This window comes from Crinia signifera, chromosome 2, assembly GCF_055691185.1.
Source record: "Crinia signifera chromosome 2, ASM5569118v1, whole genome shotgun sequence".
NCBI classification, from domain to species: domain Eukaryota; kingdom Metazoa; phylum Chordata; class Amphibia; order Anura; family Myobatrachidae; genus Crinia; species Crinia signifera.
This window is the reverse complement of record NC_139218.1, coordinates 254,044,299-254,116,387: the sequence shown is the minus strand read 5'-3', so window position 1 is coordinate 254,116,387 and position 72,089 is coordinate 254,044,299. Positions and strand designations below refer to the sequence as shown.

Sequence of the window (72,089 nt, the reverse complement as noted above, 5' to 3'; positions counted from 1 at the left end):
ACCCGGCACGGAGTCCTGTTCGCTGTTGGACGATGCCCCGCCGTTGGATGTGTCAGTGTCAAGTGGATTGCGGAATCTGCGCCGATAAGCTTTCTGACGATTTTGCTGAGGATATTGTCTGGTGTTATTGACCCAGGAGTAGACTCGGTTTTCCAAATAGTCCTTATTAACCTTTTCAAATTTGTCAGTTTTAAATTTGATTAAGTCTTTTCTATATTTGTCCACCTGCGTTGCCAATTTATTGATCCAATCCTCAGATTTATCAGATGTCAGGGTCTGTATGCAATCCGTTTCCAATTTTTGTATGTTATCTCTGGTGGCTTGTAATTCACGCTGTGCTTCTTCTATAACCAGTAGAATCAAATCGAATGAAGCTTTATTGAGCACTGCAGCCCACTTACGGCAGAATTCTGTATTATATCTGCCAATCGTCGGGGTATTGTGTATCCTAAATCCCCGGGGGATTTTTTTCTCCCGGTAGTAATCTGATAGGGATACATAGATATATATATATATATATATAGAGGGGGAGATCGCAACAAAGCCTTGTTGCGAAAAGAGACCAAGTGGATCTCAGAACTCAACACATTAGCCCCTACGGGACTAAATGAATACCTTTCCTATACGTGTTTCTTGTAATGTATTAAACAGCACTATATGCCTCACAGGTCGCAATGTCTAGTATAATTAAATATATGGACAGACGCTGTTATCCTACAGATACCCAAAAACTTATAGTAGCGATTAGAAGCTACATGATGGAAATGTATTAAAGCAACATTTATGCTATTAAAGTTAATAGCGTGGTTTCTGACATATTCCTAAACATTTACGAATATAGGATAAGTATGGAACTCCGCATATATGTCATTTCTTGCTGTAAAAACTTCTTCCTTTGTAAATATGTATTATATGTAACCCACAATGAATTGTACATACACCTTGGGATTTAAGGTTACACCACTCTTTCACTTATTGTTGTAATTGGTTAATTGCTTAATTGATTAACGACGCGCCAACTACAGTTCTGTCCACAACTGATGATGTCATCCACTGCACGAGGTTCACAAAGGGTGCCTGTCTTTTTCTGCTATAAAAGCAGCCTCTGTTTGATATGCATGTATTCCTGATGACGGTTTGTAAATAAACCGAAACGTAGACTTCAATACTTGCACGAAGTGTTATTTATTTCTACAAGTACCCGAGAGTGCCGCACGTACATTGCACTTATCTACACCCTCAGGTGAGGGCACCGGGTCAAAGAAAAATCACTACTAAGCCGGGTGAGTGCCAGATACCCTACACGTCTATATATATATATATATATATATATATATATATATGTGTATATATGTATATATATATATATATATATATATATATATATATATACACACATATATATATGTGTATATATGTATATATATATATATATGTGTGTGTATATATATATATATATATATATATATATATACACATATATATATATGTGTATATATATATATATATACACACATATATACACACATATATATATATATATATATATATATATATATAATTCAGTACATTACATGTTATTTTATTTATTTTATTTGTGCTGCGGCTGGCGGGGGGGTGGGAGGGGGGGAGCGCTGCGTGCGCTGCGGCTGCCGGAAGGAGGGACTGCAGGGACTGCCGGGTGAGCTGCCGGGTGGGTGGGAGGGGGGGCTGGCGATCGGTGGTGATCGGTGCTGTACTTAACAGCACCGATCACTGTGTTACCGAGCGGCTTAGCCGCCGGTAACACAGGAAACGCTGTGATTGACTGTTCACATTTGAACAGCCAATCACAGCGATCGCCGACCGGGGGGGGGGGGCATCCCTGCCCCCCGTGGGCAGCGAGGGGGGATGTCTGCTGTCAGGGACAGCAGACATTTCCAAACTGTCACCGCGTCTATAGACGCGGTGACAGTTTAAAGCCATGACGTACATTTACGCCATGTGTCGGGAAGTACTTCCCGACCATGACGTAAATGTACGTCAAATGTCGGGAAGGGGTTAAAGATCTCCGTGCATTTAATCAAATATACAGGTAGACTATTTTAACACATAATGCCTCATTGCAAAAAAAAACCCAGTAAAAGTATATAACAGTATCAAGGAAGGGAAGTGCCATTGTTCCCCCCAGCCAGTAGCAGATTGTGTGTGTGTGTGTGTGTGTGTGGGGGGGGGATTGCTACTCTCCCTTAGCTACTCCCCCTTCCTCCTGCATAGACAGTAGAAGATGCTGAAGCCTCTCTACACTCATCCCAGCTCAGGCTGGGGAGACCCAAACAAAAGGCTCTGACAGTTAAGGAAGGTGATGAAGTGAGCAGTGGCCACTATCAGGCTCAGGCCCGGGTAATAAGTATCTGTTTCTCTTGGTGCCATTGGTTCTGGTGTTGGTATTTTCAAGATTTTACCATACATACATAACTTAAATGACAATAATAATTTCAAAGTAGTTAGAACTTATGTAGTTAATGAGCTTTACTCACTTGCCATGAGCTCTACACACAAGAAATGGACAAATGTCCAGTAATATAGTTTAAGTGTAATTAGAATTGCTTTATTTGAAATATACAGAAAAAATAACAACCCAAGTTATGTCCTGGAACGTTTACATTCCTATAATGGACAATTACTGGATACTATAGCAGTATCTGGATTAATAATGTATATAAAAAAAATTAAATAAAGCTAAATTAGAATGAACTACACTGCTGGTACTAAAAAGTCAGATAGCGTATAAAAACACTTAAAAATCCACTTTAATCAATCAATCAATCAATCAATCAATCAATCAATCAATCAGTGCACAAGAACTTGCTTCCTTCTTCAAGGACAAGATTGATAAAATCCAATATGAAATGGCATGCTCTTCCTTATCCAATGACTTTCTCACTTCCTTTCCTTTGGCACTTTCTCCTCATTTGACCCCACAAGTGAGGATGAAATATCAAGTCTTTTTTTCCTCCTACTCTACTACCTCTCCTCTTAAACCTTTACCCTCACAAGTTAGTGAAACTCTGTCTCTTGTGCTTATTGCAAACTTAACTGTTTCATTTTTCTCTATACTGGTATCTTTCCTTCTCTGCAGTTATTACTCTGCAGTTATTACTCCCATTCTGGAAAAACTAACACAATTGTGATCCTAAATCTTTCTAACTACCACTTCAACTCTCAGCTCCCATGCCTCTCCAACCTACTTGAGAGACTTGCCTACACTCACCTCACACACTTTCTAAACTCCTATAACTTATTGAACCCACTTCAGTCAGGTTTTCACTCTCAACACTCCAAATAGACAGCACTGACTAAAGTTATGAATATTCTCTCTGCTGCCTTTGACACTGTTGAGCATTCTCTTCTTATACAAACATCGGTGACAATTTATGTTTTTCCTGGTGGGTGCTCAAGCCAAAACTATAGGGGAGTGGCTTCATGGGGAAGGGGCGTGGCCACAAAATAATACCAATTTATATTACGCAGCACAGTTGTCTCCAACTTTTTATCTGACAGACTCCCAGACACAGTTTATGAGGAGCCTGAGGAGGTTCTGACCACAATCGCATTAGGATTACAATTTTATTTTGTCAGATTTCAGGCTACTAATTTCTTATCACTGTAATAAAAATAGAAAAAGGTTGTACAGCAACAGATTCAAAGAGTTACCCCCCCCTTCCCCCAAGTATCCATAAATAAAACTTTAATATGCCTTCACACGCATATTAAATGCTTGTCCCTTAAAGACAGGTGACAATCGAAACGCTGTTGGAATAAATGAGCAGTCTGAGGAGTTCCACTTGCTGCATGTTAACACTTACCCAATGTGTCTGACTGTGACGGGGTCGGGACTGGGTATGCTGCCGCGGCCGCCTTCAGACTGGGCTCCCTCCCTCCAGACCTTGACTGCACAGGGCGGAAGAGTCCTGTAGTAGGGTGGCTGCAGCAGGTATGATTTATTTTATCAATTAAAGATTCAGCACTCAGCAGTGCTGCAGCGGCCAGCGGGACTCGGAGGGCGGCCGCCAGTGGGTGCTCAAGAATTTTGGTGGGTGCTCAAGCCCTTGAGCACCCACAGAATCGGTGCCTATGTATACAAACACTACAGTCTCTAGGTCTTCAGAATACAGCCCTTCCTAGGTTTTCATCTTACCTATCTAATCACTGTTTCAGTGTTTTTTTCCCCTCTTCTACCTCCTCTTCACTACCTCTATCATATGGAGTACCACAAGGCTCAGTCTTAGGTCCTCTGCTTTTAACAATCTATACCTACACTCTTCGCAAACTAATCAACTTTTTCGGATTTCAGTATAATCTGTACGCTGATTATACTGAAATATATCTATCCTCTCCTGAATAGTTACCATCAGTCTTGCCAAGTGTCTGTGAATGCCATTCTGCCATTTCATTTTGGATGTCATCTTGCCACCTCAAACTCAACATTTCCAAAACAGAATTTATGATATTCTCACCAGCCAAGAGTAGTTACCAACCTGATACCTCTATCACTGTTGAGAACACTACAATCAATATTTTTTTCTAATTTCCAATCCCCAAATTAATTCTGAGAATCTGGGACTGAAACCCAGTGATCCTTAGTCATCAAAATGTCTCCCAATTGGTGAAACAGAATCTTTAGGGAAAAAATAAAATAAAAAATAAACATTATGGTATATTCATTGTTAACCTCAAATTACTCAATTGTATGAATCACTTGAGTTTGTATTCAGGATCCACAAATAAGCTTTTTTTCTACTGTCCATTCACCTTGGGAATCTTCTCCCAATATTGTGTACAGGGATACAGTCATACAGTATTTATAGTTAACATACTGTAGTTATTTGTCCAGTAAAAGCTACATTTATTTTCTGACCCATGTGTTGAAATAGTTTCAGGACACACCAAACTTTCGGGATACCGTAAAATATCTGGATCCAGTATACTTTCGGGATACAGAAAACATTAGAAATACAGTAAATTTTTGGGATAAATTAATTATTCTTTTTCATTAATGAATTGAGATGTGTATACTAAAAGAGAGTTTTATCTTACAGTTTAACTATGAAACAATAATGCGTGAACATAACAGGCCGATGTCAAAGGCAAACAATATGCCCTTGACAGTTTTTTCTGCTCTTAATTCAGTAGATATAAGTAATTATTTATATATACTGTATCTTAAAAGTTTACTGTAAACCAAAAGTTTACTCTTTTTTTATACAGGAAGTTTGGGATAGACAGTTACATTTCAGGATATAGTAAACTGTCAGTACTCAGAAAAAGGTTTTTGGTACAAAAACATCTAAAAGAGACTGCTGTTTCCGACAAAAGAATAGCATCCATTCTAAAGCAATTGTCACAGATGGTACAGCAACCTACAGTAAACTTTATGGAAACAGTAAACTTTTTCGTACACAGCAAACTTTAGGAATACAGTTAAAGTTTGTCGGTAAAAAACATCTAAAAAAATTTTGCGATCACATTTTACACATTGTTTTCGAGAATGTGGTTTCCTACAAACATATTATTAAGTAGATTCCACAGATGTTGCAACAAAATAAAAAGTAGTAAATATTTGTCATAAATGTAAAGCTTTCTTTACAATATTCTGTGCTTTATTACTGAACATGTCGAAATTACAAATCATTGATAAAGCTAAGTTTGTAAAGGAGATCGGGCATGATAAAACATTTAAATCTGGCCCACTGAATCAAATAAGCAACATGGTACTACCCAAATTTGGTAGATAGAACACAGTGCTTTTAGCAATGATTTTCAGAAGATATAAGGGTATATTCAATGCCCCTGATGGCAAGCTATCGATGGCAAGAAGCGCCTATAGCTAACTGTCAGTATTCAACTCCCTCCCCTTCACTCACTGTTTCCACCTTGCCTGCTCCCTGAGGCGTGGCCATTAAAACGGTAGGGATACCCACAAAATGCAGTGCACCCACTGCATTTGCGGTGAACCTCGCTGTTTAAAGGGATTTTTGCCATCCTCTCCTGGCAAGGATTTTCCCCTTACATTGAATATGGCGAGGGGGTTTAATGACTATGAAGGCTTGTTTTTGGGGAGGAAAAGCCATACTCTCCATACAAACCCCTTGCTGGCCACATTGAATATCACCCATAGGCTGTAGATCCACTAGGTATGCATAGGCTGTTTGTAGTTCAGGTATAGGCAGAGAATGCACAGTTAAATATTTGAAGATTTTGCAGCTTAGTCCATAGCAGGATACCATAAGATCCAGTTTTAGGTGGCAAAGTGTGGTAAACGTAGATGGGTCTTAACACATTTCCCTGGGCAAGATCACCCAGCTCCACCAGAAAAATCCAATACTTAGAATAAGGAAAGTTTGATTCTGTTCCCAGCAGTGAGATAAGGAGCATAGTTTTCTAACAATTTAATGCTAATATATATATATTTTTTTATTAAGTCAGTACAAATTTGAACAAGAGGTACCTCACATGAGGCCACAACAAATATTAACAATAGCAGAATAGTAATGTAAGGTACAAATTAGTCAATATAACACAGGTCTATAAGGTACCGACGCATTTATCAAGTCAGACAGTAAAAAAATCTGACCAAAATAAACCAGGGGGGGAACTAGACAGATGACAGAGATATAAAGACATGCAGACAGAGACAGAAAGCCACAAAGGACAGACACACAAGGGTGGAGACAAGTGGGTAAGTGGAAGGTAGGGGAAAGGGAATCCAGGGCAATAATTCATATAACAACAGAGACAGTAGACAGTATTGAGGCAGGGTCCACCTGGAAGGAGATTCCAAGTGGGAGATTTCTTTTCTCTCTATAGGTACACCACTTGAGCCACTTAGATTGTATAGAGTTGGCGGAGGAGGAATATTTGCAGTCAATCGTTTCAAATAGATAGTGTTTATGTATTTTACCTAAAATAAGATGAATATCGGGAGTCTCCGGGGACTTCCAGTACTGGCCAATCGCTGCTTTAGTGGCTATTAGGATCTGACCTATCAAATAGCTATCGTGTTCTGGGATGGAGGGAGATAAGTGGAACAGCGCAACAACTGGATCCATAGGGAGATGAATACCTACAATTTCTCCCATCAGGGCAAACACTTCCACCCACACCGGTCGCAATTTTGGACAGTCCCAGAATATATACAGGAGAGACCCAACGGATCCACACCCTCTCCAGCAGAGGTTAGAGACCGACGGCCAAATTGAATGTAACCGCCGGGGGGTGAAATAAGCTCTATGGCACAGCTTGTAAAACATTTCCGAATGGCTTAAACACTTAGAAATCTTAAAGCAGGAGAGAACAATACAATCCCATTCTTCCCTAGTAAGGGTCCTACCCAAATCGGTCTCCCATCTGACCTGGAATAGTAATTTATCCGGCTGTAATCTACTGACTAGAACGTTGTACCATCTAGAGATGCCTCCTTTATTGTTCTGCGAGGTCAGGACCAGGACCAGTCTTTTAGGAAAGGAAAGTGAGACTACTGGTCTACCTATCGATGCGGTCAGCCAGTGTCTTGGCTGTAGATACTTACAGAAATCTTGTCGTGGTATATCAAATTTCTCTGAGATTTCTGTGAAGGACAAAAGATTACCAGCTGGACAAATATCTCTAAGTGTGGATATACCGTTTGTTAATTTCAAGTTGGGAATGAGGGACGCTATAGTTAATATGGCCAAGTCTGGGCTGGGCAGGGAAACCTCTGCGTCTTTTGCTATTAAGTCATGCCAGATTAGCAGGGTATATCTTATTGAGCTTCCTGGTCCCCCCCAGGAGGGAATTTTCCCCCTGGGCAGCCAGAACAACTCCGACAGGCAGACCTTAGGCATAAAGGACTGCTCTATAGACACCCAAGGTTTCACCTGCCCAGTGGCGAACCAGTCCCTAGCCTGGTTCAACACACAGGCTGAGAAGTAATACCCCAGATCCGGGTATGCCACCCCACCCAGCTGTTTGGGGAGAATAAGGACTTGCTTAGCTATGCGAGGTCTAGATCCTTTCCAGATATATCTGGCAAATAGTTTATTAAATTCCAAAAAATAGGATTTAGGGGGAACCCTTGGTATGGCCCTAAACAGATACAATATCTTTGGGAGCAGCACGATCTTGGCTGCTGCGATGCGGCCCAACCATGAGATTTCATGGAGACCCCATTCCCCTATTAATTTTTCTAACGCTCCTAGTAGAGGCTTATAATTGCACAGAAAAATATCAGGGGCCCTAGCGATTTGGACACCTAGATATTTAATCGAGGTCAATTTTCAGGCATATCGATATTGATCTTTCAGCCGCTTAACTCTCTCTAAGGGAATGTTAATAGGGAGGGCTTCCGACTTAGTGGTATTTAATTTGTAATATGATACCCTAGAGTAGAGGGACAGAACTTTGTGAAGCTCGTATAGCGAGGTCTCTGGGTTAAATAAGCACAACAAGACATTGTCCACGAATAAGCTAATTTTATGGTTTATCCCTCCCAGTTCGGGTCCCTCTATGCGGGCAGAGCTCCTAATTTTCTCCGCTAAAGGCTCCATAGCTAGGGCGAATATGAGTGGAGAAAGGGGGCAACCTTGTCTGGTGCCATTTGTTATATTGAACAGATTAGATAAACAACCGTTATTAAACACCCTCGCAGAGGGAAAGGAAGAAAGTGCAAAGATGGCATCTAGGAATCTACCAGAGAATCCATATTTAAGCAGTACTGCTTTAAGGTACCCCCAGTGTAATCTGTCGAACGCTTTTTCAGCATCCAGGGACAGAATTAACAGAGAGATCTTTTCATATTCTAATGCTAATATTTTTGAAAAAGTGGAAAGAATCAAGTTCCGAGTCTAAGCTAAAGACTGTTAATGTAGTTTTCACAGGGGCAGTGATCACTAATGCAACAGGGAGACAGTGGGGGAAGGAAGAGGATGACAGGGTGATGGAGTAGAGAGGCAGTGGATGTTTACTTAATAGTTTTCCCCTGGACCCCCCTCCACAGACTCCTTACAGGAGGTTCTTCACAAATTCATAGTCCAGTTGATACCCCTTTTCCACTAGCCTAAATATCCTGGGTTTTTGCATGAGAGCTCGGAAAACCCTGGCTTTTAGGCAGGTGGAAACGCTCCCTGTAGAAATAACCCAGGTCGCGAGACCCACGATTTCTACCCAGGTAGTGACCAGGGATAAACATGGGTTCAACCTGGGTCACTGTGTAGTGTAAACAGATAACTGGGGTCAATGCGACCTGGGTCCCATTCACTACAGTGCAAAAGCCAGTGCTGGGAGATGCTTTCATCTCCCAGCACCTCCCCAACCCCACCTCCCAATGATGTCACCCACCCGGCATTATGCCGGGTGGGGACTCTAGTGTGAATGGATTTGCAAGCTGGATCGCACCCAGGTTGTAGCTGGGTACAAAATCCTGGGTGCGACCCGGCTTGCAGATGGAAAAGGGGTATTATTGAGAACTAACTCCTCCAATTTGACTGCTGGCTACATGTTTTATCTGTAATTTTCCAACAGTTAAGAAGCCCCAGGACCTGAGAGAGCCCTCACTGCCAGCCATTTGCCCTCTGTAGATATCTGCATGTAGATGATGGATCCAGGAGTGCAGCAGCTGCTGGGCAGGACAGGAGAGGCAAAATAGTGGAGGTAGAGCTGCCTGATGACTCAAATCTCTAAACCAGTAATCCAGGGAGTTTAAAGTAATAAATTCTACAGATTTTTCAGACTCCTTGGATCACTGGCTGAAAGATCAGAGGAGTCATTAGCCTGACGATCAGCTAAATGGAGTTACGACCCCATGCTGAGATAATTGGGACCAACCAATTGCTGATCTAGTGCATACAGAGCCGGCCCTAGCCTAAATTACGTCCTAGGCAAGATTTTGACTGTTGCCCCCTAGCACCGTTACTAGTTCTGTCTCTGACCCTGCTTTAAATAGAACCAGCGCACCCATTCGCTTCTGATGATTAAAATGATATGCAGCATGCCTATATTCTGTGTGTGACTGTGGTTGTACCTGCATATGGAATGCTATGTTACAGTGATTTCCATGAATACACTATTTCATATGCAGATACAGCCTCACTCACACACCGAATATAGGCATGCTGCATATCATTTTAATCAGCAGAAGCTGCTGATGCCCCTAGGCATTCCAAATGCCCTAGGCAATTGCCTAGTTGGCCTATGCCTAAGGCCGGCTCTGAGTGCATAAACACAACAATATTCATTTAATCATTGTAACCAATAAGTAGCGCTTTTGAGAACACAAAATCTCTCTATATTTGTGGTTACTTAGGAACAAACCCCTTGTGTGATATCCTAAGCTACATAGCATTAGAAGCCCTTTGATCCTCAAAAAAAAAAACATAAACCCTGAACAATATTGTTAACAATATCATTCAGTAACATCTCCCGGCACTCCGGCTGAACATGCATCCTTGACGAACATTTAGCTGCATGTTCAGACATCAGTAGATTTTGTCGATTTCCCACGAAAATGTGCATTGTTAACAATATTGAGCGAATACACTGGAAAATATAAATGATATACAGTATTGTTAATGATAGTCATGACTGCTGGTTTTTGTGGACCCAGTCGAGACCGTGGAAAGCTGTGATGGCTAGTGGAAAGTCCTGAGACAAGGAATAAGTATAGGCTGCTTGCAGACTCTATGTGCTGGAACTGATAGTCAGGGAGCATGGTGCAGCAGAATGGCTTGAATACAGCAGAATCTAGGGATGCCAGAATGCCTCTGGAGTATATTAAATCTGGAAATGGCGGAACAACATAAACTTGCCTCCTTGGCAATGACAGGAACTGAATATCTTAAAGAGGCCTACTTGGCATAAACTAGAACTGAAACTTGGAATTGCCTACTGGGCACACAACTCAAATAAACAGGTAGATGGTGACTTGGTGACAGGTTTACTCGCGGTGAAGTAGAAGCAGGTTAGCTGGAGGTGACAGCGTGGCAAAGTCACCGGGAGCAGAACAGTGGAGATGTAGCTGTAAGAGATTGGGTAACACTCCATGGCTATGGATAGCGGCCAGGAAACAGGATGTGACAGTGACACTGTGCAGCGGCAGGTGAATGGCTCGGGAGCCAGGCAGTGTCTGGTGAGTGGCTTGGGAACAGGGCAGTGTCTGGTAAGCGGCTGGGAAGCCGGGCAGTGTCTGGTAAGTGGCTGGGAAGCTGGGCAGTGTCTAGTAAGTGGCTGGGCAGCCGGGCAGTGTCTGGTAAGTGGCTGGTAGCCGGGCAGTGTCTGGTAAGCGACTGGGAAGCTTGGCAGTGTCTGGTAAGTGGCTGGGAAGCTGGGCAGTGTCTTGTAAGTGGCAGGGAAGCTGGGCAGTGTCTGGTAAGTGGCTGGGAAGCCAGACAGTTTCTGGTAAGTGGCTGGGAAGCTGGGCAGTGGCTGGTAAGTGGCTGGGAAGCTGGGCAGTGTCTGGTGAGTGACTTGGGAACAGGTCAGTGTCTGATGAATGGCTTGGGAATAGGGCAGTGTCTGGTAAGTGGCTGGGAAGTTGGGCAGTGTCTGGTAAGTGGCTGGGAAGCCGGGCAGTGTCTGGTAAGCGGCTGGGAAGCCGGGCAGTGTCTGGTAAGCAGCTGGGAAGGTAGGTGGTGACTTGGTGACAGGTTTACTCAGTAGAAGCAGGTTAGCTGGAAGTGACAGCATGGCAAAGTGACCGGGAGCAGAACAGTGGAGCTGTAGCTGTAAGAGACTGGGTAACAGTCCATGGCTATGGATAGCAGCCAGGAAACAGGATGCGACAGTGACACTGTGCAGCGGCAGGTGAATGGCTCGGGAGCCATGCAGTGTCTGGTGAGTGGCTTGGAAACAGGGCAGTGTCTGATAAGCGGCTGGGAGGCTGGGCAGTGTCTGGTAAGCGGCTGGGAAGCCGGGCAGTGTCTGGTAAGTGGCTGGGAAGCTGGGCAGTGGCTAGAAAGTGTCTGGGAAGCTGGGCAGTGTCTGGTGAGTGGCTTGGGAACAGGGCAGTGTCTGATAAGCAGCTGGGAAGCCAGGCAGTGTCTGGTAAGTGGCTGGGAAGCTGAGCAGTGTCTGGTAAGCGGCTGGGAAGCCTGGCAGTGTGTAGTAAGCGGCTGGGAAGCCGGGCAGTGTCTGGTAAGCAGCTGGGAAGCCGAGCAGTGGCTGGTAAGTGGCTGGGAAGCTGGGCAATGTCTGGTAAGTGGCTGGGAAGCCGAACAGTGTCTTTTAAGTGACTGGGAAGCTGGGCAGTGTCTGGTAAGTGGCTGGGAAGCAGGGCAGTGGCTAGTAAGTGGCTGGGAAGCCAGGCAGTGTCTGGTAAGTGGCTGGGAAACCGGGCAGTGTCTTGTAAGTGGCTGCGAAGCCGGGCAGTGTCTGGTAAGTGGCTGGGAAGCTGGGCAGTGTCTGGTAAGTGGCTGGGAAGCAGGGCAGTGTCTTGTAAGTGGCTGTTAAGCTGGGCAGTGTCTGGTAAGTGGCTGGGAAGCCGGGCAGTGTCTTGTAAGTGGCTGGGAAGCCGGGCAGTGTCTTGTAAGAGGCTGGGAAGCCGGGCAGTGTCTGGTAAGCGGCTGGGAAGCTGAGCAGTTTCTGGTAAGTGGCTGGGAAGCCAGGCAGTGTCTGGTAAGCGGCTTGGAAGCCGGGCAGTGTCTGGTAAGTGGTTGGGAAGCCGGGCAGTGTCTGAAGTAAAACCCCACCCAAATCGAATTCTCTCTGCATATGTTACATCTGCCCCCCCCCCTGCAGTGCACATGGTTTTGTCCATCTAAGAAGGAATTTTTCAGAAAGAGTGAACCAAAATAACCACCTAAGAACTTTATATTTGTGAGTTTATGTAATAGAATGAATCAGGCCCAAAGGAATGCAGTGAAAGGAATACAAGCACACAATTCTATCATGTAAACGTTGCATATTAGGAAAACCTCATGAGCATTTATTCAGTTAACAAAGTCCACAAGAGTTTTACACTGGCTGCTCTACAATGCAACTTGCATCATATTTTAACACAAATTGAGATTAAATCAGCCATGAATCAATTATACTGTATCTTTACCATCATAAATCATAGTCTCAACATTTGTAATATTTTTTTTTTCTAACGTCACAGTTTTCATTACAATTATATACATTTATTAAAGTTATTCAGGCACTGGAGGGCGGTAATGAGCCGCCAAGGAGAGCACCGGAACTCATCCCAGCAGGGTCAGGGAGCGGGGAGCAGTTGAGTAAATTATATGACCCACCACCAAACCCCCCCCCCATCTAGTGCCCGCGGATAATCATCGGTAGATGGCAGCTGCCCACTCCCCCAGCAATCCCCGGCAACAATCCCCGTGCGGCACCCCATGGCAATCCACCTGCATCACGCACCGCCCGACAATTCCCAATGCAGCGGCGCGCACCCCCGAAACCCCCCCCCCCCAGCGCTGTATAAGGGTAGTGCCGTGCTGAAATCCCCCCCGAGGGGAGCGGGCGGGTAGCAGGGGGGTTTGCCTGGGGCGGGGGGTGGTCTTGCACCGGCCCTGAAGTTATTGGTTTGTCCAAGACTATATCTCTGGCTTAAAATCATTTAAATAAATCAAGTAAAAAATTATTAAATTAAACTAAATATTCAAACAAAAGGTTTCAGAGTATCTGGTTTTCATTATAGGGCTGTAGTTTTGTCATAGAGAAATCATTCACCACTTGTCAAAATCCTGAGAACTTGGAAAAACTGATATTGTTTATAATATGTGTAGCATAGTGATATTGCTGTTGATATCTGTGTGTGCATGCCCAGCAATAGATTACAATCTCTAGAGCTGTCATTCTGGTGATGTTATGTACAGGATGTAATAACTCATAAAACATTATGTATACTCATACAAAGTTTTTACAACTTGCAAATTTGGCGAGTAAAAATCTTGTAACAGGTCCAGAAACCTTACATATCTACTAGATGTACAGTAAAAGATATCTAGGCATATAATAAATCACCATCTTATTTTTTAAACATATTACTAAATAGGTACTAGAAAGATAAAGAAAAAAAAAGGCATCTAGGTATAATATGGGTTCCCAGTGGTGTAACTTTCAGAGTCAATGGAGTCACCTAGGCCCTTATTCTGATTGACGCGGACTTTACCGCATACTTTCGGATCGCGTCTTTACGCCGTCTGCGCATGCGTGGAGAACGCAACGCGCATGTGCCAGGCCTTGACTCCGTACCAGTTCGGCCAAATCCCGTCCCAAACTGTTCCCCGCAATCAGTCGGGAAATATGGGCGTATTATGGGCGTCATGCGGAATGACACATGGGCGTAGTTTCAAAGTGGGCAAAACGGGGCGGAAACATGGGCGGACACGGGGGAGTACACTTATGTTGGGGGGCGTACATTCGGATACCACTCCGAATGCACGCGATCAAAAAGGGAAGAAATGTGCGGTGTCCACAAGTGTACTATTGCTTTGCGGACACCACTCGTTCATGCGGTAGGCGAACGTACGCCTAATGACTACAAGCATTAACACCTGAACCCAATAGAATCGACTCCTTTACTCATTACTCACTAATAGGACGCTTGTCAGTGCTTTAATTGAAACCATTGCACTTCAATTGCTGTAAGGGTTAATGTGTGCAATGCATGTGTTAGGCATGCTTGTAAGGATATATTGGCATCTAATTGATTCCAATTCCAAATAAGAAGTTTTTTATGAGGATAGGTAATTGAATAAGTGGGTCATGTGATGTATTGCAGAAGATACATAATAGTGGGTTGTTTGGCGTAAATACTCCGCTTACGGGCGGTAGCACCGCTTGGCTCCCGGTCGGATGCGGTATTTCCGAGCATACTCTGTAATACTCTGTAATACCGTGCAGAATCGGAGTGTTTCTCCCGCACACGCATGGTTTGTATGTCGTCCGTAAACACGCCCTGTTCTTAAAGAGTGAGTCCGTCCGAATGCGGAGGACACGTGGGCGTTTCTACGGACGATGGCCGCATGCGGCAAAACACCGTGGCGTGCGGACCGCTCCGTAAGAATGCGGGAATATCCGCACCGATCTGAATAAGGGCCCTAATACTGCCCAAACCAGCGCTACAGCATGCACCCAACGCTGCTGGATTGTGACCCGCAGGTGAACGCTGTTTCTACATGTTGCAGATAGAATTTGACGGCAGATAAGAACCACTTGGCCCATCTAGTCTGCCCCTTTTTTAAACATTTTACCTCAAACCATATTTGATCCTTATTTTTTTGTAAGGATATCAATATGCCTATCCCAAGCATGTTTAAATTGTACTACTGTATTTGCCTCTACCACCTCTGATGGGAGGCTATTCCACTTATCTACTACTCTTTCTGTGAAGTAATTCTTCCTCAAATTACCGCTAATTCTTCCTCCCTCTAGTTTCAGTGCATGTCCTCGTGTTCTGCTGCTCCTCTTCCTGTGAAGAATGTCTCCCACCTGTACCTTGTTAAAACCCTTGATATATTTGAAAGTTTCTATCATGTCCCCCCTTTCCCTTCTCTGCTCTGAAGTATACATATTAAGATCTTTTAGTCTTTCCTGGTACGTTTTGTGATGTAGGCCATGCACCATTTTAGTTGCCCTTCTTTGTACAGTCTCTAATGTATTTATATCCTTCTGGAGATATGGCCTCCAGAACTGAACACAATACTCTAGATGAGGTTGTACCAATGACCTATACAGTGGCATTATTACTTCTTTCTTTCTACTGCTGATACCTCTCCCTATGCAACCAAGCATCTGACTTGCCTTCTTCATTGCTTTGTTACATTGCCTACCTGCCTTTAAGTCCCCTGAAATAGTGACACCTAGATTCCTCTCTTCCTCAGTAGTTTCCATTATAGTGCCATTTATACTATATTCAGTCTTTGGATTTTTGCAACCCAAGTGCATGATTTTGCATTTTTTGGCATTAAACTGTAGTTGCCATGCTCTTGACCATTCCTCTAATCTACCTAGATCATCAATCATTTGTTTTACCCCTCCTGGTGTGTCTACCCTGTTGCATACCTTTGTGTCATCTGCAAAAAGGCACATTTTACCCTCAATTCCATTTGCAATATCACCAATATCCAGATGTCTGGATCTCATGATTCTGGGTGGGTTGTGCTCAAACTGAAATCTAAACTGCAGTGTAAGAATAAAGCAGCCAGTATTTACCCTGCACAGAAACAAAATAACTCCAAATGTAACTTTCTCTGTAAATGTTACATCTGCCCCACCTGCAGTGCAGCATGGTTTTGTCCATCTGCGAATATTGCAGCCTTGCTAACAGTTCTGAATCACGCCTATTAATACGAACAATAAAAATCAAGCTTTAGCAAATAAACCCCTAGCTGTCATCAGGCCTGTAATAGTCAATGCTACAGCTGCCCAAGAATGGCGTTCAAGCAGTCAAAACTAATTGCCTCAGGGGGAGGTTGCTTTATTCAGCTCACTAGCCTGCTGCACAGAGCACTAGGGTATAAGAGATAGATGTCCATTTAGCAACCAATATTTCTGCCTATTTTGGTGAGTGGCAAATCGTTAGTATCAATGGAACGTATGAAGGAGGAAGCACAGAAGATATATTTGATACTTGCTGTTGCCATTGGAAGCTGAATATCCCATAGGTTTCTATGAGGTATAGGACTGCCAAATTTACCATTATCGGGAAATCAAAAGATTCTTAATATTGGCCCCAGCAGCCAGAGCCGGCCCTAGGCATAGGCAAACTAGGCAAATGCCTAGGGGCACCAGCAGCTTTTGCTGATTAAAATGATATGCAGCATGAAATAGTGTATTCATGGAAATCACTGTAACATAGCATTCCGTATGCAGGTACAGCCACAGTTGGACACAGAACATAGGCATGCCATATATCATTTTAATCATTGGAAGCTCCTTGTGTGTCCTGGTCACATAACAATGCAAATAAGAAGATTTTTCAGCTAAAAAGGCACCCCACGTTAGCAGAACTGGTCAGGAGCTGCATCGATGCAAGATCGATGTATGAGGAAACATCTGTATCCAAGCAGAGGCAGAGGTCACAGTGTTAGCGGCTGTGCGAGTGCTGTCTGCGGGTGGGTTGGTTGTGCAATAGTGTTCGGCATATGTGTGTCATGTATAAATGCATTAATAATGTGCAACATGTTTAACTGGCATTATGTGTGTCAGGTGTATAAGGGCATTAATAATGTGCAACATATGTGTTATGGGCATTATGTGTGTCATGTGTATAAGGGCATTAATAATGTGCAACATATGTGTAAGGGGCAGTATGTGTGTCATAATGTGAATACATGTTGGCATAATGTTTATAAGGACATTAGTAATGTGTGTCATGTGTAAGGGGCATTACTGTATGGTATTATCAGGGGTGCCGAGAGAAAGGGGTAGGGGGTACAAATTACCCAGGCCAAAGTCTGATGGAAGAGCCCAGTGGGGGCCCCAGGCCCCCTCCCCTTAAGTGACAGCAGCAACTGCAGCTCTTCTCCTCTGCCCAGCAGACACTGCTTTTTGCTGGGTTGCATTGTGGCCATGGAGGTGCTTAAAATACAATATTTTCACAGGATTTTTTTGTAAGGGTATAATGTGAATAAGAAAAAACATTTGGTATCCCAATTGCACACTGAGTGAAACATAACTACATAATAATAAGATAACACAGGTTCAGGTTAGCACACCCTAACACTTTATTAACACTTATTTTTTCCTATCACATTGTATATGTTTTGTATTCTAATCACACCTTTACTTCCCTACATAGCACCTATGTGCTTCTTATTAACGCCTACTAATTTTCATTTGTGTGCTGCCCTGGAGTACTCAGCCTGTGTCGAAATGTTGGGGGCCTACACCCCAGACCCATACCCAGTGACAGAGATGCCTTGACATACGGCCTGGGGGCTTAGCCCTATATCTGCAGATATATGCAACCAAAATCTCTGTGTTATCTGATTATTGTGTAGTTATGTTTCACTCAGTGTGCAATTGGGATACCAAATGTTTTTTCCTAGACAGACTTACCCCTCCCTTTTGGCACCTGAGTGGCACACCTCTGTTTGAGCAGCTTACCAACAAAAGTGTTGTATAATGTGAATAATGTGAGGAGTAATGTATGATAGGTAAAGTGGTACTACTTTGTGATGTAATGTGAATAAGTTACACCATTGCATGATATAATGTGAATAAAGTTGCACTACTGTGTGGCATAATTTGAATTGGGGGTACTATTGTGTGGTCATGCCCCTTCCCAGCAAGAACACACCCCTGTTTGGGCTGCATACCGAATGTGTGCACTGTTTCTATTTAAAATATTGTGGGTAGGCGCACCAAAATGATGACTGCTATGGTGAGGGTTGATGGTGCTGGGAAAGGAGAGCAGAGTCAGAGGCGGAACTAGTGGCGGTGCTAGGGGGCACCAGCCAAAATCTTGCCTAGGGCGTCATTTAGGCTAGGGCTGGCTCTGCCAGAAGCTATCTCCATATACAGAAAGCGGTAGCCCGCTCAGCAGCTCCTGCAAAGCAGGGAGGCGCCATGTTGAAAAGGCGCTGTCTCCCTCCCTGCTTTGCTAAAGCTGCCTCCTGCCACAGTCAGCCCTCACTGTCTCTGCCTCAGTCCTGCATGCCGCCCGCAGCGCCGGGCGGGCGGCAGCAGTGTATAAAGAGTTCCCTGCTCCCTTCGGCACGAGAGCACTGTGTGCCACTGCTCCCGTTAGACAAAGTAAGCAAGTTCATTGCGCCCGCTGAGGGGTGAAGTGCTGACAGCGGGGAATTGATGTTGCGCCACGGCGGCGGAGTGTGATAGCACGGATCTCTGCTGGATCCAATTTGCGCCACTGCTCCCCCAGCCCGGTGACAGGCAGCCGTCTCACAGCCACCGGCGCTACATCTGTGTGGATGTGACGTCTGCGTTCTAAACTCTGCTAGCTGTGTAATTGTGCAGCCTGCCAGCCTGCGCCAGGAGTGGCTGGTGCGCTGTGCAGGCTGCAGGATGGAGACCAGACCAAGCCGCCCGTGCTGCATTTAACCCCATCCCACCTGGCTGCCCGATGTTTTGGTAAGTCGGTGGCCATTGGCTACAAGAAGGGGACACAAACATAAAAAAAGGAGGTCATGTGGGATGTGGTGGTAGTGAGGGGGGTGTTATGGGATGTGTCTGTTTGGTAGTCAGAGGAAGCAGGGTGTGTAATAGGAGTAGGGGATTATAGGGTGTACGTGGTGGAAAAGGGTGAGTAGGATATGTTGGGGGTAGATATATATATAGAGAGATAGATAGATTTAAACAAAGGGTGGATAAGGGTATAAGCGACTTACGCTTATGGTGTCATATAATTAAAAATAGCTGAATTGGTTCGGCACTCCGCAATGTATAATGCATCCACCTGTTTGCCCTTGCCAAATTCATGCAGCATATGGGTTTCTTGATGCCCCGTGGGGACTAGAGGACATGGCGTAACACTTCAGGATTTAGTAATACCAAATCCCTTTTTGGAAGTTTCAGGTCCCGTCTTCAGGAAAAATAGTGACAATCAAAGTAGGATTTTCTACGTCATTGGTTTGTCCCAAAACATCCATAAAGATGTGCTATTACTAAATCCTGTAATCTAATCAGGGCAACAAGACTCCCATATGCTAAATATATACACTTACTATAGGGATCAATTTTCTACATTATATATTAGTGTATACCAGTGGTGTCAAACTCATGGCCTTCCAGCTGTTGTGGAACTACACGTCCCAGCATGCCCTGCTACAGTTTTAGCAATCCATTATATAAAATCTGTGGCAGGGCATGCTGGGATGTGTAGTTCCACAACAGCTGGAGGGCCATGAGTTTGACACCACTGCTGTATACTAATGTGTGCAGCACCAGAAGCGTTCTCATCTTTGCTGTTTATTAGGGGGGGTTGTCAGAATAGTGGGGAGGGTGGGCCGTTTGCTTGTGTTGCCCCCCAGGCTGAAAGTTGCCAGCCAGCCCCTGGCTGTGGTGTAAGCTCAAAGTCTCGGCGGGGCCGGGGGTGTGCGAGTCATTGCCGGGTGCCCTTCAGCCTGCGGGCAATCTCTGGGTCGCGGCAGGGCCACTCGGGTCATCGGGTCACTGTGAGGGGAGAGGTTATCAGCCTGAGAGGCAGCAGCGGCGTGCATCATATCACTGCCGCTGCGGAGCTACAGCCTCTGCAGCCAGCCCAGCTATGATGATCGGGTCTGGTGATGGTCTGAGGAGATGAGATGACTGTCATGACTGAGTGACCGCTGGGTAGCGCGGACCGTGACTGTCCGACCAGCTGTGACAACTCTCTGGCCTGCTGTCACACCTGATGCCCCACCACAATCAAGAGTACTGTATGTACAGTAAGTACTCATAACTTCATAATTGTAATCTTGTGTTCTACAATTTAGTAATACACTGGCAGAATAATTGGTCTAATTTAATTTAGCTTCATCTGTGCAAAGTTATTTTATGTTACTGCTAATCATCCACCAAGCAGTTAACAATACGCACATTTTGACCCAAATGGTGGTGGCTAATGTTCATGGAACACTGTCTGAATGCACACCAGATTGTAATTAGGGCTTGAAAACATACATGAACATTGCTTGTTGTGGGCTGGGATCTGTGTGTCAGAATGCTGCGTGCGATGCGATGTGCGCTCCTGCGGGCATCGCACAGTACAAAAAGTATGTGCTGCACATACTTTTTGTACTGCTTTCGGATCGCATCGCACACACATTGCATGCCGTGTGATGTGATCTAGCCCATAATGTATGCGATTCTCGCAGCGTGTATGGGCACCTTTTGCGGACACAGCACTGAGATGTGAGCGGTTTGCTACACAGTAAAACGTTTGCGCAATATCGGCTGCACCCTGTCTGCGCAGCCTAGCTATGAAGCCAGACGCAGGCCGTCCATGTGTTGGGTTGTGTGTGATGTCACCCTGCCGTGGAAACCCTCCCCCTGACATGCCTGCGTTGTCTTGACTGTTCTCATTAAATGCTGAAGCGATGCCCCCACAACAGGCCATTTGCGGCGGGGAGGGTGGGTGGTTATGGGGGCTTGCATGAAATGCTGAAGTGAAAACCCGGCAACAGGCCATAGGCAGCGGGGACGGTGGAAGGCAACGGGGCCCAACGGCCTGTTGTTGGGGCATCGCTTCAAGATTTCATCCGAACGGTCAAAACAACGCATGCATTTTGGGGGAGGGCTTCGACGGCTGGATGACATCACACATAACCCAAAACATGGAAGGCCTGCGTCTGGCTTCACAGCTAGGCTGCGCAGCCAGGGTGCAGCCGATACTGCGCAAACGTTTCACTGTGTAGCAAACCGCTCAAAAGGCCGCAAAATGTATGGTTTGCAGGAGGGCGCCGGACACCCTAGCACCGGCCCTGGCTACAGATAAGGGCTGTACTGCTGGCAGGGCTCCCCAGGAACACTCTACTGCAAATGGAATTCATATGCAGCAGCTTAGGCACAACACAAGTACAGACTCCTTTTGGAGCCCCTGTCCCTGCCTGTGCCAGGTGATACATTCAACTTATTTAATTGCATTCAGCAATGCGATCCTGGGCACTAATATCGCACTCAGGGCCACATAGCATCTCTCCCTGCACTGTGCGGGAATTGTGAACAGGAAGAGGGGGCAGGCTGCAGCCATGGATAGGTGGAGCTGGTAGCGCATAGTTGCCTACCCTCCCACATCCTGCTGGAGACTTCCGTTTCAGTCATTTATCGCCTACTGCCCTGCATAGACCTGTTCATCTCCCTGATTCCTCAGATCCTGACAGCGATATCACAAAAGAGTTTCTTTGCAAGGACAGAGATTTGTTGTAGCTACTTGGGAGTCCCTGCTGACGACTCTCATCATTATCATCCCGTGTAGGAACCTCTGAAAGGATAGAGAGACAACAGAACACACACACATATCAATTCTGTGCTGGTGTACACTGACCCATAGCATACTGCTGCTGCTAGCTGTAATGCCCTGTACACACTATATGATATGCTGCACTGCTGATATCGTTAAAGAAAATTGTACAGTGTGTACCCACCTTAAGGGTAAACATGTTTGTGTAACCATTCTGCAATTAAACATATTTGTGTAATTAGAGTATCTGGGGACCATAACGATTTGGCTAATGCTATAATGGAAAACAGAATATCGAATAAATATACGTAGTGCCTACAGGGTGCAGACAGTCAGTCAGTGTTTATAATTAAATAACATTAGATACACCAAAAACATACTTTTATAGGCTTAGGGACAAATTCACGCAAGGTCAAATTGCCTTTGCAATTCATTGCACAGGCATCACATTAATCATGTAAATTGTGTGGACTGATATCTATCACAGAAAATATATAGTATATAAAATATATAGGGGGAAATTTACCAAAATGGATTAGTAAAAAATAGTTGTATTCGTAGGCAGAAATACACCTATTTTTTACACATTTGTATTTTCGGGATTTACAATCCCGAAAATACAACAATTCATATTCCTAAAGATGGAACATTCGTATTTGTATTCACAAATACGAATGTCTACACCATCGATAGGATACGACAGAAATCACCATTCAAAAGAATGGTGGTTCCTGATGTACTAAGCAGCCGTACTGATAATACGGCTGCTAAGTGGTGTGAAACACCCACGCAAATACGACAGGAAAATACACCTTGCTTTGCCTGTCGTATTTGCTTTAAGCCTGCACGGATCAGTCAGATCCGTGCAGGCTTTAGTGTAAAAAAATATTAAAAAATATATATATAAAAAAAAAAAAACGTCAGCACCAGGCTGACGGAGCCGGTAATTAAAAATCAGGGAACCCGACAAATAGGGGTTCCCAGATTTTTAACAACCAGCCCCAGGCTCCAGGTCCGGGACTGGTTCCCAAAATACGGGGGACAAAATGACTAGGGGTCCTCCGTATTTTAAGAACCAGCCCCAGGCTCAACCAGCCAGCAGGGTAATGCCACAGCCGGGGGGAGACTTTTTATACAAGTCCCCCCGGCCAAAGCATTAACCCCCTGACCAGTCAGCCTGGCCAGGGGCCCTGGGGGAGTGGGGACCCCCCCAATAAAGGGGTCCCCCCCTCCAGGAATTACCTGACCAGGCTGAAGCCTGGTGCTGTCCTCAGGGGCGTAGGGAGGGCGGAGCCGGTGGAGCACCTGCTCCGGGCACCGAGAGGTCAAATGGCGCCGGAGCCGTGCAGCCCGCACACCCGCCCGCTCCCTGAGAACAGCGGCAGCAGCTGGCCGCTGGCAGAGCAAAGAGTAGCTTTCCGCCCGCCCCCTCCTGCTGCTCCGCCGGCATGGAGCGGGACTCACTTGGCGGCAGGAGGTCAACTGCATAAGAAAGTGACCTCCTGCTGCGACGGCGCCGACGTGGAGCGGGACTCACTTGGAGATTGCTACAAATGCTGCTCATCGTGGTCGTCCGGACTGAGCCTGGACCGCGGTCATCTCCCTGGGACTCCCTGTGCCTCCCGACAGCTATACCCAGCTCGCCTCTGGTACTGGCTGTGTGTGTGATCCCTGCTGGCTGTGTGTGTGTAATCCCTGCTGGCTGTGTGTGTGATCCCCGCTGGCTGTGAGGTCCTGCAAGGTGAAATCTGCCTACTCCCAATGTTTTATTTTAATGTTGGCTATTTCAGGGCACGGGGTACCCTGCCAGGTACATTTGTTAATTAAAATCTACTTGCTCCCAATGTTTTTTTTTTTCTTTTATACTGGCTATTTCAGGGCACAGGGTGTGTGTGGGCATGTAGTATCCCCACTGTGCAGGTACCCTGCCAGGTCCATCTGTTAAAAAAACATTGGGTGCAAGCAAATTTTAATTAACAGAAGTACCTGGCAGGATACATGCCCAGTGGGGATACTACATGTCCACATACACACCATGTGCCCTCAAATAGCACTGATTCCACTATTGGGGGCAAATGTGTATCACACCCTCTATTTTCATTGGACGCACCCGATGTGGCCTGTGGCGTGCGCACATAGTATGGTATGTGGCATAAATAATGTGTCAGGGGCATTACAGTGTGTGGCATAATGTGTAAAGGGCATTATTTGGTAATTAGGGAGATTTTGTTTGTTAAATGTTAGTAGCTCTTCGGCGGGTTTATTTTGCCCAACATGCAATGGGCATTACTGTGTATGGTGTGCCCCCTTTTGCAGCGCAAGAGCCCAGCTTACCTTACTACACATTGCGCGCGGGGGGGGGGGGGGGCATGAAACATGGCCTTGCTCCAGGCACCGTGGCACCTAGCTACACCACTGGCTGTCCTCGATGCCCCTGGGCGGTGGGCATCGAGCTGATAGTGGTGTAAAAAATAGAATAATCTATTGTCTAATTATGGGGCACTATGAGTCCCAGCAAGCCTCCCCCGCAAGCTGGGACTTGGAGAACCACAAGTCCCAGCCTGCGGGGGCATTAAAGGGCCCGCTGGGTCTTGTAGTGCCACAGTATTAAAAATAGTAAAATAAAACACACTGACACACACTTAAAATAAAACTTTAATACATACAAAGCCCTTACATACTGATACTTACCTATATTCTTCCCGTAGGTAGCCCTGGTCCTGTGTCGTCCTGTGTCGTATTGGCCGCCTTGCGGCATTTGGGAGGCTGAGCCGCACGATGTACACAAACACCGTGCGGCTCATCTGTCCGGCTGGTTTCGCGTGTCGGTTTGTTTTTTTTGCAAAGACCCTTACCTGGACTACGTCGCCCTGGGACAGGTGAGTATGGTTTCCTTCCACAGCTTCCTCCATGGATTTCGTCGGTCTCCGGACCGCCGACAGCGAGGACGACATGGACAGCGACGTCGACATGGAGCCAGAAGACGACACAGGACCAGAAGACGACACAGGACCAGGGCTACCTACGGGAAGAAGATTGGTAAGTATCAGTATGTAAGGGCTTTGTATGTATTAAAGTTTTATTTTAAGTGTGTGTCAGTGTGTTTTATTTTACTATTTTTAATACTGTGGCACTACAAGCCGAGAAAGTCGTCTCCTGATTGGCCGCTAGGCGGCCAATAGAAACATCCAGAGGAAAGGCGCGGAAGATGAAACATCTCTGCGCCTCTCCAGTCCGTGAGCGGGTACCAGCCGGGAGCAGCGCGTCTGCCGGAGAGGATGCCGAGGTCGTCGCCGGGGACCAGGTGAGTAGGATTTCCTTCCTTAGGAACCCCTTTTGGACTACTTCGAATCCTGGACCCCGGAGACATCAGCCCTGGAGCCCAGGACCCCGGACCAGCCCCGGAACCAGGACCAAGGCCCCGGAACCGGACTCTTCTGTCCAGGAGCCCCGGACCCAGGATCCAGGGACCGACCTACGGGCTCAAGGTAGGTAAGTATCAGTGTGTGTGTTATGTGTGTATTAAACTTTTATTTTTCAGGGTGTCAGTGTGTTTTATTTAACTATTTTTTGTACTGTACAACTACAAGTGCCAGCGGGCCCTTTAATGCCCCGCATGCTGGGACTTGTGGTTCTCCAAGTCCCAGCATGCGGGGTAGGCTTGCTGGGACTCATAGTTCTACAGTAGAAAACAATAGTTTTTATTCTATTTTTTTACACTTTCCATCAGCCCAGGGGCATCGGGGACAGCCCCGGACTTTCAGCATGGGCTGGTAAGTCCTGGAGGGGGGGACCCCTTCATTGGGGGGGGGGGGGGTTCCCCACTTCCCCCGGACCCCTGCCCATGCTGACCAGCCACAGGGATAATGCTTTGGCCGCGGGACCTTATATAATAAGTGTCCCCCGGCTGTGGCATTACCCTGCTGGCTGGTTGGGTCTGGTGCTGGTTCTTAAAATACGGAGGACCCCTAGTCATTTTGTCCCCCGTATTTTAGGAACCAGCGCCGGACCTTGAGCCTGGTGCTGGTTTCATTAAATCAAGGGGACCCCTATTTGTCGGGGACCCTGATTTTATGTCACCAGCACCGGCTCAATGAGCCCGGGGCTGGTTATTCTCTGGCGGGGGACCCCGCGCTGTTTTTTTTTAAATTTTACCTGTTTAAACTTTTTTTTACACCAGAACCCTGCACAGATCATTGCGATCTGTGCAGGGTTCTGGCTAATTCGCCCATCAGAACCTGGTCTGATTTTTGGGCGAATTATAGACACACTTTATACAAATCGCATACCATTAAATATGCGATTTGTATACTTTTTCATGTGAAAACATCTGGATGCGATGTGCTGCGAAAAGCAGCCATCGCATTTCCAGTATGTCCAACTTGTTGGCCAAAATCGCACTTTTTTCACATTTTCGCAGCTCATTAAATATGCGAAAATGGAAAAAAATGCGATTTCGGCCGTTTTTGCGAAAAAACTCGCAAAAGTCTGATTATCTCAATCCATAGAATGTCACCCATAGTGCCCAAGTATTAGACAATAGATTATTCTATTTTTTACACCACTATCAGCTCGATGCCCACCGCCCAGGGGCATCGAGGACAGCACCAGGCTTCAGCCTGGTCAGGTAAGTCCTGGAGGGGGGGGGACCCCTTTATTGGGGGGGTCCCCACTCCCCCAGGGCCCCTGGCCAGGCTGACTGGTCAGGGGGTTAATGCTTTGGCCGGGGGGACTTGTATAAAAAGTCTCCCCCCGGCTGTGGCATTACCCTGCTGGCTGGTTTGGCCTGGGGCTGGTTCTTAAAATACGGGGGACCCCTAGTCATTTTGTCCCCCGTATTTTGGGAACCAGCCCCGGACCTGGAGCCTGAGGCTGGTTGTTAAAAATCGGGGAACCCCTATTTGTCGGTTTCCCTGATTTCTAATTACCAGCCCCGGCTCCTTCAGCCTGGTGCTGGTTTCGGCTGTGGGGGGGACCCCACGCCGTTTTTTTTTTTTAAAATATTTAAGTTTTTTTCTATTTTTTTACACTGCAGCCTGCACGGATCTGACTGATCCGTGCAGGCTAAAACGCAAATAGAACAGGAAAATGGTGTTCTATTTTCCTGTCGTATTTGCGTGGGTGTTTTACACCACTTCTTTTGAATGGTGATTTCTGTCGTATCCTATCGATGGTGTAGGACATTCGTATTTGTAACTACAAATACGAATGTCCCATCTTTAGGACTACGAATTGTTGTATTTTTGGGATTGTAAATCCCGAAAATACAAATTCGTAAAAAAAAGGTGTATTTCTCCCTACGAATACACCTTTTTTCTACGAATCCATTTTGGTAAATGTCCCCCTATGGGTCACTATGTGCTGTGTAATCTGACTATGGGTTACTACGGTCTATGTAATGTTAATATGGGTCAATACATGCTGTGTATTGTGACTATGGGTCTCTACGCGCCATGTAATGCCAATATGGGTCACTAAGTGCTGTGTAATGTGACTATGGGGCAATACACGCTGTGTAATGTGACTATGGGTCACTATGCACTATGTAATGTCAGTATGGGTCACTACATGCTGTGTAATGTGACTGTGGGTCACTACGAACTATATAATGTCAATATGGCTCTCTACGGGCTGTGTAATGTGACTATGGGTCACGACGCGCTGTTTAATGTCAATATGGGTCACTACGTGCTGTGTAATGTGACTATGGGTCACTACGCGCTGTGTAATGTGAATATGGGTCACTACGCGCTGTGTAATGTGAATATGGGTCACTACGTGGTGTTTAATGTGAATGTGGGTCACTACGTGCTGTGTACTGTGAATATGGGTCACTACGTGAATATGGGTCACTACTTGTGTAAGGTGAATATGGGTCACTACATACTGTGTAATGTAAATATGGGTTACTACATGCTGTGTAATGTCACTATGGGTCACTAAGTGCTATATAATGTGAATATGGGTCACTACATACTGTGTAATGTGAATATGGGCCACTATGTGCTGTATAATGTGAATATGGGTCACTATATGGTGTGCAACGTGAATAGGATTGTTCTACTCTAGCATAATAATTTGAACTGGAGGTACTACTCTGTGACGACGATTTCTTGTGATACTCCACCGTTTTTATTTGGTGTGCACTACTCCTTTATAACATAGGGCAGTTTATAATTTGTAGGGGGCACTAAACACACAAGCGCCAGCCCTTGGAGGGGCATTGGTAGAGAAAGTGAGTTCTATCGCCTCTCCATGACCATTTTAAGCCCTGCCGCTGGTGGTGGAGCGTAAACACAGCAGAGTCATCCCTGTGCAGCAGCTCTTGCTGATGGGCTCTCTTAAAGAGTAAGACCCTAGGGTACTTACCCCCTATTCTCCCCCTTAATCTGGCACTGCTCCCACCTCACAGCCTAAACCTAACCCCCCCACCCCCCCCTAAGTGCTTTACCCTGCCTTTGCTGGGAGAAGGGTGTTGAAACATAGGTGGAACTAGTAGCAGGGCTAGGGGGCACCACCCAAAATTTTACCTAGGTCACCCAATTAGCTAGGGTCGGATCTACCCCAGCCGGCAACGCAGGAGTTTTTCATCCGGCCAAGGATCATCAACTACAGCATGGGCGGCACCTGGACAGCACAGATGCAGATTGAGGTGACTGTAGATGAGAGGTACATAACATTAAACTAATAATTAATATATGATGCAGCGCAGCCTGGCTCTGTGTGGCTGGCAGCAGTGGTTCAAATATATATTCCTCTCAGTCGCCCCCTATTCCTCCTCCTCTCTCATGTCCCCCTGTTTCTCCTCCTTTCATGTCTCCCTCTGTTCCTCCTCCTTTCAAGTTCCCCCCTGTTGCTCTCTTCGGTACTTGTTTCCTAGCACGGTGCCACCGATTTTGATTGTATTGATCGGGTCGGAAAAATCACGCATGCGATGCGACCGACCCGATTTTTACATTGGAATCAATGTAAAATGGTCCCTGAGACCCGATTTTACATTGATTTCAATGTAAAAAGCCCCCAAACCCCCCATTTTAATAGCAAACCCCCTCTGATGGTTGAAATGGCCCCCCATTGTTAACTCCACCCCACTATTGACGCCAACCCGAAGCATGGCGAGCGCAGCGAGCCTGCGAGGGGCGTCGGTATGCGTCCTCCGACCTTTTCATACCCCCACTATCCACGTCGGCGTGGAGTTGATCTTATATAGTGCCCGAAGCGTGGCGAGCGCAGCGAGCGCACGCGCATAATTTCACAGGTATACGCGTCCCCTCGCGGGGCATGCTTCGCTCGCCACGCTTTGGGCTTGGTGGCTCGCTGCGATCGCCACACTAAATAAAATCAACTCCACGCCGACATGGATAGTGGGGGTATGAAAAGGTCGGAGGACGCGTACCGCCGCCCCTCGCGGGCTCGCTGCGCTCGCCACGCTTCAGGTTGGCGTCAATAGTGGGGTGGCGTTAACAATGGGGGACATTAACCATACTTTCTAACCCTATACAATGAGAAATTGGCCATATTGGCCCATTTCCCATTGTTCCATATGTAAAATCGGGTTGATCAACCCAATTTTAACTTTAAAAATAATTTAACATTATTCTCTATGGGAAAATCGGGTTGATCGCGTCGGTCGCATCGTGGCCCATTATAATGGGCCGCGATGGACCCGATCAACGCGATTTTGCCTTTCACCGGCAAATACACTGGTGATTGACAGAAAATCGGGTCCATTGCGTCGATCGCATGCCTTAAGTACCTTAAACTTAAGGCATGCGATCAACCCGACGGGCGCCGTGCTAGGAAACAAGTACCCTCTCTTCTCATGTTCTTACATCTTTCCCTGTCCTCTCCTCCTCTCACATCTCCCCGTTCCTCTCCTTCTTTCATTTCCCCAGTTCTCTTCCCCTCTCAAGTCTCCCCCTGTTCCTATCATTCTTTCATGTTTCCCCCTGTTCCTCTCAAGTCTCTCCCTGTTCCTCTCCTCCCACGTTTTCCTGTTCCTCTCCTCCTCTCACATCACTCCCTATTACTCTTACTTCTCTCCCTGTTCCTCTTACCTCTCCCCGTTTATCTCCCTCTCTCTCGTGTCCCTGTTCCTCATCCTCCTCTCATGTCTCGCCCTGTTCCTACTACTCTCATGTCTCCCTCGTTCCTCCTTTCACCTCTCCACCTAATCCTCCTCCTTTCACGTCTCCCCTTGTTCCTCATCCTTTCACTTCTTCCCCTGTTCCCCTCTCATATCTCACCCTCTTATGTCTCCCCCTTTCCCCTCTTGAGGTTCTCCTCCTTTCACGTCTTCCCCTGTTCCTCTCCTCCTCTCACTTCTCCCCTGTTCCTTCACCTCTCTCATCTCTCCCTGTTCGACACCTGAAGTGTCTCCGTTCCTCCTCTCATGTATCTCCCTGTTCCTCCTCCTTTTAAGTCTCCCCTTTTCCTCCAATTGCATCTCCCCTTGTTCCTCCTCACACATTTTCCTCTGTTCCTGTTCTCACTCTCGGGTCCCCCCTGTTCCTCCTCTCACATCTCCCCAGGGAAGAGTCTATACCAGGATCCAGATGCTGACGCCAAGTGTGCCTGTGTGCTGTAAATGGTAGTGCCTCTTTTTAGCCTGGAGTGTGTGGTACAAGGCGGGAGGGAGCTGTTGCTTTTGATAAGGGGGTCCCCTGCCTTTACCCTCTTTAAAACACTCCACCCCCTTCATTGACTCCACCCATTTTGTAGGGCTGCTTTTAGAAATGTCCCAGGCTGGTTTTTCATCCCAATCTGCCCCTGGCGTATGCATTCGTATTTGTAAATACAAATATGAATGTGCCATGAATACAAACATGAATTAACGTATAGTAAATCCTGAAAATACGAATATGCCTAAAAAAATTGTATTTTGCAGTACTTGGCTTAGTAAATTTCCCCCTCTGACTCCAAAAATGTAAAAAAGTTGAAAATTGTCAAACAAAAAACAAAAGTGTGTGACGAGAGGGACGCAGCTGCGGTGTGGGCAGGGGCGGGCTGGGCCAGGGTGCCATGTGCCCCCCCAGGCCGCTCAATCAATTTGTGTGTGGGCCGCCTTTGTTCTTAGGCTGCTGCTGCAGGACGTCTAGTGCAGGAGACATGTTTCTGGAGACGAATCGGAGACAATGGGGGAAATTTACTAATATGAAAAACCGAGTTTTTCGTATTAGTATTTTCCCTACGACTGCATACGACTGTTTCAGTCGTATGCAAAGTCGTGTTCCGGAGGGTCATTTACAAAGCAGTCAGATACGACTGCTTTGTAACCCACCGATGTCGTAGGAATTCGTATTAGCGGCCGTATATACGGCTGCTAATACAAATTATTTGTAGCAGTCTGCACGGATCAGTCAGATCCGTGCAGACTGCAAGGTGTAAAAAAAATAAAAAAATAAAAATAAATGGAAAAAAACCCGGCGTGGGGTCCCCCCCACAGCCAAAACCAGCACCAGGCTGACGGAGCCTGGAGCCGGTAATTAAAAATCAGGGAACCCGACAAATAGGGGTTCCCCGATTTTTAACAACCAGCCCCAGGCTCCAGGTCCGGGGCTGGTTCCCAAAATACGGGGGACAAAATGACTAGGGGTCCCCCGTATTTCAAGAACCAGTCCCAGGCACAACCAGCCAGCAGGGTAATGTCACAGCCGGGGGACACTTATAATATAAGGTCCCGCGGCCAAAACATTAACCCCCTGACCGGTCAGCCTGGCCAGGGGCCCTGGGGGAGTGGGGACCCCCCCAATGAAGGGGTCCCCCCCCTCCAGGACTTACTTGACCAGGCTGAAGCCTGGTACTGTCCCCGATGCCCCTGGGCGGTGGGCATCGGGCTGATTATGGTGTAAAAAAAAGACTAATCTATTGTTTTTTACTGTGGCACTACAAGTGCCAGCAAGCTGGGACTTGGAGAACCACAAGTCTCAGCCTGCTGGGCATTAAAGGGCCCGCTGGCACTTGTAGTTCCACAGTTAAAAAAATAGTACACAAAACACACTGACACACTTTTAAAATAAAACTTTAATACATACAAAGCCCACACATACTAATACTTACCTATCTTCTTTCCGTAGGTATCCCTGGTCCTGTGTCGTCTTCTGGTCCATGTCGACGTCTTCTGGATCCATGTCGTCCTCGCTGTCGGCGGTCCGGAGTCCGACGAAATCCATTTGGGAAGCTGTGGAAGGAAACCATACTCACCTGTCCCAGCGCGACGTAGTCCAGGTAAGTGTCTTGGCAAAAAAACAAACCGAACACCCCGAAACCAGCCGGACAGGGAGACGCACGGTACTCTGTGTACATCGTGCGGCTCCGCCTCCCGAATGCCGCTATTGGCCGCCTTGCGGCCTAGCGGCCAATCAGGAGCCGCTAGGCCGCAAGGCGGCCAATAGCGGCATTCGGGAGGCAGAGCCGCACGATGTAAACAAACACCGTGCGGCTCTCTGCTGTCCGGCTGGTTTCGGGGTGTTCGGTTTGTTTTTTTGCCAAGACACTTACCTGGACTACGTCGCGCTGGGACAGGTGAGTATGGTTTCCTTCCACAGCTTCCTCCATGGATTTCGTCGGATCCGGACGGCGACAGCGAGGACGACATGGATCCAGAAGACGTCGACATGGACCAGAAGACGACACAGGACCAGGGATACCTACGGAAAGAAGATAGGTAAGTATTAGTATGTGGGGATGCGGTCATTTGGTCTACTGCATTATGGTAGAAAGTCATTAGGTCGAATCCATTAGGTCGACATGACTCTAGGTCGACATGGGAAAAGGTCGACATGATTCTAGTTCGAGAGGTCATTAGTTCGACAGGTCATTAGTTCGACAAGGTCATTAGTTCGACATGGTCTATGTCGACATTCACAAGGTCGACATGGAGTTTTTCACTGTTTTTTGAGCCAACATGTGCCGACAGGCGGTATTTCATGCCCTACCATCCACTAGGGCGTGGTGGGAGAATAAAATAGTGTGCCGAGCGTAGCGAGGCACCGTGCCCGACGCATCGCGAGCGCAGCGAGCGATGCGAGGGGATGCAGTGCACTTTAAACTGTGTCCATGTCGACTGTGTTGACATTCAGGTAAAAAAACAGTGAAAAACCCCATGTCGACCTTGTGAATGTCGACATAGACAATGTCGAACTAATGACCTTGTCGAACTAATGACCTGTCGAACTAATGACCTTTCGACCTAGAATCATGTCGACCTTTTCCCATGTCGACCTAGAATCATGTCGACCTTTTAGCATGTCGACCTAATGGATTCGACCTAATGACTTTCTACCATAATGCAATAGACCAAATGATCCCAACCCAGTATGTGTGGGCTTTGTATGTATTCAAGTTTTATTTTAAAAGTGTGTCAGTGTGTTTTGTGTACTATTTTTTTAACTGTGGAACTACAAGTGCCAGCGGGCCCTTTAATGCCCAGCAGGCTGGGACTTGTGGTTCTCCAAGTCCCAGCTTGCTGGGGAGGCTTGCTGGCACTTGTAGTGCCACAGTAAAAAACAATAGATTAGTCTTTTTTTTACACCATAATCAGCCCGATGCCCACCGCCCAGGGGCATCGGGGACAGTACCAGGCTTCAGCCTGGTCAGGTAAGTCCTGGAGGGGGGGACCCCTTCATTGGGGGGGTCCCCACTACCCCAGGGCCCCTGGCCAGGCTGACCGGTCAGGGGGTTAATGTTTTGGCCGCGGGACCTTATATTATAAGTGTCCCCCGGCTGTGACATTACCCTGCTGGCTGGTTGTGCCTGGGACTGGTTCTTGAAATACAGGGGACCCCTAGTCATTTTGTCCCCCGTATTTTGGGAACCAGCCCCGGACCTGGAGCCTGTGGCTGGTTGTTAAAAATTGGGGAACCCCTATTTGTCGGGTTCCCTGATTTTTAATTACCGGCCCCGGCTCCTTCAGCCTGGTGCTGGTTTCGGCTGTGGGGGGGACCCCACGCCGTTTTTTTTATTTATTTAATTTTTCTATTTTTTTACACTGAAGCCTGCACGGATCTGACAGGCTTAAAGCAAATAGAACAGGAAAATGGTGTTCTATTTTCCTGTCGTATTTGCATGCCTGTTTTACACCACTAAGCAGCCGTATTATCAGTACGGCTGCTTAGTAAATCAGAAACCACCATTCTTTTGAATGGTGATTTCTGTCGTATCCTATCGATGGTGTAGACATTCGTATTTGTAAATACAAATACGAATGTTCCATCTTTAGGAATACGATTTGTTGTATTTTTGGGATTGTAAATCCCGAAAATACAAATTCGTAAAAAAAAGGTGTATTTCTCCCTACGAATACACCTTTTTTCTACGAATCCATTTTGGTAAATGTCCCCCAATGTGTTCTACTTTACTTCCTGCCTCTGCATTCCACTTCTACTTCCCTGTGCTGCAGCCCGCCATGGTCCGGCGTCAAGATCAGGTAAGAGGGACTGTACAGGCGGAGCAGCCTGTGGGGTCCAGTTATTATACAGGGGGAGAAACAAAAAATTTTTTTTTTGAGCAGCACTATTGATTCAATTAAAAAACAGATTGGTTAGATCTATTACAAGATTTATTGACGTTTCTAAAATGACATAAAACGAGTGATGGGTATTGAATGTAGCAATAAAACAAATAAAAGTTGAAACTCCAATTAATCTCACCAAAAAAAAACGTGTATATTGGAATAACCAGGAGAGTCCTGATTGTGCAAGTCCATGTGGAACAGAGAAGTCCCCAAATTTGCAATAAGGAGGGAGGAGCAGCCTGTGGGGGTCCAGTTATTATTATAAGGGGGAGCAGCCTTTGGGGGTCCTTTTATTATTATACAGGGGGAGCAGCCTGTGGGGGTTCCGTTATTGTTATGCAGGGGGAGCAGCCTTTGCGGGTCCCATTATTATTATACAACTGGAGCAGCCTGTGGGGGTCCCGTTATTATTATTATACAGGGGGAGCAGCCTTTGTGGGTCCCTTTATTATTATAAAGGGGGAGCAGCCTGTGGGGGTCCTGTTATGGTTATGCAGGGGGAGCAGCCTTTGGGGGTCCCATTATTATTATTATACAACTGGAGCAGCCTGTGGGGGTCCCGTTATTATTATTATACAGGGGGAGCAGCCTGTTGTTGTCCCGTTGTTATTATTATTATACAGGGGGAGCAGCCTGTGGGGGTCCCGTTATTATTATACAGGGAGAGCAGCCTGTGTGGGTCCCTTTATTATTATACAGGGAGAACAGCCTGTGGGGGTCCCGTTATTATTATGCAGGGGGAGCAGCCTTTGGGGGTCCCATTATTATTATTATACAACTGGAGCAGCCTGTGGGGGTCCCGTTATTATTATTATACAGGGGGAGCAGCCTGTTGTTGTCCCGTTGTTATTATTATACAGGGGGAGCAGCCTGTGGGGGTCCCGTTATTATTATTATACAGGGGGAGCAGCCTGTTGTTGTCCCGTTATTATTATTATACAGGGGGAGCAGCCTGTGGGGTCCTGTTACATATGTCCCAACTTCTGCAGTTGGGGCCACGCCCCCATTTTCCGCCGCTCGTCGGCGCTGAATAGATGCTGTGCGCATGCGCACAGCGTCTATTCTTGGCAGGCTGGGGGGGGCTCCCAACTGTTATTATACAGGGGTACGGCTAGGGTTAACACCCCTCCGGGATCCGGGATTACTCCGGACAGTCCGGTAATTGACACCGGTGTCCGGAGTCCGGAAGGGTGGCTGTCCCGGACTATACATAGTCCGGGAATTGTTCTCCCCCGCCCAGCCACTGCGCCGGCACCGCCGATTACATTACTGAGGCGGTGCGGGCAGCCAACACAGACAGTGTGTATTCACATAACTAACGCGCTGCAGTGCCCATCTGACCCACCACGTGAGGAAGCAGGGGGCGGCGGCCGTGGGGCGGTGACACACACGTCGGAAGACTCGGGACCCGTCCTCTTCAGCAGCTATTCATTTTGAGTGACACTCGGTCACTCCGCCGCGGCGCTCGCTGGGAGGAGGAGGGAGGCGGGACACTGTGTGTGTCACTGTGTGACGTGGTGTCCGACTCCTCCCCCCGGCTCCTCCTGCGGGCAGCAGCTGCGGTGACACGTGAGACGGAGTGCGGCTGCCTGACTCGAGTCAGACGCGCCGGCGGTGAGCGCTGTGGTATGATGAATGATGCATCCGCAGTAGACTGAGTATTATTCAGCACTCAGCAGTACTGTAAGTTCAGCAGTGACAGTGTGGTGGGCAGGATGTGGGGACACAGGATCAGTAGTATTATTCAGTGCTGTAAGTTTGGCAGTGGGGTGGGCGGGCAGTGGGCTGTGGGGGCAGTGGGCACAGTGGGTAGGGTTACCACCCGTCCGGGATTACTCCGGACAGTCCGGTAATTGAGTCCGGCGTCCGGACGGGTGGCTGACCCAGACTATACAATGTCCGGGAATGCTTCCCCGCCCGCCCCCCGTCAATGTGTGTCCATGTGCGCACCGCCCGCCCGCTCACGGCTCCCCCGCTGTGCACTGTCCGGGACTCGGAGAGGAGGTGCTGTCTGTGCTGCTATGGAATAATCATATATCTACTGGACCACTAGCCAATCAACTGGTGGCTGCTGGACCGCGAGCGCCCACTGGCTAGTGGTCCAGCAGCGGGAGATATGAATATTACATAGCAGCACAGTGACAGCACGTCTCTCTCCCGTACATAGCGGGGGAGCCGTGAGCGGGCGGGCGGTGCGCACAGGGGCGATCGCCACCCCTAGGAAAAGTCTATATTTGCCCCTGAAGTTCCGTGCAGCCCGGAGTGGACAGCCCCGCACGGCGAGTGTCATTCAGGCAGCCGCAGGACGTCAGCAGCTGGGTGTCAGCAAGGCAGCCGCAGCACACGCTGTCCCGGCAGCCTGTAGCGGCCAGCCCTGCACAGCGGGTGTCAGCCAGGATGCTGCAGCACATCAGCGGCCAGGTGTAAGCAAGGCAGCCGACCAGCCGTAGCACACAAGATTCCAGCGGCCCGGAGCAGCCAGCCCCGCTCGGTGAGTGTCAGGGGTCTGGTGTCAGCCAGTCAACACACAAGCTCCTAGCTGCCAGTTCTAGTCTCCCGACAGGTGCCAAAATTGGGCGAACATCTATTGACAGAGCAGGGCTCTTGCATAGCTCTGGTTAATTGCTACTGTTATGGAAGGGGTTGGATCTAGAAGGGGAGGAGTCGGATTGGGAAGGGAAGGGTTAAAATAAGAGTAAACCGCCCCCCCTAGGAGAAAAGCCTAGATCCGCCCCTGCGCACACTGACAGAGGGGAGGGCTCGTCGGTGTGTCAGCACAGGCAGGAGGGGGGGTTTGCACACGGACGCACACTGGGAGGAGGTGGGGGGGGGGGTGAGGTGAGCGGGCCGGCTAACCATCGGCTGGCCTGGCTAAGTATGGTGGGTACTCTTTACTTAGTGCGGCGCCCGTCGCGGGCATCGCGGGTACATTAATGTATGGCCGCGACGCGACCGACGCGATGCCCGCGATTTCCCATTGAAACCAATGTTAAACAGGGAAATCGTGTCGGTCGCGTCGCGGCCGCACATAAATGCACCCGCGATGCCCGCGACGCGATGCTCACGATTTCCCATAGGGAACAATGTTAAAAGTCGCGATGGACCCGATTTTAGTGTTAAATGGCTCAATCAACCCGATTTGGCCATAGGAATCAATGTTAAATGGGCCACAGAGCCCATTAACCCTTAAATGTCCCCCCAAATTTTTAACGCCACCCCACGATCCACGCCAACCCGAAGCGTGGCGAGCGCAGCGAGCCCGCGAGGGGCGGCGGTACGCGTCCTCCGACCTTTTCATGCCCTACTATCCACGTCGGCGTGGTGTGAGAATATAATAGTGTGGCGAGCGCAGCGAGCCACCGAGCCCGAAGCGTGGCGAGCGCAGCGAGCCCCGCGAGGGGACGCGGATACCTTCACAGGTAGACGCGTCCCCTCGCGGGCTTCACAGGTGTCCGTGGCGACCCGGACACCTGTGAAGCCCGCGAGGGGACGCGTCTACCTGTGAAGGTATCCGCGTCCCCTCGCGGGGCTCGCTGCGCTCGCCACGCTTCGGGCTCGGTGGCTCGCTGCGCTCGCCACACTATTATATTCTCACACCACGCCGACGTGGATACTAGGGCATGAAAAGGTCGGAGGACGCGTACCGCCGCCCCTCGCGGGCTCGCTGCGCTCGCCACGCTTCGGGTTGGCGTGGATCGTGGGGTGGCGTTAAAAATTTGGGGGGACATTTAACGGTTCATTGGCCCTATTTGGGCTGTGTGGCCCATTTTACATTGATTTATATGCCAAAATCGGGTCCATTGAGGCATTTAAGTGTCAAATCGCGGTCAATCAGGCTTTTTAACATTGTTTCCTATGGGAAAATCGCGGTGATCGCGGTCATCGCGGGCATCGCGATCATCCAATTTTACCCGCGATGCCCGCGATTACCGCGATCACCGCGATTTTTACCCGCGATGACCACGATTTTGATCGGCGGCGCCGTTCTAAGTAAAGAGTACCAGTATGGTGTACTCCCACCCACTCTCCCACCCTCCTGCACTCATCCAGCCACCCTCCCACCCCACTGCAGATACCCTCCCTCCCTGCTGCACACTACTGGTGGTGCATTGAATTGCAAATAGCGGTGGGGAGGCAGGAGTGGGCCACTGCACAGTTCTGTCCCCCTTGGCAACGAGCAAATTCAGTCCACCTTGGCATCGAGCATGAAGCCCCTTGGCATGTTGAAAATTTTGGCGCGCGCCTTCGGCGCGCACTGTCCATATTGTCCCTCGTTTGCAAAAAATTGGTTGAGTCCTGGCATAATGTGTAATGGCTATTGAGGTATATGGCATAACATGTAATTGGCATCACGATGTGTGGCACAACTTGTAATGTCCATTAATGTGTGTGATATAACATGTAACTGGCATTATGGTATGCAAAATCAAGAATTTAATTGAAGCAAAGGTTTAAAAAAAATCAACATAAGGCGGGGCTGGGGGCGGGACTTGGGTGGGTCAGTGGGTGTGTCAAGGGGTGGGCCAATGTCCGGGAATCTCTCAACAAAAAGGTGGTAACCATAGGCGTGCGCAGCAAATTATATTAGGGGGTGCACTGTCAAAAAGGTGAGCCTAGCACCACCGATTGGGCATGTCTAACACCGCCATTGGGTCTGTCTAACACTGCCAATCAGGCGTGCACTCACTACAATATAAAACGTCTCTCAGCCACACCATTATATCCGCCTATTTCAGTTTTAATCTTCTAATTACTCTGTGTAACAGTACATGCAAACAAAGTCAAAATCATATCTGGATGACACAGATATGTAGTGATATGACAATGGTGTAATACAATTAATAATGCAAAACACACATAATTGATTGATGGGCGCATATTTTAATGGAATACAGGTCTAAAAAGCAAAAGTCTTTTGTAAAAGGTATTGCTGGTATTACTAGCAGCAAAAAGTGTGGGGGTGGGGGCACAGCATTAGGGGGTGCCTGTGCACCCTTAACACTCAATGTGTGCACGCCTATGGTGGTAACCCTAGGTGCAGCCTGTGGTGTCCTGTTGTTATTGTAAGACAGGGAGAGTAGCCTATGGTGTCCTGATATTATACAGGGGGAGCGGCCTGTGGGGTCCTATTATTATACAGGGGTGCAGCCTGTAGTGTCCTATTATTGTTTTTTTTTTTTTAATTACTACATATTTTTTAAACAAAAAACCTAAATGTAACTATGCACTGTTACTTATGGGCCGGTGCTCTGGACTTGCGCCCCCCCCTAGCAGCAGCAAATTAACAATGCGTCTAGTTATATAGTCGAGACGAGAGAGGCTGATGAAGAAGAAGATGATGATGGTGAGCAGCAGCAGCAGCAGCTTCGGTCACGTGACGGGGCCGGTGGTGACGTCAGAACGAGGCGGAAGGTGGCGGCAGCAGCCCGGGCCGTGCTCTGTGCGGCGCTGCTGAGGCCGCCGCGGGAGTGTCGCCGTTTCCTGCTCTCCGCCATGATGAACAAATGAACGCACGGGGAATGAAATTGAAATTCCAAAAAGGGGAGAAAGTTCTCTGCTTCGAACCAGACCCGACAAAGGCCAAAGTGTTGTACGATGCCAAGGTAATGCGCGCTGCGGCTGCCGGGGAGGGGGCGCCCGTTCCTGACCCCCGGGTGGGAGAGAGGGGGCTATACTTAAACCGCCATAGCCACCCAGTGTACTCTACACAAACAGCTCACCATGCCTGTGCTGCCCCTTATGTTACATGCGCTGTATAGCGTGTATGCGGTTACCCCTGCGCTGTCTGCCTCTGCACGCAGTGCGCCGTTGTATGCAGCCGCTGTGGTGTGTGCCCGTGTGGCTGCAGCGTCCAGCTACTCCGTGCAGTTACCGGTGTCACCCACAGGTCAGGTGTCACCCACAGGTCAGCTGTCACTGGGGACCCGCACACTGATGTGTGAATAGGAGTATTACTTGTTTCCTGTATGTTGTCTTTGCTAAATACATTTTGTTCTCTTGCCTAGGTTGTTGATATTGTTGTTGGCAAAGATGAAAAGGGCAGGAAGAATCCTGAGTATCTGATCCATTTTAATGGTTGGAATAGAAGGTAGGTTGTGCCCAGTGAGGTACACCACTTTATGGGCTTATTAAACTGCATTTTTTACTATGTATGTTTTCAGAGACAAACTTCATCAAAAGTATAACCCTATTTACCCTGACACTTCTCATGGGCTTGGTTTTGCACATAATACTGTTTTGTCTTTTTATTAGGCAGTTAGAACTGTCAGCAGTTGGCTGCTTAGTGAATACTCCTAATGAGCACTGAAATTATTACACTTCTATTTCTTCTATCCTTTGTCCACTGATCACACATTGGGCGAGATTCAGCAAGCTGAAAATGCCGTAAAAACCCAGTTTTCTGGGTTTTTACCGCATTTTCATATGCAGCAAAGCTCCATTGCTGGGGCTTCGCTGCGGGGGGTTACGCCAGTTCCTATTTGGCGTAATCCCATGGAAGCCTATGGGCTTTCCTTCGCGTCCCCCGCCGATCCGCCCCGCACCCCCCTTACCTGTGTCCGGGCAGCCTCCTGCTGTGCTGCCCGGACCAGTGATTTCCTCCTGCCTGCACCACTAGTGAGTGCAGGGAGGAGGAACCGGAGCCCTTACAGCCGTGTAAGGGTTCCGGCAGGTAGGGGGGGGGGGGGGCGGTGCACATCGCCGGGCATCGCTTTTGCGTTAATAATCGCATATGTTAGTGCATATGCGATTATTAACTATGCGAATGCCGGCGATGTGCACCGGGTATTATTGCTGAATCTCGCCCAATGTGTTTTTTGATGGGCCTCCTCTACACTTTTAAACAGGCACAAACATTTCATTTATTTTTCTTGATTTTGCACTCATGCTGCAGATACCATTTTTGGTAATCATACAGTTAATTATAGTGTAATCATCCTAGTGCAGTGAAAATATTATTTTATTTTGTTATCTAATCTGTTTGTAAACTTCATAATGTTTATTGATGGCAAATTACCATTGTGCTAGCAAAGGATGTTCGCCCAATGCATCAATTACACCCCTCCACCATGACATTCTCCGATTACCCACAAAATGCCATACTATTTATGAGTGAATTATGTTTGTTTTATAGATTTCCAAAATAGGGTGATACCGCATGCAGGAAGCAAGTGGCAGTATTTTGTAGTTCAGAATGATATATGGGAGAATATCATTATTCTCCTACACCTTTCATAATTATTTACAGTACATACTGTACTGGGTGCTTGTAAACTGAGGGGGGGATTTATGATTCTGTGCGTTTCGACCTTTACTTGTAGTGTGGCTAAATCGGTCCATACATTGGCAGCATGTATTAAATATACTCTTGCTGAAGAGGGAGAGCGTTAACTTGCCTCGTTTGCAAAGTGCACTCTCCCTGTCAGCTGTATCTGCTGTCCGGGCCCAGCGCTGCTTGTATTGTGCACATGTGCTGGTTATTTAAGACTCCAACGGCACCTCTGGTCATAAAAAAATTTTGTGTGTGAACTTGGCAATGATACCTGCAGGTGTCGGAACAGTCAGTGCCGCTTACCATTCATGCATTGTCATGCACATCCGCGCGTTATTTTGTAGATGGCATGACCGATGTAGACAAGGAAACATAGTGGGGGTTATTCAGACCTGATCGCAGCCCTGCGATTTTGCAAGACTGCCACTTATGGATGCGCAAGGCCAAATGGTGAAAAACTCCAGCGTCTTTTCTGACAAGCCGTTCACAAGTAGATTGACAGGAACCCGGTGTTTGGTGGTAATTGGCCGGTTTCTTTGAGTGTCAGGGAAAACGCAGGCATGCCCTGGCGTTTTGTAGTACGGTGTGTGATGTCGATTAGCCTATGGGTTCTGCATTGTGCACAGACTGCATAGACTTTAAAAAGCCGATCGTTGTGATTTTTGAAAGCCTTTGCAGCATTGTCTGTCTGTCTGGCACATAACTGATAACTTACACCTACCCCTTAATGCTATACAGCTCAACATACAGATGTGCCCTCCTACATCTAGATACATCTAGATGATTGGTGTGAGTCGCAAGGTCTTATGCAACTTTGATAACATTATTATTTCTTTTTCTTTGCTGAAAATGCAACTAGGAAGCACAAGACTATACGGATTGATTTTATGATACTTGTATATTAACTGAGTCTGTATGCAGAACAGAACCTGTAGTGGGGGGAAAAGCGGCAGCTTCAGAGACTGTCGCACACAGATATACTAGTATCCTATATACAAAAAGTTAGCAGTCTCCCTGTGTGTCCGAGTCGCATTGCGTTGTGACTAAGACACTTTTATCAACAACAAAGAAGGTACCTGATGTGCCAAGAGGGCCTATTTTGCGCAGCAGTAGCAAAGATATGTGAAGACACATCTGTTAGACTATAATAATAGTGAGAGAGGCTCAAAATAATTGCCTGGTTCTATTAGCTGCAAAATGTTGACAATTTCTGTCACCGTAATTTGGCATTATTGTCATGTATACCATAAAAGTCTTTGGAAAAAATTCCTTTTGTAATATTGTACATGTATTTTAAAGGAATAGCTGTATTTCTTTCCTGAACATTTTATGCTGTACAGGAATTCATTGGTGGTGTATTAAAAAACAAAACAAAAGCAATGGTCATCAAACTGTTTTATATATACTAACAAAAAATATCCAAGCAGATTAGCATTATGCCTTTTTATATGCAGCTGTGCTATTTGCTTTACATTATTATTTCCCTTTCCTTTCCTATTTACTTTAGTTGGGATCGATGGGCTGCAGAAGACCATGTTCTTCGTGACACTGATGAAAATCGAAGATTACAAAGAAAATTGGCAAGGAAAGCCGTGGCTCGCATGTAAGGAGGTTCCCTAGGTAGACTCCTACATTGACATACCCACCACAAATCTGTTTGATTTACCTATTGCTTCTTACTTTAAGGATATCCTTAATCTCGAAGTTGAATTGTGTAAATCGGGTGCCCCATACAGAGGCAAGGTAAAACCCAAGCCATAAAAAAGGCCCTCTGCTACAAAGTCTTGGCAGCATATGATTTGTTGCAATATTTTGTGGCTTGCTACTTTTCAAAAACACCAATAACTGCCCATTTTTTATGATTTTGTATATAATGGGTTTCATCGTTATTTCTCCTAGGTTGTGCACTCTTGAAATTTAGCCAAACTGTGTATATATAGCTTTTTATATAACTGTCAGTGTATTTTCATTGTCGCATGTTTATTATCATGTATTTTTTTTTTTTCTCGCATACACAGTCTTGGTGTATATAAACGATATCTATAATCATTTCATTTGATACACTGCCATTAAATATTGGACTACAGAATTTGATAGGGAGTCAGCTGACCTGTAACTGGCCCTAAAATACAGGGCTATACTTAAGCTGCGGCATTCAAACACTATTGGTTATGCATTTAAAATTGTTGCGCTCTAAATATCCCACGGCCAACAATCAGCCGCTTACTAAATTTTCCCCCTAATGTGTGAGCACAAAAATTATTTATGCCTATATATCTTCGATCGTTTGTCCACATATAAGACAACGTACATGGTACGCGATGGGTTTGTTCTGCCCTTATTGACCTTTAAAAGGCTTCACAATCTTGTATTATGTTTTTCTTTGAACTTCCCTTATTGGAGGCATATGCACATTTAGTATGCTTTCGTTACCTATTCACAGCTTCCATTGCTGTAGTGTGGTAGCTGATAAAAAGTAGTTGACTCCACTCCCATGTTCTTTTACATGTATTGAAGCAAAGATGGCAGGAAAGCACTGTTGGAACGTACTGAGTCTGTGAGCAGCCCTAAGCAAGGGTACATGCGTCGTCTTTATATGTTGACATTGCGGTCAGGTCTGGAAGCTGCAAATAGGTAAGAAACAGGTAATGAAAGCATACTTTTTCTGCATGTATTTAAGGCATAACCAATCAGGTTTGCCATTTAAAAAAAAAAAAGTAAAATTTGCCTCTTAAAATCCTGCGGCTAAATTGCAGGCTATCACATGTGGCACATAATCTTTACCCCTTTTTCTATTTTTGGTTGGGGTGTTAAGGAAAGTTTTAAGGAAAGGCAAACTTTCCACGTATTGGTATGTCCCATAACGCAGGTTTTCTCCTTGGAACATGCTGATATTGGGTAGGGCAGGGTAAAGCTACAATACAGGCTTACTATGAGACGTGGTCAGAGAGAATTTTTCCAGTACCGTTAATAACCTTTTGTCTTTGACATTAAGTAGCAATTTTTTTTGCCTTTAAGAAGCAGTTGGCATTGAGGTATGTTAGTCAACTCGCAAGTCAGACCAAGCAGGAGTTCTGCAACTTGGGAAGATCACTGTAAACGAACAGCTGAATTTTTGCCTCATTGATATCAGTCAATATTTATCTTAGAAATTGTAGATATGTGTGATCCTGGTTTGCCTCCCTGTAAAGATGCCTTGTTAACAGATTTTGATTGGGAATGTTCTCCTTTAGCCTATACCTATTTGTGTGTTTTAGGTGTAGAACCAACCTAAAGAGGTAGAATTTAGACCAATAGCTTTTACTCTAAAAAGCAGTCTGTGGTCGTCCTTGTCAGGTTGGAGAAGCATCAATGCGGCTGGACCACTGTTAGGAATGTTAGCTTTTGCTGTACCAGAAGAAGACTTGGAAACTAGCAGTTGAGGCCCATTTTATGCAAATGGCAATCTTAACGCATTTGACAAGTTGATTACCAAATTGGCTCTTACCTCACTAATTCATGAATATAAGGTATTTTCTTATAGATCCATCCATAATTTGGTTGATACCAGGGCAGTCCAAATGCCCAAGAACTGTTTTCATGCTTTTTTCTTTGTAATGAACCAAACCCTTCACATCAAATGTAGCATACAGCAGGCTATGCCATTGATGCAGCCCAGGCAACTTTACTACAAATGTCTCTACAAGGCAGAAACAACTCCCCGCTGTTTAAGAGACTATCCCAAGATATTTTGAGATTATCAAGAACGGAACAAGTTATATATGGTACCATCTTTTACATCACACTAGACATCAAAGAAAGTGCATTGTTACAATGAAAAAATTGCAGAACATTGTAGTTGAAACCTATGCTTGTTTGAGACCTGACAAGCAAAAAAAATCAGATTTTACTCAATCTTTTCTTGCAGAAAAGAATATTTGGAAAGACTGCGTTCACAGCTCTACATTCTGCTTATAGAGAGAGCACTGAACTTATTGGGTTATTCAGTAAGGGTCTCAAAAGCAAAATCTCTCTAATGGGCAAATGTAACGTGCAGATAGTTATGGGACCAACACACGCAGCTGTGTGTAGATGAGGGTTCTCACAGGACCAGCGTTCTGGAGTGAGAACAGTCACCCTGACACCGGTTGATTTTATCCAGTGTGCTGGATATGAATCGCCAGGCGATAGCGACGTGCAGGGCCGCTACATGCACAGTGATGTAGGAGTTTTCTGAGCGATGTAGTTAATTTAAGTAACGTCGCTCGGAAAATGGCCTGAAATCGCTACGTGTGTAGACTCCATTGGATTTGGGTTATTCTGTTTCTGTGCTGAGTGAATACTGGCTGCTTAGATTTTTACACTGCAATTTAGATTTGTTTGAACACACCCCACCCAAATCTAACTCTCTATACACATGGTACAAAGTGCAGCATGGTTTTGTCCAATAGAGAGATTTTGCTTTTGAAATCTTTAAGGTTCATGCACACTGGCCGTTTTTGGCCAGCGTGTATGGATAATGATTATGTGGAAAATCGCTGGGCTGAAGAAAGCTCAGTGCATACACAAGCGTTTTTGCCTACTTCATCGATTTTCCCCGGGGTGGATGGCTTTCCATAGCAGGACGTTATGGAAAGCCATCCACTCCGCCGCTCATCTGTTGGTAATACCAGCAGATGAATGGCCGGGGCAGTGTATATGGGGATTTGGTTCTTTGGATTTGAAATACTGTTATTATCCTTAGTGTACATGCTTGAACCCATCTTGATTATTAACCGATATGTCTTGCTACTGATCGAAACACCCCGATTAAAGTCTTGTCTGAAGCTGGCCACACATCAGACCAACTTTTCTTAAACCCTTCAAACCTCCAACTTGACAGTTCCCCACACATCTAACAAACTTTTCTTCAAACCAGTAAACTTTTTTTTCATCCAACTTCTGAGTGCCTGCCTGTTTTGAACATTTTTTATAAAAAATGTATTTTTTTTTTCTCTCAGTGAGAGGGTACAGCTGTCAGGTCCAGTGATGGGGGGGGGGGGGGGTGGGGGGGTGCAGCTGTCGGGCTGTGATGGGTGGCATTTCTGGGTGCTGGTGTGCAGCTTACTGACCATCAAGGACCAGTCTGGAGCAGGACAGTGGCAGCTGTGCGGACCCTCCTGCATAGGAGAAGGTAGAGAGCAGGGGAGAAAGAGGCAAGGGCAGAGAGAGGGTAACAGACATGTGCTGGAGGATAGAAAGAGCATGGAAGAGAGAAAAGGGGATGGGTAGAGAGTGAATAAGAGGAAAGAGATGGGGTGGGGGGCAGAGAGAGGGGTGAGAGGGAGTGAGGTGACGTGCTGAAGATAAGGATGGCAAGGTGAGGAGGGTGAGCGGGTGTGGTGAAGGGAGTTTGATGCCGAGTGGGAGAGGTGGCGGCATGTGAGAGGATGTGAGGTATCTTGGCGAGAGGGGCTAAGGTGACAGTGGGCAAGAGGGGGTAAGGTAACGGGGGCAAGAGTGGGTGTGGTGATGAGGGAGAGAGGAGGTGACAGGGATAGAGCAGGAGACGGGGGGCAAGAGCGAGTGTGGTGATGGGGGCGAGAGGAAGTGATGACCGGGACAAAACGGGATTAAGTGAGGCGGGTTACCAGAAACCCACAAAAATGAGTGGATGTATTGGTGTCTGAGTTCAGCAGGTGTGTGGTATGCCGATCAAAATAATTTTTGTTTTTTTGAAAGGTGCCATCATTTACAAAACAATAGAATGCCTTGTAAACGATTACCCTTTAATAAAATGTCCAAGCTCGGCTTGTATCCCAGGTGGCTGCCGGACTCTGACGCTATTACATTCAACCCACCCCCTTCATATTGCTCTACCTACCTCATATAGGGGGTTATGTTGGTTCACTCTTTCTGACAAATTCCTTCTTAGTTGGACAAAACCATGTGCACTGCAGGTGCGGTAGATATTAATTGTGCAGAGAGAGAGAGTTATATTTGGGTGGGGTTTTACTTCAAAGTGAGATCTATATTGCAGTGTAAAAATAAAGTAGTCAGTGTTGATTCTGCACAGAAACAAAATAACTCACCCAAATCTAATTCTCTCTGCACATTTTACATCTGCCCCCCTGCAGTGCACATGGTTTTGTCCATCTAGAAGGATTTTGTCAGAGAGTGAACTAGAATAAGGCCCATAGTATCGATCAAGCTACCCACCTTCATTAACTTTTTGCCGTGTTCTTTGTGGTTTATTTATCATGCAGTCCGTTTGACTCAACTGTATTTTTTTTACCCCGTATATTGCGTTATCCCTCTGGTAGTCTCAGAGCTCTGTTCTTAAGAAAGTAGACTGCTCTCATCCACTCTGTGTTTCAGCAGCTGCTTGTTTGTTACTGGCACCCCTTTTCTGTGTAGCCAGCAATTGGGTAGTATCTGTGCTGCTCTAGGAGGACTTTTTACTATAAAACAAATGAAAACTTGTTTAAGGAATGACAGAAAGCAGAGCACACTATCTGATGATGATTTCACTAGAGGGACCAGGGTTTGATTATGAAAAAGGTTCAGACTATTGGGAATCTAAGAAGACTAGAAGAATTCATATGTGAAATGTTAATCTTGAGTTTAAATCAATGTAAACTGAGGATTTCATTCTTACAAATGCCCCAATTCAGCTACTTCATTGGGCTTTCTGGCTGGAAATGTTTTCTGGGGAATATATTGATATACATCATCTACCAATTCTATTACTAGGAGCTGACTAAATGGGCCAAGCCCAAACCATTTCATGACTGCTTTATCAATCGCAATGTTTTGCACTGTGCACATTGAGTTTCATTGGTGTTTATGTTCTTAGGAGAAGGAAAGGTAGAAAGAAGAGACGGTGTAGGCTGCCTGGGGTAGACTCTGTTCTTAAAAGTCTTCCTGCTAATGAAAAAGAAGACAACGATGACCATTGTAAGTATACAATATGTTTGACGTCCGGATAATGCCAGACTGTCCACAAATACCTCCTGTGTTTTCAGTGTGGTAGTCTGCATTGACCAGTGTAGTGATTTAGTAATATGCAGTGACCTACATACATTTCTCAAATAGTTGCTATTTAGATTGTGTTAAACAAGTTTCACCAAATATGCATATTGGCATCAAATGAACGTATTGCATTGTAGCATTTAAGAATCACCACGGCATGGAATACCGCAGAAGCTATTTAGCAGGAACTCTAGTTTTTATTGTAAAGCCACAGTCTTTCCTATTTTGCAAATAACTGTAGAAATCTTATTGCTTACAAGATACTTTTTTTATTTTTTTTAAATAACTATGGGTATTGCATTGCTTCCAGCAAATGCTTCTGTTGTTGCATCAGTTTCTCCACACTGTTTTGTTAATTAACTACTTCGGTAGTATGCCCGGGCTCTCTGGGAAAACATCTGGGCCTGCCACTGATTTTAAGTAGGTGTGCATCAGTGGTACCTTCAGTTGTGCACCATTGGCGCACCATCTCCTTAAGGGCACATACAACCCGTGTGTCACTCCCCGTCGCATACCTTCCCGATGTGTGATTGCTGGGGCTCCCTTGCCACTGCCCCCCACTGATGCCAGGCCCCACTGGGGGAAGTTCGGGGCTACTCGGCAACCCTCAGATGGCAACAGCCAACTCAAGGGGAACAGGGGCTTCTGCGGAAGACCAGCGGCTGAGCTTGAGTGCTGAGTATTTCTAGGGCAGGACAAAACTGCCCCAGGAAAGTCCACCACTCAAGGGTTTAATATAGATGCAGAGTAATATTGAATGTTGTGGGGGTTTTAATACCTAGAATACGGAGTGCAGTTCTGGGCCCCACACTATAAAAAGGAAATCATAGAATTAGATAAAAATCCAAAGACGAGTAACAAAGCTCATTAGGGGAATGGAGAATTTATGCTACGAGGAGAGATTAAGCAATTTGGGACTATTTACATTAGAGAAGCGACGTTTAAGGGGGGATATGCTCAACATGTACAAATATATCAGGGGCCAATATAAGGATCTGTCAAACACCTTTTTTTCTACTAGAAAGGAATCTAGGACGCGAGGGCATGAGTATAGACTAGAAGAAACATTTTTTTGTTCAGTTAGAAGAAAACATTTCTTTACGGTCAGAGCAGTCAAACTCTGGAACTCTCTTCCTGGAGAGGTGGTGTCGGCTGACTCAATTAAAGCATTCAAACTAGGGTTGGATAGGCACTTATTGCTTAAGGACATCCATGGGTACAAATAAGAAATCTAATCTGTCTTTAAAATATCAGAACATACTATACAGCAATGGATAATCTATTATAATAAAGTAGGTTGAACTGGATGGATGCAAGTCTTTTTTCAGCCTTACCTACTATGTAACTATGAGATTACGCTTTTTTTTTTTTTTGTAGATAGTATTTCGATATGTATGCATTAATAATTTAATTCACAGATCGTGATCACAGAAATAATAATAATAATAAAAAAAAAGGATTGTGAATTTTAATTTTCTGGCATATTTGAAGAAATTTTATGAACTTGAAAATGTTTTCCACCTAATTTTTGTCATTTCTCGTGTATGAAGTGCTAAATTAAATTTTTGTTGAATTTCTAATCCACATATTGTTTGTTCATGTGCAAGCCCTGTGTGAAAATATTTATACTAACAGTAAATCTGTTCCAGGGAGCCTAGTCAAAAATGTTTATGTTCTGTTGTGCAGCTTTAAAAGATAAAAGAATTCATAACACAAACATTTGAGGTAACTCTATATTTATCTCCTAGCACTAAGTAGTTCATCAGAGGACAGCGATGAAGGGACGGATGAAGAAATAAAGAGTGAGGAAAGTGACTTTGAAGACAAGGCAGAAATGGTATGTCATTTCTAGAGCTAAACTTTCTTACGAGAGGAAGGTATTAAAGTAAACTCTAGATTTTTACTATTGTGGTGGATAAATGTTTTGGCTGACAAGATGACTGCCTTCACTGTGGAAAGCAGCACATGCTCACTAACCTCATGTAAGCCTTGTGTGGTCATTAGTTTGCAAATGTTTTTTTAAATTTGGACAAGACACCATTGTGATAGATCTATGGGGTTTTTTTTAAATCAAAATCTATATATAGGCATAGAATCAAAAAACAGCATTCGATGCCTTTAGAAATCCTAAACAATACAAGTATTCCAGCCTTTTGTTTATTATAATTTGATCACGAATCATGGCAACAAAGATCTGATTAAAATAAGGAAAGGATTCTTCTCTTCTCAGTGGCAAATATTCTCAGTATAAAACATGCAATTAAATCTATGAAATGCAGAGTAGTAAGAGACGTTTGAGTGGACTTTTGTCCATTAGAGTTTAATTTCCTGATTAAATATAATGTCTGCTAATATAGCCATGGTGGGGCACTGGTATATGTTAGGTGCGCTTGAGGTTGTGTAATGGGATACAGTAACTGTATATGCAAGTAGTCTGTTTTAATGAAAACTTCTGTTTACTATCTTTTGGCCCTATCTCCTATATTTGGTAGAAATGATGCACACACGCATTATTTTCATGGTGGCGAAATATTTTTTTTCTTTTACTAACTTGTATTACTTTGCTTGGTAGAAAGAAGAACAAGATATTCATTCAAAACGGGAAATGGAAGAAAAAAACATAGTTATAGAGATTCCTGAAATCTTGAAAAAGAAGCTAGAAGAAGACTGCTATTACATAAATAAGCGCAAGCGGGTACATTTGTTTTCCCTTGGACATGTTCACTGTTTTTCAATGCTGTCTACGATTGACTATCTTTAAATACTACTTGCTGTACACTGAAATCTATTAATGTGGATCAATATAATCCCCAATGGGCATTGGATTCATATTTATAAATTAGGGTATGTGGCAGTTACCTCAGATAGAGAGATATATATATCTATATATCTATATATCTATATATCTATATCCAGGCCATCAGACACCCTTGACCACCATTCCATTCCCTAGACTTGGAATGCCATGCACTTTAGTGGCATGTGCCAATGGGACATACCTTCTATTATGCCAACAAGGCACTGCAGTTATGATTGAGAAGCTGTAACAAAGCAAGGTATGTCACTCGTGTCCAACTTGTTACATACATTGTCCAGTTGTGTTAAGGTTGGCTATCCCTTTTCAATGTCTCACTTTCTTATGGGTTACTGAATTCAAAAAGAACACCCCCCCCCCCCCCCCCCCACCGCCACCTGCTGCTTAATCAAACACAAAACTTCAGGTGGTGGATATAAAGTGCAAATGATTAATCAGCATTACATTTATTTGGGATCGATAAAAAAAAAAAGGAACGGTAGAAGAAAATGACATTGTATCCATAACAGCCCAATATACTCTATATTTAAATATTAGTAATAGTTATAAAACGAAAATCAACATTAGTTTTTCTTTTTTCCTGCTTGCCAGTCTTAAAAGTTGGGTCTCATGAGCTATAATGCCTATAGTGAACTGAAAACTGCAGTTTTTATTATTTTAAAATATAGAAGGTACCTTGTTTTGGGATGACTGCTAGCATTTATTGCAGCTGTAATGCATCATTAACACATCACTCTGATTGCATGCTTGTGTTGCTTTTGAAGAAACTTGCATGTGGTGACAGTGTACTTTGCTACTGATGTCATGTGTCCAGATTAATACGTAAGTCCACAAACTAGTGATTTATGTCCAGCTATAGAAAGAAAAAAATAAAATTTTAGTTTTTTTTTTTTTTTTTTTTTGGGTTAATAAAAATGACTTACGGTTTCCGTTTCAGCTTGTTAAACTGCCTTGTCAGACCAACATTATTACCATCCTGGAGTCTTATGTGAAACACTTTGCTATCAATGCAGCATTTTCCGCAAATGAAAGAATCCGACATAACCAGACCACTTCCAATGTCAACATGAATCTTGTCTACGTTCCACCAGAGAAAAAGTAAGAGACTTGCAGTATATGCATTGCCAAATGGTACATTGATCTTCAGATTTTCTAGATAGTATTATTGAAACGGTTTCACCAGGCTCATTTTCCTGTTTGTGCTGCTTTGATTATCTAGGAATTCTTTCTCAGCAACTATTTATTATTCTATGCCTCCAGTATGTTATAGGTTGCGATGAGATGCAATATTGTATACAATAATTGTAATGTGTATGGGCACCTTAAGAGATCGAGCTAAGAGTGCGCACTCCCGTTTTCATCCCCCTAATGGTTGCTGGTCAGAGGAGTGACTTCCCCTACCCTTTCTCCTGGCAGTGTCATTTTCATCAGCGACCATCTCTGGTCGCTGATGAAAACGGGGCACTGAGCGATATGATTGCCAGCGATCATATTGCTCCGTGTGTAAGTACCTTAAGAGCTCGTACACACGGTGAGATTTTGGCAGGAGATTTTTACTAGATGGTCAAAATCTCCTAGAAGGTTAGCCAAAATCTCCCTATTTTTTTCTTCTGCTTAGTCAATATTGTCTAGCATAGATTGTCTGTGCAGGCAAGGCTTTTTTGACTAGAACCTCCAGCCCGCGGGCCGTATATGGCCCCCGCAGCTGATCTGTCTGGCCTGCCCGCCCAGCGGCCGTGCAGGGAGTCAAGTACGGGGGGAATCTCATGAGAGCTACCGACCTCTCAAGAGATTTACCCTGTACTTGACTCCCTGCACAGCCACCGGACCACACACACATGTCCCCAAAAAGGTTCCCCACCCCTGGACTACATCATAGACTATCATTACTAAGACCAAATTGCTTATTCAAAATCTCCAGTGGATCTAGCCAAACTCACTGTCTGTCTGTCTCTGTCTCTCTCTCTCTCTGTCTGTCTCTGTCAAAATTCCCTGTGTGTAAGCCCCTTAAGAGATCTAGCTAATGTCTCACAATTGTGAGAAAAATCTATTGAAATGGGCTCCTTGCTCTCCCATAAATTCTTTTAAATTAGGACATTAGGCAAGCAAAAACAATTGAATCACACCCAATATGTCATAAACTCAAAAATACTCCTGGACACAGTCAGGATTACAATTCTTTTTATACACTTTTAGCTTTAAATGAATGTGATGGTAATTCCTTGCATGAAGTCGGCTCATTCATCTGTGAATGCTTTTTGCATAAATGTTGTTACCAATGAACCCATCAGCTGGGGTATAAGGGATTGAGCAGAAGCACAATTCTCTCCAATCCATTATAACATTTTCCAATGTCATTCTGAAGTATGTGATGTTTCTATGCCTCTTTATGTAGAAGTTAATCTGCAGTAAAATTGGGGATGCCATTGTTGGTATTTGAATATTTGGGGTATATGTATGAAGCAGTGAAAAGGGAGAAGTGGCCCATGGCAACCAATCAGCTGCTCTAATGGTGTGTACACACGGTGAGATTCCCTTGTTGTTCGACTTCAGATTCAAGTGCTATGCAATCTTTGCTATCTCTGTACTATTTACATACAATTCATACAATCTGCATTAGATTTGCACTATATAGTCATTGCTGCCCTCTCTGCCGCTCCCGTGAAAGCACAAATGGAAACCCAATCGGGATCGCAAGACAAAAAACCTGTGCGATCTGCATACGATTTTGATTATATAGTCAAAATATAATGTCAAATCTCAGTGTGTACACAGCATTAGTAATTCTGTATATATTTTTATATTATGCAAATTATAGATATTAATTCAGTGCTGATTGGTTTTTCTCCACTGCCTCACTTCTCCTTTTTCACTGCTTCCTACATCTGACCCAATATTATTTTAAATATCTAACTTTTATTTCACCTGTTAATGCAGTCCAATGACTTGTGCTGTAAGTTCTGTTTTCAGTATTTGTTGTGCAGCTCTGCATCTGTTTGAAGCACTAATCACAAGCTGAGAATCTTCATTACCTCTTCGTTTATAGTAAGTTTGTCCACTTCAGTTACCGAAATTCCAAAATGTTTCTTATAGTGTTGAACTTTGCAAAGAAATGGTGGATGGTTTAAGAATTACGTTTGACTTCACACTCCCGCTAATTCTGCTGTACCCATATGAGCAAGCGCAGTATAAGAAGGTGACATCGTCTAAGTTTTTTCTACCGATCAGGGAGATTGCATCCATTGGCAATAGGTAAGTTATTTATGGACCTTTTTTGTTTTGTTAAATATCTAGATCTGTGTTATCCAAGTTATATCCAAGTCCATGAAAATATAGACAAACAGCATAAAACACAGGTACAAGGTGTTGATATTCTTATTCAGCTGAAGTGCTTTTTTCTATCAAAATAACTTTGATTTGTGGCCTTGTATTTCATATTAGGGCTCCTTAAGACTTAAAACCAATATTATGATGTGTACAAGGGTCATTTCATAGCAAGTCAAAAGGTAACTTCAACCAAACCATCTAAGATTTTTGTCAAATTTGGTAAAATGGTTGACCTAAAATAACTGATATATGAAATTGTAGCCCTCAGCGATACTCTGTGTTCACACAACAGGTGACAAACATGTAACATTTATTCTTGCGACATCAAATAAAACACAACTTCCTGATTTGATTGCACTTTCATGTTGGTCTTGTTTCAAAGCTAAAGGACCATCGTTTCCATAAAATATATTTTATCATTTTAAATATTGATTTCTACATTTTCAAGGTCACATGACCTTGAATATCTAAAAGTGTATTTGTATTTTTTTTTTGTATGTTATACAGTTACAATATCTTTGGTAGAAGTTTCATTTGGGGAAGCCTTGGAGAAGAAGAGCGAGAAAAAATTATTAGGTATGGCAATTGTAACCCTTTCACTAACCATGAAACTGGCAGGTTCAGACTTGTCTTATCCTTCCTATATTGTGTCTGTGTTCTCAATCTGGCTGCAACTTCTGCATTGCGAAATAGTGATTCAAGGGACTGTATCTAATACAGTTTATCTGTGAAAAGATCAAGAGTGTGACAAATGGATAAGAAGTACATTAAGACAGTGCTGCAACCCATTTGATATTAAAGGACACAGCAGCAGTACAAATCAATTAAAGATCATGCTACCAGGGATGATTGCAATAATGTCACATGTCAACGGTGATCAATTGATGAGGAAATTGACCACGTGCGGGACTGAATCAGCTTTGCAGCTAGAGTTTTAAATGGAAGTTTAAGCAGTATGGGAGTATAACCTATCAAGAGTGATAAGAATGAAAGCAGAAAACTATTGCAAAATGTAATCTTGAAAAATGACTCAAGTTGTGTGAAAAAAAAAAAAAAAATGATTCAATATTACAGCAGAGAAACTTGTGCTTTATATTAGTCCATGTTGTGACATATGTTATACTGCAACAAATGAAAGGAAAATTTGAATGGAACCACAAAAAGTTGAAAGCGTTAATATTTGAACATTTCTTCCAAAAGACCGGAGTGTTATAAGAATAGGACAGTTTAATTGTAGTCATTCAAGGTGAAAGGTCACGTGACCTTGAAATATAGACATTAATATTTAACATTTTAAAATATAATCTAAATTTTTCATAACTATTGTCCCTTAGATTCAAAACAAGATCAACAAGAACCTTTTTATAACAGAAGTAAATACTGTATATGATTAGTTTTTGTTGACCTTGTAAGCGTAAATGGGTACTCTTTACTTAGCACGGCGGCCATCGCGGGCATTGAATGCACTAAAAAATCGGGTGCGACGCGATGCCCGCGATTTCCCATAGGGAACAATGTTAAATGTCTCAATTGACCCGATTTTCCTGTTCAATGCCTCAATTGACCCAATTTTTCCATAGGAAACAATGTTAAATGGCCCACAGAGGCCAAATAGGCACCCTGAAGTGTGAAATGGCCCCCACAATTGTTAACGCCACTCCACAATCAACGTGAACCCGAAGCGTGGCGAGCGGCGGCGGTACACGTCCTACGACCTTTTCATACCCCCACTATCCACGTCGGCGTGGAGTTGAGAATAGAATAGTGTGGCGAGCGAACGCGGATACCTGTGAAGCCCGCGAAGGGACGCGTTTACCTGTGAAGGTATCCGCGTCCCCTCGCGGGGCTCGCTGCGCTTGCCACGCTTCAGGCTCGGTGGCTCGCTGCGCTCGCCACACTATTCTATTCTCAACTCCACGCCGGCGTGGATAGTGGGGGTATGAAAAGGTCGTAGGACGCGTACCGCCGCCCCTCGCGGGCTCGCTGCGCTCGCCACGCTTCGGGTTGATCGTGGGGTGGCGTTAACAATTGTGGGGGCCATTTCACACTTCAGGGTGGCTATTTGGCCTCTGTGGGCCATTTGACATTGTTTCCTATGGAAAAATCGGGTCAATTGAGGCATTGAACAGAAAAATCGGGTCAATTGAGACATTTAACATTGTTCCCTATGGGAAATCGCGTCGGTCGCGTCGCACCCGATTTTTAGTGCATTCAATGGCCGCGATGCCCGCGATTTTTTTACCTGCGATGCCCACGATCAAAATCGTGGGCGCCGTGCTAGGTAAAGAGTACCCGTAAATGTTGTATCACTTATGGTGCCCATGCACTGTGCGATAGCACCTCGCAATGCGCGTTCCCGTGGGCATCTCATCGCACAGTACAAAAAGTATGTGCTGCGTTGCGATCCAGCCCATAACGGGTGCGATCATTGCACCGTGTATGGGCACCTTAGGACAAAGTTTCTTTGATACGGAACATTTTAGCAATATCATTGTATCAAATTTCAGGAAAATCTGAGATGGTTGGGTTGGAAAAAAAATGTACTTGGGTTACAGTTATTGTCATTCTTACCAAGTTTACTTTCACTTTTTATTTTTTTATTTTATTTTTTTATATGAAATTGTGTTCATTGGAGTTCATTTTGGAAGCTGTATTTATAAATACAAGTCTCATGAAATGTGATAGCTACTGACATTTTAGTACAGAAGATACCATTTAAGTTTTTTTTTTATGGTATTTTTTTGTGAGCTTTTAGATTATAATTTGTTCACGTTACTGATGGCAGTTGTATGGTTAGAATTTATCACTGTATTATGGTGATTCCGTTACTGATAGGATTGCCCATAACATTTGTGTCTTGCATTTAAGAAACCAAGAGGAAGTATCGCCAAGCCCTCCACTCCTAAACCCACCAACTCCACAGTCTACAGACAGCCTGCCCACAACAGGAGAATCTGCAACACCTAAAAGGCGGCGAACAGAGCCAGACATATTACAATCGTTGAGACGCTCAACACGTCACAGTACAAGCTGTGATAGGATGTCAGAGAGTAGCGCTTCTCCACAGCCCAAGCGCCGGCATCCAGAGACTCCCACATCAATGCCAAAGCTGTTTCTTCACCTGGAGAAGAGTAGGTTGTCCTCTGGCTTTTGATCTTATCCTTTGTGTAGAAATTAGTTTCAGTTGAACAGCCTGCCTTAAACCTTACACACAATACCCATTTTATTTTAATACCATGCATTATTAACGACCAACTCCTCGGTCATGTTCACCCGGGGTTCATCACTGAACAATATATTTAACTATATTGTTTAGTGTGCACACTCAATATAGTCCACTTGTGGTACAGTTTACTGTGTACGAAACTGTAACTTTAGTTATGTGGTATAAAGTTGCTGGTCTTTGATTTACTTATGGAGGGAGGTAGTTTTCTGCCACTGTGTAGGATTAGTTGTTTTCTGCCTTTGTGTATGATGAGTTGTGTTCCCAAATGATGCATGTGAGGTGCTAATATTTTGAGGGGTCCCCCCCTATAATCTTTTTTCATGTGTGTGTATATATAATGTTATGACTAATGAGGAAACCTCTTATTCTTTCTCAATAGAAACACCTGTTCATAGTGGCTCATCATCACCAATTACTTTAACACCTAGCAAAGAGGGGAGTTCTGTGTTCTCTGGACTTGAAGGTCGGAGAAACAATGAACTGAATGAGGTAAGACTCGTTTATAGTGCACAATGCATTACAAGGATGTAGGTGGAAGTATGTTATCGCTCCTGTTGGGAATTAAGGCAATACTGCCACCTTGTGGATTGCTTCCATTTGGACAACACAAAATGATAAATTTATAAATCCTCAATGGGTTCATTTTTAGTTTTGAATTAGCTTACTTGACTGTTATGTAAAATGGTTTATAATTAAGGAACAGGTCAATAACCTTATTAAAAGCGTAAAACATAGAGTAATGCAATTGACAGTCATCAAATTCCTGTGCAATGTGTATTTCCCTTGAATACTAATATACATGCAATGTACATTTTGTGTCCTAACCAAACATTAAAGCTTTCTTTAAGCCTCATTAACCAATTCATAGCAAAACTATAACCGCATTGATTAGAAGAAAAAAAAATTGTCGTCCTAATACACTGAATTACCCAGCCAGCTGGAATAGAAACCATGCACGGTTTTGCCTCCAACTACAGGCTTCAGACTCAAGCATTGCATTGTGTATCTACAGATGTATTTTGGTGCAGTCGGTCATATTTATTTATTTATTTAAGACTGATTTTAGAAAAAATGCGCTTTATGCTGGTATCTAGACGGCTGTCACACATTTTCTAGTCCGATAGTCAATATGTTCACACATGGCCTACATGGTCAAAGGGTTGGCACAAGCAATCTGTCCACATGACAACGGTTGACACATGGAAAGGTCAACATGATCTTTTCACATTTTTTTTCCCCATACTTTACCGCTCCCAGTCGGACTCCTCTTCATGGATGGCAAAGTGTGCCCAGTGGGACTAAGCACCTTGTCCGAAAGCATAGCTTTACACTATTTGGGGGTCCACAAGCTCTGGTATAAACATGACCCTAAAAATAAAGCACTTGTGAGGAACTTTTGGGGTCGGCCTATTGACTGGTCGGCCTAGATATTGTCTGTGAGCTATACCGCACCTTGATGCTGTATCTAACCTGGTGTGATCATTCTAGCGCAGGTTATAACAAAGGACTGGATAGGTCTGAGTGATTGTATTATACTACTTGTATGCTACAATTGCTTAGTCAGCATTATTTCTGGTCTTTTACAAGAAAGCTTTTTGAAACCAGTAACTGCTATACAAATGTAAATTTGATAGTAAACTGTTATCAAACTAAAGTAAATCAATGTAATTTTAAAATTAAATTTTGGAGCCATATCATCTAATACTGAGGAATAACCACCTGACCTATCTTGAAGCTGTTATATTTTCCACAATAAGAAGCTTTTGTAAAATAGTGACAAAAGTTACAATTATTATTATTGTTTTTTTTAGAAATATAAACATCACAACATTTTTATATGGGAAATTTTGTGTATGAATAATATATACAATTTGAAAATGTAAGGTTGGCATGTCTTTGCACTACTTTGTGAGAATAACTGAAAAAGTAATTCTATGTTGCACTTTTTTTTTGTTTTTGTGTTAAGGTTTTGTCGTGGAAGCTAATGCCAGAGAATTACCCTCAAAGTGATCAGTCGCCTCCACCTTCTTACATATATGGGTCGCAACACTTGCTACGCTTGTTCGGTAAGAAATAGATCTCTTTTGCAAGAGTGGGAGAAAAAAAAAATAATCCATACAAATACTGTATACGACCTCCTAACATATGTTTTTATCTTGTAGTTAAACTTCCAGAAATAATGGGAAAAATGTTCTTTGCCGAGAAAAAACTGAAAGTTTTGCTGAAGCACATTGAACTTTTTCTAAGGTTCGTAGAAGGGCGTTTGTTTTATTTTTCGTTATGCGTGTCTATTATTTTCTGAATACTGTCCTTCAGACAGTATTCATTTTGAAATGTTTTTACACAGATGTAATGTTTACATTATCTGTTTTATTTTTCGTTATGCGTGTCTATTATTTTCTGAATACTGTCCTTCAGACAGTATTCATTTTGAAATGTTTTTACACAGATGTAATGTTTACATTATCTATTTCTGTTTCACATTTTGTGCCTACCTGTACATGTGCAATATGAGTAATTTTAGTCTTCTGTGTGTGGAGCCACCTGAATTTATGTAATGGGCAGTGAGGTGGAGCAGTCATATTTCTACTTTTTTACTTTTTACTAATATAAAATATTTTCTCCACTGCCGCTTATTTAATGCAAGTACTATATACTTGTTCTGCAGTCACATTTAAAATCCTTATTCGGCTCATTGCCATGAAAGGTATTGCAGATTCTCTAAAATTCCAAAGCAGTGTATTAAATCTGATCATGCGCAGAACGACCTAGTCTCAATCAGCGATTTTTGTTCAGTATATGCGAACAAACTAACATCAGACAAATTAAACTCCCAACAACCCCCTTCCCCAATGGTTGGGTTTCCAACATGTTTGCTTTGGCTAACCACCAGTCAGCAATATCATTTTAAGGCCCCCAAACACTAGTCCAATTTGGCCACTTTTCACCCTAAAGGTCCCGGGCGCCTCAAGGGGGATCGGCTGGCCATGCACTAAAGTCAGTAAATCCTTTTCTAAAGTTACTTATACAGCAATTGTTCATTACAGTACATGGAAAATAGTGAGTGTCAAAAAAATCTGATGGTGTAATGTTCTCTTGCTTTACAGGTTTCTTGCAGAGTATCACGATGACTTCTTTCCAGAGTCTGCATATGTAGCTGCTTGTGAGGCCTATTACAGCACCAAAAATCCTCGTGCTATTTATTGACCTGACTACCCATTCCAATTTATCTCCACTATTCACATCCATTTTGTGAACTACTTGGATGCGACTTATGTTTATGTTGTACATTTCAAGGGGATTTTTTTTTTTTTTTGCATATGTGGATCTGTAAAATGGACTTCAAAAAGAGCATGTACAAATCACCTCAACTGGATTAAAACTGTGGCCATGTTCCTGTTTTCAATACTTCGATAACTGCGCAGTTACTATGCTTTTGCAACTGGTCAAGTCGCCACAACTCTGTGCTTTTGTTTGGTCTTTGGAAATGTCTTATTAACTTGTGTTCTTTCTTAAATAAAAGTTGTGTTGATAAAAAATTTTTATTGCATTATTACTCTCGTTTTATTACAGTTCTATGAACTGACTGTTTTTGAGTCAATAACTCAAGCTGAATTTATACTAATAAATCAGGATAGTTTTGTGGGCAATGCATGTTGTCTTTCTCTATTTTGAAAATGATCTTGAGTGCCTGTAAACCATTTCATTGGTGCTGCATGCTCAGATCATCCAGCTGTAAAAGGTGTATGCCCAACAGCAATACAACTAAATATAATACAATATGTATTACAGACCATTGAGTTATAAAAAAAAATGTTTTCAGTGTAGATTGCTATATGTACAAAAAGAATCCTATTTAAGAGTATATTCAATCAGTATGGTTACTGACTGACCGGAACACTGCTGTGTACAATGCAGCAAAAGCTGGGCTGAGAGATGGAGCCCGCAACAAATTCTGCTTCATCCATCCGCTACCACACATTTATAGCTCCACTCGCCAAAGGACTTTTATTGTCATTCACACGTTTGCTGAGCCCGGTACTACTGTGTCCGCTGCAAGCCCTACCAATCAACGCAGACCTGAGAGAAGTCCGTGAGTATTGCTGCCAGTAAACTTCCACTGCCCACCCCTGCACAGCACCAGAGCGGCCTCATCCTATGGCCTGGTTTTTGTTACATTGTATGCAGCGGTGCCTCGGCAACTGACCCCTGCATTCAACTGAGGCCACCTTGGCATGGCACCAGTGCGGCTCAACTCACAGCCCGAGTTTTGCTGCATTATTCACAGCAGTGTCCCGAGAATGGACTGCCGCACTCATTTGAGGTGTGCTAACACTATTTATACCTGTAGGTAACATGTATACCATTTCATCAATTATAGCTATTAATGGCACTAATATTATTCACAGCGGATAACCGTGACATTCATGTAAGCAGAATCTTTTCTGTCCCCTCTTTACTGATTCAAAACAGATACATTGTGGACACAAGTAATCTATTTTAAGAATTATTCTTGCATATATCACGTATCTACACTGGGTAGAAAGTGGTCCGCACACCAATTTGCAAAATTTCTTTTTATGAAAAACAGAAAAAATCCAAAGCACATGGCAACATATTAGAAAAGTTATATGGAAGGTGGTCCATCACTATAGAAGAAGTGTTGGGACACCCATCACCAACTTCCAACAGGGTACCAGACAGCCTGTTTCGGTGGTGCTACCACCTTTATCAAGGGTATAAGACAAACTACACATGTTGCCGAATAAATAGAGGCCATGGTGACGCCAAAATCAAACAAACATACCGCACCTGTGCTCGTGTTCACAGTAACAGCGGGACCCTGGACCACATGAAGCCTCCATGACACGCACTTCTGCTTCCGGTCCGGGTCCACCGCCGGCTAACCAGAGGCACTTAAAGTATAAAGAATAATTGAAATTAAAGATAATAGAAGGGACGCTGTCTACGCGACCACTTGCTGTGATCTGGCGCGGCACACACTGACAGCGCGTGCAGTGTCGTCCTCCAGCCAGGTCAGCAGGCTCTGCATCACTTCCTGCAGCTGGAACGCACAGAGTCTGGCCATGGAACGCACGGCCATGACTCCGGCTCCAGTACTGACAAAATGTGCGGAAATAAATACAAACTAGTGCCTCTTCGCCATGAACGCATAGAGCCTATCAGGTGATTAATGCTAGACTGAAGGGAGGATTCACTGTTTGTCAAAGATGATGGAATCCACCAATGGACTCATAAGGGAACCAACACCCAGTGATACTGTTATAACATAATCCCAAAAGGGAACTCTTTTACCAGTGTGACATACAACATGACAAATAATGAAAAAAGAATGTGATAGTGTAAACAATGGTACATGGCACACTATCAAAGCAGAATCTCAAATAACATACTCTGTATAACTCATGTCAATTGTTCATAGACTTATACATACATACATACATACACATACACACACACACACACACACACACACACACACACACACACACACACACACACACACACACACACACACCAGTAGTCCCACTATAAAAATACATTCAAATTGAGTTCTTCATTAAGACCGTTAGGTGTTAAAGAGTTCAAGTTATATATAAATTCACTCTCTTTCTGCAATAGAGAGAGGTGAGGATCACCCCCCCCCCCCCCCTTCTGTGATTTAATATGATATAATGGCATGAACCTAAAGTCTCTAATGGTATGGCCGACTTTAAAAAAAAAAATGCCTTGCTACAGGCGGGTTTGTGTGGTCACGGATTAACATAGCTTTTTTAATTGATGAGCGAAGCATCCCTATACGCTCCTTAAGCATCCGGATTGTTTTCCCCACATATAGATGTTGACATGGGCACACGATGACATACACAATGAATTTGCTATCACAGTTCATGCGATGTTTGAGTTTAAATTTTGCACCTGTCTTGGGATTGGAGAACGTGCCCTCTGTGATCATGTACTGACAATTGACACATCCGCTGCATCTGAATGCACCGTTCTTTCCTCCTAGCCACGTACTTCTGTTAGGTGTTGGGCTAATGTCAGAAAAAGTAATCTGATCCTTAAAGTTGCTACTTTGTTTGTAGGCAAATAAAGGTCTCTCACCACAAAAAGTGCCCATTATTGGGTCAGATTCTAATATGTGCCAGTGCTCAAGCACCACTTCTCTAAGCTTAGTGGATGCTATAGAGAATGTGGTAGGAAAAAATCATCCTCCGGATAGTCCTATCCAGGGCTGCAAGTATGGCGGTACGGGGTGGTACGGCGTACCGGTAAAACATATTGCGCCGGTACCCCGTACCGCCATAACAAATACTTCCCCCAGGTGCTCAATGCGCATGCGCGCATATGTAAGTGGCGGGGGGCGTGGCCTCCGCCGCCCCGCCACAGCTGATTTCTTTCTGAAGGGAGGGGAGCGCATTGACTGACAGCCCAGTCACACACACACAGTCAGGGGCGGATTGGCCGCTCTCCCCCCCGCACCCCCTCCTGACTGGGCCACGGGCAGCATTATGCCAATAATGCCCAGATCCAAAATAGCCATGGGAGGGCTGCTGCGCATGTGCGGCCGCACGCAGCTCCTCCCATGGTCCTTTGCGGAGCTCGTGAGTGGCAGCTCACGGCTCCGTCCTCCTCTCTGGTCCCCGGCAGGCAGCGCAGCACCGCACTGACTGACACTGACAGCAGCAGCGGCGGCGGCCGGGGACTGAGGAGTGAGGACAGCAGCAGCGGTGCTGGTGTCAGGGGACATAGACAAACAGCAGCAGCGGCCAGCAGCGGTGCTGGTGGCCGAAGACCTAGCCAAGCAGCAGCAACGGTGAACCAGGAGGCCGGAGAGCAGGAAAACCATAAGGCCGGTGCCAGGGCACGAGAGGCCTGCAGATGATGTAAGATTAGAATGAGATCTGTCTCCTCTCCCCACCCTCTCCTTCCACCTGTTACTTCGCCCCCCATAAACTTTACTCACCCCTTCTCTGCTTGCCCCTCATTTCCTCCCACCCTTCCATCTTGCCTTCTCTCACTCCAGTCATCTCACCCCCTCTCGGCCCCTGTCACCTTGCCCCCATCACCTCCCCGGCCCTCCTCACCTCCAGCCCTCTCACCCCCCCCCCCCCCCATCACTTCAGCCCCTGTCAGCTTGTTTCCCCATCACCTCACTCCCCCTGCCCCCCCCCCCCCCCCAGTCACCTCACTCCCCCTGGCCCCCCATCAGCTCACCCATTCACCTCCCCTTCCTGTCACCTTACCCCCCCTCTCTCCTCCCCCTGTCACCTCACCCCCTCCCTCATCCCCGTCACCTCACCACCTTTTGACTCACTCCATCACCTCACCCTCTTGTCTGCTCACCCAGTCACCTTACCCCCTCTCTCCTCACCCTGTCACCTCACACCCTCTTACCTCACCACCTTTCATCTCACTCCATCACCTCAACCTCTTGCTCACCCCCCCATCACGTCACCTGGTCACCTCACCCCCTTCTCACACCACCACCTTACCCTCTTGCCTCTCCCCCATCACCTCACCCGTTCACCTAACCCCCTCTCTCCTCACCCTGTCACCTCACACCCTCTTGCCTCACCCCGTCACCTCACCACCTTTCGTGTCACCCCATCATCTCACACCCTCTTGGCTCACCACCTTTCGTCTCTCCCCATCACCTCACGCTCTTGCCCGCCCCCCGCCCCCCCCCCACCCCGGCCCCCTTGGCAATTTTTCAGTGCCCCTGAAACTTTACCCATTTTACATTCCTGTGAGTGGTTGTGTACGTAGGGGCCCCACTGCACTGCTTTGCCCGGAGGCCCATAATGCTGTTAAGATGACCCTGCTCTCACCTCACCCCCTCTTGCCCTCTGTCCCCCCTCTCTTTAGCCCCCCCCCCCATTACTGGTGATTAGCATTCATGTTATTTTTCTCCTTTAAATGAAGAAACTAATTGGAGTCCTGCTGCCAGAGAGCTTTACCTCCTGTATGATGATAAACGCTCCATGAAACCAGGCAACACTGCGTAGGACTAAGGTAAGTAATATGTTTTTCTCACAGTACTGTTTTGCCCGACATTCGACATTGCTAGAATCCACTTACTAGCTCTCCCTGTCCCGTTGGCTCTCCCCTTTCTAGTTCTCTCTTACATGATCTCACCCCTACCCCCTGTCTCTGCCCGGCAGCGTCTTGATATTACTGAGTAAGCAGTATTGTTATGGCAAAACAATGACTGTAATGACAATGAATTGTAATTTCTTTTTGGACCCAATTGTTGGTGGCAGTAGTAATATGGACATTGTAAATCCAGTCAGCCAATCAGCAGCCAGCCCACGAGATATGATTGGCTGACGGCCCAGTTACACAGTGAAGGAGAGACGCGCGATGCGCTCTCCTCCGAAGGGAAGCAGGTAGCGGCGGCGGGTGACTGAAGGGGGGAGAGGAGACCTCAGAAACCCTGCACTGGGGTCTTATGTGTGGTACGTACTGTGGGGGCATATGTGTGGCACTGTGGGCATATGTGTGGCACTGGGGGCATACCTAGCACTATGGGGGTATATGTGTTGCTGTGGGGGCATACTTGGCACTGTGGGGGCATATGTGTGGCACTGTGGGGGCATATCTGGCACTGTGGGGGCATATAAGTAATGGGCATCATTTGTGCGGCAGCGGTGCAATGAGCATTATGGTGTAGGGCATAATGTGTAACGGGCATAATGGCATGGGTCATATGTTTTGGGTGTGTGACGCGTAACAGGCATTACTGTGAAAATTTTGGCCACACGCCTTCGGCGTGCAATATCCCTGTTTGTAGTTTATCTGGCTCCTGCACTTTGATCCTGGCCCCTACATTTTGTGTGCAGGATGCAATGCACAAGTCCAAACAGAAATGTCATCGTGTTCTAAAGTTGTCATGTAGCCACTCCCCCTCATGTCATACGACCACGCCCCTAACCACGCCCATTTTCAGCGCGCGCCTTCGGCGCGCAGCACAGTACCACTAAAACATTTTTTCTACTTGCACCACTGGTCCTATCACATTTGGGTTGTGTCAATAAGGCATCCCTATCCAATTAAAGACATCTGTCAATGGCTCCCTCGATCTAGCAGGTGAGGTATTGAGGTTTGTTTGATTTTGGCGCCACCATGGCCTCTATTTATTCGGCAACATGTGTAGTTTGTCTTATACCCTTGATAAAGGTGGTAGCACCACCGAAAGAGGCTGTCGGATACCCTGTTGGAAGTTGGTGATGGGTGTCCTAACAACACTTCTTCTATAGTGATGGACCAGAGATAAGTAACCTGCACCTTCCATATAACTTTTCTAATATGTTGCCATGTGCGTTGGATTTTTTCTGTTTTTCATAAAAAGAAATTATTTAGCAAATTGGTGTGCGGACCACTTTCTACCCAGTGTAGATACGTGACATATGCAAGTGTTTGTGCTCTGGCACCCGAATGATTATACTATTTACAGTGTGTGGTTTTTCAGATGTGTGTAATATATATATATATATATATATATATATATATATATATCTGGAACAAACAAACAGGGGCACTCAGAGGATTTTTCTCAGAACTGTATTAGGTCACAACAACTAAAAAAACTAAGTTTCGGGGCTGGCACGCCCCCACACCTTGACAAAGGGGCGTGCCAGCCCCGAAACGTTGTTTTGTCGTGACCTAATACAGTTCTGAGAAAAATCCTCTGAGTGCCGCTGCTTGTTTCTTCCAGTCCTATCCTATTTATCAGAAGGCACCAAGGTGGCTACAAAAGATTGAGTGAGTGCCGGGCCACAACAGACATTATATATAGATAGATAGATAGATAGATTGATATATATCCAATAGCTTTAACAAGAAAGCGAGGGCACTCACCAAATATTTGCTCGTCAGCTTCAATTTATTGTATATCTATATACAGTTGCAGTCGACGTTTCGACCTTCTAGGGGCCTTTGTCAAGACAATAACAGATCATGTTCACAGGCACAGCAAGCAGGGAGAATCCATGCCATTTTATATTTATTTCTATATGATTTTGTTTACTGAGATCATTTTATTGTATATTGACAGGTCAATTTTTTCTTATTAGATATATTTTGATATTAAATTCTGTGTTTTGTATTTCATTCCTTTCAGTCAGCAACCATACTATTAGAATCTTATTGAAGCGCAGAGTATATTTTTGTAGTTAAAGATCTCACTCGTTGAGCTACTTCTGCTCATACTGGCTGGTGCTTTTGTAATATTAAATTAGCATGAGGATTTTTTTTTTTTACACTAAATTGACCTTCTACCCAACATTACAGATGTCTGTAGAAGGTCTCTAGGGAATAAGGAAGACTTCTGAAATTACAGATTTCTGTTTGTTAAATATCTTCTACTAAAACTATAATAAGGTCATTACTTATTTTGTTACAAGATAGTGAAATTTTGAATTTCTTGTATGTTGGATTCATAATCTAATTAGCTTAGAAAATGTGAATAGCTTTCATAATGCGGCTAGAACATTCTGACCTTTTCAGTAGGCATTATCACATACCTTGCTATACATGTTGGGTTATGCAGGCAATCTTCTAGTGGTAAAGGTCCATACACACTGGGTGATTTTGCCCAGCACGTACGCTGAATGATGATGGGGAAAATTGCTCCGCTGAAAAACACTCAGTGCAAACACACACTAAGCGTTTTCACCAGTTTCAGCGATTTTCCGGGGGGTTTAGAACTTTCTATAGCGGGATGCTATGGAAAGCCATCCATTCTGTCGCTTATCTGCTGGTAATATCAGCATCCAGGGCAGCGATGATGCAGGAGCTAACATCGTTGCTCATCGCTGTCCTGTACACACTGGCCGGCTTTCAAGCTGAAAGCAGCTCAAACAAGTAAACAGAGAGGCTTTCAGCTCAGAGTTGCCTAGTGTGCATGGGCCTTTAAGGCTGGAACTGTTTAGGTTTGCTAATCATTGGAGATCTAGACACACACGCAATACCCATGCTACATGGCTTGTCTACTAATGGTATACAGCCTGTATAATTCGTTTCCACTGATCTATGGCATTCTGTTTAACTAGGACCGCCTAATTTTATTAAATAGATTGTAAGCTTGCAAGCAGATTCCTCCTACATTTTATTCTTAAATTGTAAAGCACGATGGAAACTGTTAATAATTATATGCATACATGTATTTCTATATTTACTATAATGCAGCCTGTGGTGAATTATCTTTGCCTGTGTTATATTGGGCCACTGCAGAGAAATATCCGTGAAAGTTAGCTTCTTATGTTTTTGTATTGGATGTTCAGTATAAGAAATTGCTGAATATATGTATAGAGTAAGCCACTGTTGGTGTAATAAGGTAGTTACTGCTGAATGATATGTCATTTAAATATGACCACCATGTTTTGACATTCCACTGCAGCATGTTGCCATGGTAGGTGGTGGTTGAAGCTTCTCTATATTTATTTACGGATTGGTTAATGGATTTGTTTTGCCGATATAAAGGACCAGTGATTGTCCCTTCAACTTTGGTTTAATTGCTTGGATTTTATCATACTTCGAACAGTAAACTGATGGGATATGTGGGAGGAGCTTTACTGTAATGGAGTCTGTAAAGCTAAAACAGACAAAGATGGTGCAATTTGGGGGGCATTCAATTCCAAGCGACATCTGGAAACATTGTCAGTTTTTGACAGGAATAGGTCTTATCACTATTTTCCAAATATTCAATGTCTGGTCCTTCTTTTTTTTTTTTTTTTTTTTTCATAGTCAGGTAAGATTCTGACCATTGGAAAGAAAGTGGATCAGTGAAAACGTCCACCGATAAGACAATCCAGGGGCCTTTTTCGACAATGCAGATTCAACTTTTTAAAAAGTTAAATCTGCATAGATGAGCCCCGGCCAAAATCTACCAAGAACGAATACTGATGTCCATTATTTCCACCTGTCTGAAATATCGGCCGGGATTGAATACCCCCTTAGAGTAAAAAGCAAGCAAGGCTTTATCATCATGTATTACCATGTTAAATGTTGTCTAAGAATTTTGGTTGCTAGAGTATTGGCAGTACAATGTAATCTATGACGAAATTCTGAGTTAGAGAATGAAACGTTGATTGGTAACACACCTTCTGAAGAGTTTTCTTTTTGCAAGTCGCTGCGAGTGCCACGTCCATTGCCACACACATATATATATAATATATATATATATATATATATATATATATATATATATATATAGTAATAAACACATTTGCAAAAAAAAAGGTGCGTGTAAATGAAATCTTAAAAAAAAAATATAGAACAAAGGTCATTCCAAATCAAATCACCCAGAAAAATCAACTCAGATTTCCATGATACTTTGTAGCTATGTGGTAGTATTAAGTGTACAAACTAATGTAACCTTTTTTCTTTTCTATTTTTTGAGCTATATGTGGTCAGAGTGCCTAATCCACCTTGAAAATTTAACCCTTTGTCAATCTAAATATGAAGATTCCAGACATAAAAGTCTTGGCTAACTCTGTTATTATAGATTAATTTTATTTATTATTTGATACAAATCTAAATAGGTTCTATAAGCATATCAACCTGAAATGCTGTTTCTCATCTGGTAATTGTGGCTGGTTATTGTGGCAAATCACCACCCCCCCCCCCCTCCTACAAATTGAGCAGCCGTCAGCCGGGCCTGCTGGATCACCAGATTGCATGTGCTGGCGCAGGCTGGCTGGCTGGAACACACGTGTGCCTCACTCTCGTGTCCCCGCTAGCAAACAGCGGGGATTGGTGGCGTCACTGCCCATCTCTGCTTCAGGCGATTAGAATCCATCTGTAAATGTAATAAAAAATTATATATATATATTTTTTATGTGTATAGATTGCATTATGTACATGAGCACAATATACATTATATAATCTGCTGCGTTAAGGCTAATAAATATAACGTAAGCTTGAGGCCTTCACTATTGACCACACTGAGGGCCATATTTTCAAAGCATCAAAAAGTGATACAATGGAGAGTGATAAACAATCAGTCGATCAGCTCCTAGTGGTCATGTTACAGGCAGGGTTTCAAAAATGACTGGTAGGAGCTGATTGGCTAGGTGTTTATTACTCTCTATTTTAATCACTTTTTGAAGCTTTTTAATTTTATCTGAATGGCATTTTGATTTTGGAAAAAAGTCAGGCATCTGATATGAGTATATAATTATGGTTTGTTTTCCCTTGAGATTTGGCAATTCTGCACTTGGCTCCTGCTCCCCAAATAATATAAATCCCAAGTATAAAAACTTCAAAATCTGTTCTCTGTACAAAGGTTATATAGGCATTTGAATTCCTGAAAAATATCAGTAGATACTTTTAATATCATTTGAGTGCCCAAAAACAGATAAATAACTAATACATTATGAAGACGTAATCCTTTAAAGTGCCAACCAAGATGGTGTGATTATTTGAGCTAAAAGTATTTGATGCACTTTCTGTTCAAAATAGTCACTTAGCTTTTGAAATAGATGACGAGTACAGAAAAGTAATACATTTTTGCGGGTAAAAGGCTTGTCTGGATTTTGCTAATTAGCCCAGATAACCTGGTGAGTGCTGCGGCTTTTCAGTGATTTTTTTGATTGCCTCAGACAGGTGTAGCAAGATCCCTGGGAAGCAGCTAAAAATGAGGCTGCATTGAGGAAAATGCACAACAATATCAAAACTAGGTACACACTAGACGACACGACATGGCAAATGAGCCTCCCAATTTTTAGTGTAGTCCCCCACAGCCCTGGAGGAGCTGGCGGCTCTTGTATGATGCCCACTTCTTAGTGAATCAGATAGGATGGTATGACATTAAAAAGAAGTTGCAGGGAGGGGTGGGGGCTAAATGACTGAATTACATAATTTAGCTCCTCCCTCTCACAGGGGAGAGGTTACCCGTTGACACTGCGCCTGGACCCTTGTGACCGGATCACTTCCGGGGACAGTGGAACCATTGCTCCTTCCCCCTCTGCTGTGCGCGACAGATTGGTTCCACACCGCTGCCTGTGCTTCCGGTACACGGAGGCGATGTGTGCAGTCTGCTGTGACGCGGGAGGTGATTGG

General features: G+C 44.7%; 1 protein-coding gene across 6 annotated transcripts; it reads left to right on the top strand.

The window, feature by feature from the left end:
- Window positions 1–39,751: 39,751 nt before the first annotated feature.
- MSL3 (MSL complex subunit 3) lies at window positions 39,752–61,543 on the top strand. 6 transcript variants are annotated; one of them, XM_083174319.1, is made up of 15 exons: window positions 39,752–39,979; window positions 40,382–40,464; window positions 43,154–43,249; window positions 44,164–44,280; window positions 48,461–48,561; window positions 50,385–50,473; window positions 51,209–51,331; window positions 52,389–52,549; window positions 54,545–54,703; window positions 55,253–55,354; window positions 57,647–57,909; window positions 58,384–58,493; window positions 59,971–60,070; window positions 60,167–60,251; window positions 61,112–61,543. In XM_083174319.1, exons 1-15 carry the CDS (start codon window positions 39,881–39,883, stop codon window positions 61,209–61,211), a joined length of 1,788 nt encoding a protein of 595 aa, XP_083030445.1. In that variant the 5' UTR covers window positions 39,752–39,880; the 3' UTR covers window positions 61,212–61,543. The 6 variants fall into 6 exon arrangements, with proteins under 6 accessions (XP_083030445.1, XP_083030449.1, XP_083030448.1 ...); XM_083174320.1 differs by having other exon boundaries at window positions 39,753–39,979; window positions 55,286–55,354; XM_083174323.1 differs by lacking the exon at window positions 44,164–44,280.
- Window positions 61,544–72,089: the final 10,546 nt, after the last annotated feature.

Excerpts from the sequence above, each read along its gene's own strand:
- MSL3 (XM_083174319.1), top strand. The coding sequence starts at position 39,881 with ATGAACGCACGGGGAATGAAATTGAAATTCCAAAAAGGGGAGAAAGTT. Across the intron at positions 50,474-51,208 it reads TTGAAGACAAGGCAGAAATG|AAAGAAGAACAAGATATTCA; the intron begins GTATGTCATTTC and ends TTTGCTTGGTAG. Across the intron at positions 55,355-57,646 it reads GAGCGAGAAAAAATTATTAG|AAACCAAGAGGAAGTATCGC; the intron begins GTATGGCAATTG and ends CTTGCATTTAAG.